At 46.1% G+C, this 57,910-nt stretch overlaps 1 protein-coding gene across 2 annotated transcripts; it reads right to left on the reverse strand.

Moving 5' to 3' along the window:
* Positions 1–18,028: 18,028 nt before the first annotated feature.
* On the reverse strand, positions 18,029–55,602 carry AP2M1 (adaptor related protein complex 2 subunit mu 1). Of its 2 annotated transcripts, none has more exons than XM_083177424.1 (11): positions 55,515–55,602; positions 46,006–46,125; positions 25,991–26,256; positions 25,736–25,818; positions 23,268–23,403; positions 22,646–22,787; positions 21,125–21,244; positions 20,691–20,826; positions 20,319–20,416; positions 19,702–19,813; positions 18,029–19,097 (listed from the first exon to the last, which is right to left on the reverse strand). In XM_083177424.1, the coding sequence occupies exons 2-11, from the start codon at positions 46,077–46,079 to the stop codon at positions 18,963–18,965; spliced, it is 1,302 nt and encodes a 433-aa protein (XP_083033550.1). In that variant the 5' UTR covers positions 46,080–46,125; positions 55,515–55,602; the 3' UTR covers positions 18,029–18,962. The 2 variants fall into 2 exon arrangements, with proteins under 2 accessions (XP_083033550.1, XP_083033549.1); XM_083177423.1 differs by lacking the exon at positions 55,515–55,602 and adding an exon at positions 54,992–55,148.
* Positions 55,603–57,910: the final 2,308 nt, after the last annotated feature.

Genomic DNA, 57,910 nt, shown 5'->3' on the forward strand with positions numbered 1-57,910 from the left:
GCTTTCCAGGTCCACAGGTGAAGCTAATTATGTCACTTGTGATTCTGTGTTGAGACCCGGAAAACGTGCACTTTTGGGGGTACTTGAGGGCCAGGGTTGGGAACCACTGTGTTACATCCTTACAGCATAATTATATTATTTTAAATGCCTGATGCAAATGTAGGTATGTTCAGGGTGGAAGAACTGCCAAAGACAATGGAGGCAATTTCAGGCCTGTATGGGACACCCCTTTGTCCCAGATTCCATACACTGGCACTGCAGACAACAAGCAAGCACTTTAGGCACCCACCTAAGGTTCAGCCAGGCCCCCTGTAATCTGGCCCTGACCAACAGAGTGGAGTGATGGGGATAGCTGGTGTTTCAGAGGTGGAGTTGGCAGGACACCAGGAAGAAAAGCCACTCCCCCCTGTGTAGAGCTGGATAAGGGTTCTGTGGGTCTTGGTGTAGATAAAACAGGTATCTGGGTTCTGCCCCTGTTCTGCTGTGAAAAATGATATTTAGTAGTAACAAATCTCCTGGCACGGATGAAATAAACCCTAGGATATTAAAAGAATTGAGTTCTGTATAGCAGTACCATTATATCTGATATTTGAGGAGTCAATAAACTCGGGGAAGGTACCAAGGGACTGGCGCATAACCAACGTAGTACCAATATGTAAGAAAGGTAGCAAAACTAACCCTGAAAATTATAGAAAAGGAGAAAGTGATAAGTAAGGCTCAGCATGGGTTCGTCAAAAATAGATCATGTCAGACTAATTTAATTAGCTTCTATGAGGAAGTCAGTAGGGGACTGGACTTGGTGAAATCTGTTGATGTAATACTGCTTGATTTCGCTAAAGCGTTTGACAGTGACTCATAAAAGGTTATTAATGAAACTAGGTAATTTAGGGTTAGGGCAGTGATTTTCAACCGGTGTGCCGCGGCACACTAGTGTGCCGCGGCCAGCTGACAGGTGTGCCGCCATGCCTCAGGTCACGGCGACACACCAGCGGAGTTTCACTTTGACAGGGGGGACGGGCAGGCGGCTCGGCATCATCCGCCCCCCCTGTCAGTGTGCGTCCATGTGCGCACTGCCCGCCCGCTTACGGCTCCCCCGCTGTGCACTGTCCGGGACTCGAGACTCGAGAGACATGCTGTGCTGCTATGCAATAATCATATATCCCGCTGGACCACTAGCCAATGGGCGCTTGCGGTCCAGCAGCCAATCAACTGGTGGCTGCTGGACCGCGAGCGCCCATTGGCTAGTGGTCCAGCAGCGGGAGATATGAATATTACATATCAGCACAGCACGTCTCTCTCCCGTACATAGCGGAGGAGCCGTGAGCGGCACACTGGACGCACACTGACAGGAGGGAGGGGTCGTCGGCATGTAAGCACAGGCAGGAGGGGGGTTTGCACACAGACGCACACTGGGGGGAGGAGGTGGGGGGGAGTGAGGTGAGCGGGCCGGCTAACCATCGGCTGGCTAACTTAGTATGGTGTACTCCCACCCACTCTCCCACCCTCCTGCACTCACCCAGCCACCCTCCCACTCCACTGCAGATACCCTCCCAGCCACCCTTCCACCCCACTGCAGATACCCTCCCAGCCACCCTCCCACCCCACTGCAGATACCCTCCCAGCCACCCTCCCACCCCACTGCAGATACCCTCCCAGCCACCCTCCCACCCCACTGCAGATACCCTCCCAGCCACCCTCCCAGCCACCCTCCCACCCCACTGCAGATACCCTCCCAGCCACCCTCCCACCCCACTGCAGATACCCTCCCAGCCACCCTCCCACCCCACTGCAGATACCCTCTCACCCTACTGCTCCCACCCTCCCTCCCTGCTGCACACTACTGGCGGTGCATTGAATTGCAAATAGCGGACGGGAGCCAGGAGTGGGCCACTGCACAGTTCTGTCCCCCTTGGCAACGAGCAAATTCAGTCCACCTTGGCATCGAGCATGAAGCCCCTGGCATTGAGCATGTAGGTAAGTGGCACTTATGTGTCAAATGTGTATGGTGTGTTATATAGTATGTCATGGGCATTGCGGTGTGTTATATAGTATGTCATGGGCATTGCGGAGTGTTATATAGTATGTCATGGGCATTGCGGAGTGTTACATAGTATGTCATGGGCATCATGTGTGGGCTTATGTGTAATCGGAATTACAAAGTTCACTAAAATGTGCAATGGGCATTACGGTGTGTGGCATAACATGTAATGGCCATTATGGCATGTGGTATACGGGTGTGCGGTGTGTTGGCATTATGTTAAAAATTTGGCGCGCGCCTTCGGCGCGCACTGTCCATATTATCCCTCGTTTGCAAGAAATTTGTTGAGTCCTGGCATAATGTGTAATGGCCATTGCGGTATATGGCATAGCTTGTAATTGGCATCACGATGTGTGGCATAACTTGTAATGGCCATTAATGTGTGTGATATAACATGTAACTGGCATTATGGTATGCAAAATATCTGGAATATCTGATTAAAAAATGTTGGTGTGCCTTGGCAATTTTGAAGTCTTGTCTGGTGTGCCGCGACCTGAAAAAGGTTGAAAATCACTGGGTTAGGGGATAAAATTTGTAATTGGATTAAAAACTGGTTGCACAATCAAGGACAGAGAGTGGTTGAAAATGGCATACATTAAAGCTGGGGTAAGGTCCAAAGTGGTGTCCCGCAAGGTTCAATATTGGGACCCACCTTAATATTCATTAATGGCATTGGAAGTGACATAGTGAGTAAAATTGCAATATTTGCGGACAACACAAAATTTATTAAGGAAATTAACTCAGGAGAGGTTGTGGAAACACTACAAAGTGACTTAAATAAACTGGAAAGGTGGGCAGAAAGGTGGAAAATGCAGTTTTTAATGTTGAAAAATGTAAAGTACCGTATATACTCGAGTATAAGTCGACCCGATTATAAGCCGAGGCACCTAATTTTACAACAAAAAACTGGGAAAACTTATTGACTCAAGTGGGACCCTCACTCGAGTATAAGCCGAGGGGGGGATTTTTCAGCATAAAAAATGGTCTGAAAAAGTAGGCTTATACTCGAGTATATATGGTAATTCATTATGGGAACAAAAATGATCAAGCTACTTATAGGCTAAATGGAGTTATTATAGGGGATTCTGCTGTAGAGATGTACTTGGGGGTAATCATAGATGAAAAATTGGGTAATAGTGCACACTGCTCAAGTGCAGCAGCAATAGAATACTGGACACTGGCATTCAAAGGATGCCAATGTGATAGTGCCTCTTGGCAAGGCATTGGTGAGACCACACTTGGAATATTGTGTTCAGTTCTGGGCACTGCACCTTAAAAAGGACATAAATGAATTGGAACAGGTACAGAGAAGGGTGACTAAGCTAGTAAAAAGTCTCAAATCACTAGAATACAGATAGGTTAACCAGGCTGAATATGTTTTCACTGGAGAAACGGAGGGTGAGAGGTGATATGATATTAGTATGTTCAAATACAGGATTGGTAATCATATGGAACTGGGATATGATTTGTTCACTAACAGGCCTATACTTAGAGCACGCGGGCATGTACTGAGGCTCGAGGAAAAGAAATCTGTACTGAATTATGAAGAGGAATCTTCACCATTAGAGCAGTAAAATTCTGGAACTCATTGCTGGTGGGGGTGGTTACAGCAAGTACTGTCAGGGCTGGCGCCACCACTAGGCAGCTTTAGGCATTTGCCTAGGGCGCCGGCCACTGGAGGGCGGCAACACACACTACAATGTATTGTACATTGAGTTGAGCGCCTCAGGGACGGGGGTTGGGTATTCAGCGCCCTCCTGCAAACTATAAATTTGCGACCCCCCAAACTGTACAAAAGGGGTGAGGTCTCACTAGGAAGGGTTATGATCTGACAATAGTACCCCATTTCACAATCTTATTTACATTACACTGCATGCAGCACCCCTGATTCATATTACAAATATAGCAGTACTACTGATTTACATTAAGCAACACAGAAGTACCCATTATACACGTTACCCAACAGTAGTGCCCCTTATACACGTTACTTGACACAGTAGTGCCCCTAATATGACGATTGAAAGAAAAAAAAAAAAACACTATTCCTGCTAGATATGGTTTAGGCAGAGGGGGAAGGGGGGCAATTAGAATTCAGCTATTAACTAAAGATTAAAGACAAATATTGTTCATTAGTGTTTGAATTCTAATATCCCTCACCCTGCATAAGCCTGGTCTAGTAGCACTGCAGTGTTTTTCATTGGTCTCTGAACTGTCATTGCTGTCATTGTGTCCCTGGGATGGAGGGGGTAGGTTGGAGTGTGTACTTTATGTCCCTGAGGTGGGGGGGGGGAATGAGTAGTGTTCACTCTAACACCCTGCACATTTCAAAATCCGTGTAGTTCCTCTCTCCTGCCTGGGGTGTCCCTGTCTGCTGTGGTGTCTAATAAACATTGTGGCCTGCATCTCAATACAGACCAGACTGTACTAGAAGCACCACAACAGACAGCGACACCCCAGGCAGGAGAGAGGAACTGCGTGAATTTTGAAATGTGCAGGGAGCTAGAGTGAACACTAGATGAGTGTATGTCCTGGGGGTCAAGAGGCAGGGTGAGGTGTGTTATCCCTGGGATGGGAGTGGGGATAAGTATCTCCATGCAGAGTGACAAATACACACATAACATAAAACTGGTCACAACAATTACACTTTTAGTGATGTCCCAGACACAAATACTGGGACACCAATAACAGGTCTGATGGTGACACTATGAAGGTAGACAGCAGTGATGCAATGCACAGTGTGGCAGTGATACTATGCCCCATTGCAGAGCGACAGCCACACAACCACAACCATAATACTGACATAGTTGGGAGTATTAGGACAATGATACCTCATCCTATAATAGCAGCAAAGTGCAATGCAAATCTGGGAAACATGGCTACAAGCAGGCTGTTTGAGCCAGCCAGCAGGTGGTAAGCTAGTTGCAATACATTCCTGATACAAGTTATGAGGGCATAAAGGGACTTAGAGTTCCCCTGTCCTGACAGTCAGACCTTCATGCACCTCAGGTCATACATACATGATCTCTGGGCTGGCTGCATTTAACACAGGAGAGTTTAACTGTCAGCATAGGAGCCCAGCAGGGAATAAGGCAGGTACAGTAATTACTGGGGAAGAGACAGACCACCCAGCCCAGCGTAGCCCTGTTATACTTACAATTCTTAGCCCTGGCTGAAACGTTCCTCCTATCCTCCTGAACAGCTCCTCCGAGTTCAGTACACCAGCGAGTGGCTGACAACTTGCAGCATGTTGTCCAAGCTCACTAGCGCCATCTGCTGGCTGGCTATTTGGACTTCTGCAGCATATAGTAATTGCCCGGCCGCTCTACTGAATATCTGCTACCACAGATACTGTGCAGCACTAGCTGGGCGCACGCACCGCTCAACTTCTGTTTCACGCTGCCAGCGCTAACAGTAGCAGCAGCAGCCAGCAACAATAGCTGTCCAGAAAGGCAGCTGAGTAGCAAAACGGGAATGGCGCCTCTCCAGCACAGCGCCTCCCTGCTTTGCATCTGCTGCTGAGTGGCTAGCGCCGGCCCTGGAGCGCCTCCTCCTTCCTGTTGAGCAGGGATAAAGCAGCCGCCCGTGTGACCCAACAGCTGGAACCCAGGCAGTGACACAAAGTAAAGTGACCCTCCCCGCCCCCCCTCCGTGATCGCACATAGCAGAGGTTTGCCACACATTACACGATTGCTGGATATTAATGCCCCCCCCCCCCTTGCGAGTCCCACCCAGCACGCAATTGCTTCAGTTACACCCCAAAACTCTGAGATTACTATCAATGTCGATATTAGAATAACCAGATGTATAATAAGTCAAGTGCGTACTGTGTCCATAAACTTATAACCTTTTATTCCTAGCTACGTGTGAACAGAGCGTAGAGAACCTTTGTCCGTGTATAAAACATGCTATACCGATACCTATGAAGTGGTATCCTTTCGCAGTACTTAGGGGTGAATTTATGAAGCTTGGAGAAGTGTTATCTATCTCCATAAAGAACGTTATGAGCAAGGTGATAATGGTTCAGCCAATCAGCTCTTACCTGTCAATTTACATAATGTAGCTGATTGGCTGAACCATTATCACCTTGCTCATAACGTTCTTTATGGGGATAGATAACACTTCTCCAAGCTTCATAAATTCACCCCTTAGTACCCAAATGTGAGTACAGGTCTAAGGACAATTTCCTTATAACTCTTTGTCGCTAAATGCAAATAAAAGCCAAGACTCAGTATAAATTACGGAATAAGGGGATAAAGGGCCTTATTCTAGTTCACTCTTTCTGACAAAATCCTTCTTAGATTCACAAAACCATGTGCACTGCAGGTGGGGCAGATGTAAAATGTGCAGAGAGAATTAGATTTGGGTGAGTTATTTTGTTTCTGTGCAGGGTAAATACTGGCTGCTTTATTTTTACACTGCAATATAGATCTCACTGTGAAGTAAATCCTCACCCAAATCTAATTCTCTCTGCACAATTTACATCTTCCCCTCCTGCAGTGCACATGGTTTTGTCCATCTAAGAAGGATTTTGTCAGAAAGAGTGAACTAGAATAAGGCCGAATGTCCCTGTACCATGTATTTTGGTCCCTAGGGGGTTACAGATAAATATAAATGTACAAAACAAGATATACACTCTGTAATACAATAAAACAATGGATTCTAAGCTAACAAGGGAAAAAAGATATAAAATACAATCAGCCACACTACAGAATACACATACAGGAATGCAACTGTTACCGTCTCATCAGTAGCGCTGGCGAAACCCGGTCCGACGTCACGTCACTGTCCAGAATACAGTCCAGGGAAGAGGAGAAGGATTAGTGAGATTGAGTTTAGGTTGTGCTTGACCTCTTATAGTGTCCAGGTAAAGGGGGCAGTGAGGGTTTCCATTGGTCAGTGGATCAGGTGTTGCTTCTTGTGGATTGGTGCAGGGGAATGCACTTCTGTGTATTTGTCTTCTGGTGTCATCATAGGGGTTGTAAATCAACACTATAAACCAGCAAGATCTGGATCTTCTAGTTACACTGACCTTGTGGCAAAGTGACCATTAATTATGGAATGTATCCATAACTGTCGGCCGTAAGGAGTTGCGAACTTCAACAAGGACCGGAGCGCTGCTCGTGAGAGACAGAACATATAGATGCAAAATATGTACAGAAATAAGGAATTTGGTACTTACTGATAATTGCCTTTCACCGAATCAGCAGGGGACACTGCAGTCATTACATGTGGGGATAGAGTAGGTGTACTGGAGGAGTGGCACTTTAAGAAAACTTTACTGCTGCAGGCTCCTCCCTCCTCTATCCCCACCCAGACTCCAGTCTTAGAAAAACTGTGTCCGAGAAGGGAAAAGAGACCGGGCCGACCCGGTAGGGAAAAGGAGCTAAAACATAAACAAGATTAGTAGACATGGCACATAATGTGAAAATACTAACATAAACAGGACATAGATAAACAACTATAGTCCCTCTCAGTAAAATATAACAGGTATGCAACAAACAGTGCAACAAACAGAAAGAGCATATCTTTCAAACCATACAACACTAACGACAAGGCAGGAGAACCAGTGCTGGGTGGGCGTGCAGTGTCCCCTGCTGATTCGGTGAAAGGGAATTATCGGTAAGTACCAAATTCCTCATTTCACCTACATGCAGCAGGGGCCACTGCAGTCATTACATGTGGGGTTATATACCCAAGATTTTAAGTCCGGGCGGTAGAGCCCTGGGGCTCCTGCAACACTGCCCTGCTAAAAGCTGTTGATGAACTGGCGAACGTATCAAACCTGTAATAGCGTGCAAAAGTGTTTGATCCCAACCAGGTGGCCGCTTTGCACACTTGTGCCAAAGACGCGCCTCTAGCCATAGCCCAAGAAGTACTTACGGACCTTGTGGAGTGAGCTAACACCCCCGATGGGGCCTTCTTCTGAGCGTACAAGTAGGCTTCCGTACTTGTACAACATCCAACGCGCCAGGGTCCTCTTAGACGCTGGCCAACCCTTTTTGAGTGCATCATAAAGCACAAACAGGCAATCTGACTTTCGAAGATGTTGGGTCCGCCGAACATAGGTCTGTAAGGCCCGAACCACATCCAGTGAAGCATCCTCTCCCTGGAGAACAGGAACCACAATAGGCTGATTTAAGTGGAATGCCGAAACCACCTTCGGAAGGAAGTTTCTGCTAGTGCGCAGTTCTGCACGGTCCCTGTAAAAAAACAAGGAAGGGATACTTACATGAAAGCCACCCCGTCTTCTAAGTCAGAGACTTGAGATCAGTAGTGTCCAGTGGTTCGAACACTTCTGATTTCAGGAAAGCCAAAACCACCGCCAAGTCCCAGGGTTCCGTCGGGGCAGTAAACCGTGGTTGCAGACGAAGTACTCCTTTCAAAAAGGTCTGGACTTCTGGAATAAGCGCTAACCTGCGATGAAAAAGCATGGAAAGGGCTGAAACCTGGACTTTGAGAGAGGCCAGCTTCAAACCTGCTAAGAGGCCAGACTGCAGGTATTCAAGGAGGCGAGCCAGGGAAAAAATTCGCCTTAGGTGCCTTCCTGGCTTCACACCAGCGGATGTATGTTTTCCATATGCGATGGTAGTGAGAAGCTGTCACCTCCTTCCTCGCCTTGATCATAGAAGGTATGACGGCCCCCGGTATACACCTCCTCTTCAAAAGTTTGGCCTCAACCGCCATGCCGTCAAACGTAGATGAGGCAAGTCGGGGTAGACGAATGGACCTTGCAACAGCAGATCTTCTCGCAGTGGGAGACACCAAGGGGTCGCCCACGAGCAGGTCCCTGAGGTCGGAGTACCAAGGCCTGCGAGGCCAATCCAGGGCAATCAGGATGACTTCCGTTGCCTCCCTCTTTATCCGTTTGAGTACCTTTTGAAGTAACGGAATAGGCGGGAACAGGTATACCAGGTCGAAGTCCCAGGGGATGGACAGGGCATCCACCGCAGCCGCTGCAGGGGCCTGAGCTCTTAGAAGCTTGTGATTTAGCCTGGATACCATGAGACCTATTTGTGGCATCCCCCTTCGCCTGACAAGCTGTTGAAAAACATCCAGATGAAGGCCCCATTCCCCCGGGTGGAGGTCCTGCCTGCTGAGGTAATCCGCCTCCCAATTTTCCACTCCTGGAATAAAGACGGCGGAAAAACTGAGGGTATACGCCTCTGCCCAAGAATTGGGCGAACCTCCCGCATGTCAGTCCTGCTCCTGGTGCCCCCCCTGCCGATTTATGTAGGATACAGCGGTGATGTTGTCCGACTGTATCCTTACCGCCTTGCCGATCAGGAGAGCATGGTCCTGAGCCAGGGCCAATCTGATCGCTCGCAATTCCAGAATGTTTATGGCAACCGGGTCTCTTGACTGGTCCAAAGACCCTGGAAGTTGTATCCAAGAGCAACCACACCCCAACCCAAAGGCTTGCATCCGCGGTTACCATTGTCCAGGCTTGGGTCTGGAAGGTGCGGCCCCGAGTGAGGTTGGACGTGTCGAGCCAACACTGAAGGGAGAGTCTCGCTTCCCTGGAAAGTACAATGGTCCTGTGGATGTGAAGATGGGACCCTGACCATTGTGCCAGAAGATTGCCCTGAAATGTTCAGGAATTAAATCTTCCGTAAGGCAGGGCCTTGAAGGAGGCCACCATCAGACCTAGGAGCTTCCTGCATAAATGCACTGAGACTCTGCGAGGTAACAGGACTTGTCAAACTCTCTTCTGGATCACTGAGACCTTTGTCAAGGGCAGAAAGACTTTCTCCTGAACGGTGTCGAACAGTAACCCCAGGAAAAGAATCACCTGTGTTGGTTGCAACTGTGACTTCCTGAAATTTAGAACACAACCGTTCTGTACAAGGAAATTGCATGTAGTTTGGGCATCATCCTGGAGCTTTTGAGGGGAAGGAGCTTTCAGGAGCAGATCGTCCAGGTAGGGGACAATCGTTATCCCCTGAATCCGAAGGGCTGATATCATGCAAGCCATAACCTTTGTAAAGGTTCTTGGTGCGGATGACAGACCGAAAGGGAGTGCCCTGAACTGATAGTGCTGGTGGCGAATTGCAAATCGCAGGAACCTCTGGTGGGGTTCCCAGATAGGAACGTGCAAATATGCAATCTTTATGTCCAGTGACAGTAGATACTCCCTTGGTTCCAGGCTTGCGATGACCGACCTTATGGATTCCATCTTGAATCTGTGGTACACTACATATTCCTTCAGGTGCTTCAGATTGAGGATAGGTCGGACCGAGCAGTCCGGCTTTGGTACGACGAAAAGACTGGAGTAATACCCCAGTCTTTCCTGGGCTTTGGGGACTGGTATAACGACCCCTGCCTGAAGGAACTTTTGAATAGAATCGACTACTGCGACCTGTGCTTCTGCCAAAGCAGGTAGGCCTGTAGTGAAATATCTATGTGGCGGAGCCTGAACAAACTCCAGCTTGTACCCTTGTTCCACAATCTGAAGCACCCAATTGTCCCTGCAGTGAGACTTACAGACATTCTTGAACAGGGATAACCTTGCGCCCACCTTGGGATCCCCCAAATGGGCGGGAAGCCTGTCATGCCACAGGCTTGTCTGCAACCTTGGGCTCTGCTCTACGGGTTGAGGTGGCAGTGGAAGCGGCACCCTTGCGCCTCTGCCTCTATGTCCTCGAAAGGACGAAAATCCGCCCCCGGAGCGTCCTCTAAAGGATGCCCCACCCCAAAAGGCAAGAAAGGACGGCACCGTGTATTGGCGTCTTGATGGAGGGGCTGATGAGGGAAGGAAGGTAGATTTACCTCCCGTGGCTTGTGCAATGAGTTTGTCAAACTCCAGGCCAAACAGCATATTCCCAGAATAGGGTAATGCTTCTACAGCTTTCTTTATGTCAGCTTCCGCCTGCCAGGACCATAACCAAAAGGTACGCCTGGCAAGGACCACCGAAGCAGAGACTTTAGCACCTAATTCTGCTATATCTGCTGCAGCCTGACCTGTATAGACGGCTGCGTCCTTCATATACAGGGCCAGTTGGAGCAGCTCCGTACGAGGTCTGCCCATTTCTCCATTGCCTTCTGACCCAGGCTGAAGCTAAGGCTAGTCTAAGTAAAACCCCTGAGGTAGTTTAAATAGACTTTACCGTGGTTTCTAATCGACAGTCAGGAGCCTCCTTCAACGTCACCGCAGCCGGTACCGGGAGCGTCGTGCGTTTGGACAAATGTGACAGCAAGACATCTGCCAGAGGTGGATTTTCCCATTTTTCTCTAGATTCCGGAGAGAAAGGGTACAACATTTTTATGTGCCTGGACAACTGAAATTTTTTGTCTGGCGTTTTCCATACAGCCACTAAAGGTTTATCTTGCTCCATGGAGTCAGGAAATGTAACCTGGTGTTTTTGCGTACGCCCAAATATGGACATAGGGGCAGGAGTCTCTTCCTCCGCCAAATTAAGTGTGGCTCTGACTGCCTGAATAAGGCCGTCCACCCCTTGAGGGTCATCCTTAGGCAAACTCTCATCCTGAACCGGTTCTGGATCATCTAAAGGAGGCATATCCCCCTCATCATCTGTATCATCGTCAGACCACTGTAGCAAGCAAATGGGTGACCTCGCCCGCTTCTGCGGTGGGCGGCGTGAAGGGCCCGCTACTGTATTAGACATGGAGTCCACTGACTGAAAAAGGGTCCTTGCCCAGGATGGCTCAGTAGTGTTCATAATAGATAGGTGAGCCTGAAAACGCTCTCTATCTTTCCTTGAGGCAGCTAATTCTGCAGCTAAGCTTGCGAACACAGTTTGTAATAATGGCCCTGTAGGCTCTGCCTGAGAAGCCTGTTGAGGCTCCACTTCCTGTGACTGATCTGCTTTATAGCAGGTCTCACACAGGGAAACACCCTTAATATGCTGGGTGTACTGCTCCTTGCATGTCTTGCAAGTGAACACTTTAATGGCAGCCTTAGAGGCAGATTTACATGCCATTGTGCTAGGAAGAGGTAGGGATGGCGATCGACTATCGCTGTTCCCAAAAACATCGATGGTTGGGACCTAGTGCTTGATGTTTTGGGCATTGATAGTGGGTGGTCGAATAGTTATATTCCATCGATAGATGGCTTCCGATGGTAAAAGTTCGGGGCACATGTGCACTGCGTCGTTGCGGCCGGCCGGCCCCGCCGGGAGGTATGCGCAAAAGAAACTTAAACTGGATTGATGGCTAAAGTTTCATCTGCGCACGGATCCCGGCTGGGCAGGCTGCCCGCAGCGACCCATCCCGTTGCTCTGCACATGCGTGGCTAAGCGATGGCAGGAACCATCGATGGTCTGAGGTAGAATGGTTTATAGCCATTGATGGTTCCTGCTCTAGAAGCCATCGATGGCAAACATCGATGGGGGATGTGCCGATGGCCATCCCTAGGAAGAGGGTTAGTAACACAGACTGACAATCACTTATACAAACACACTGAAGCACAAACAACCCCTTATGCTCCAGAGACAGCAGAGTCCGGGCTAGGATAGGGAGCCTTGAAACCCCACTAATCAGTGTGCACAAGATCCCCACCAAAACGTACAGACCTCCCTGTAGTGTGTGAGGAGGGCACTGGACAGCAGTGTTTGCGTAGTGCGCGCTGTCACTGCGTCCCCAGGTTAAAGCAGGCAGCGTGTGTTCAGTACAGAGGGACCTGTAATGGCGCGGTCGGGAGTGAAGTACAGGAGAAAGGGCGCCAGGATGTGACGTCATACTAGGTCCGCCCTCTCCCTCCGGCGCGCTGTGGACAGGAGAGCGGAGTGCTGAATACAGCCTCCGCTCAGTGTATTGTCCCCTCCGACACACGCTCTGTTTGAGCGGCTGTCAGGATCTCCTGCAACTGTTAGGAGATGGTGCGCCCACGCGTCTCCGGCCACGGTTCGGGCGCAAAGCGCCGCTTACCTCCAGCGCGCTGTGCTGTCTCTCTGTCTGGAGTGGTGGCCTGGCCGTGGACCCATAACGCAAGCTGCGGGCAGCTGCGATGGGGTGCATGGAAGGCACACTGCGTGCAGTGGCGACCAGCACCCCTCCAGGGTCCCACGGAGCAGGCACACCCTGCTGAGGGGTCTGCCGGTGTAAATGAAAGGTTAAAAATAGTTGAAAAAAGACCTAATCTCCCTGAGGAGAAGAGGCCCAGAGAACCTACTCCTCCGGGCACTTTTTCTAAGACTGGAGTCTGGGTGGGGATAGAGGAGGCAGGAGCCTGCAGCAGTAAAGTTTCCTTAAAGTGCCACTCCTCCAGTACACCTACTCTATCCCCACATGTAATGACTGCAGTGGCCCCTGCTGCATGTAGGTGAAAAGATTGTGTGATACCAGCTAAACTATGTGTTGTGATTTAAAGCCACTACTAGTGAGTGCGAGATATAAATTTATGTGTATTAGTATGGCAGCGCACTGGGTTCGCCTGATTACAAAACCTGGTTCCTATACGTTGTTTGCGTAAATCTGCGAACCAAGATGGTGGCCATACCACTCTAAAATGACGTGTATGTCACTCGACTTTGACATTACCCTCACCCAAACCAGGCCGCACAGCAGAGCCAGGGACGCGCCGGAGAAGTGCTCTCCCTGCACCATGCTGCAGTCTGCTGGGGATTACAGAACACCGGCCAAGTTCCTGTACCCTGCAGCGCCCATGCCGCGGAGGATTGCTGTAAGTGTGTCCCCCTTCCCTTCCCCGGAGATGTGTTTGACACAGGCTGCAGGCTGGATCCCGGCAGCTTAAATGTGGGGGTGGATTTAAATGATGTGTGTGTTTAGTAAGAAAACCAGCACAAGCCAGTTAAAACCACTGCCAGGGGACTGCTCCCTGTCCTCTCTATGTATATGTTCTTTTGATGATGATTTGGATATGCTCTATTGTAGTGGATAAAACAACACTTCAACTATGAGCGTGGGACACAGGACTTAAACCCAGCATATACCCATTGTTTTTGTAATTCTGTCTATTGCCATTTATGTATGTGTAACAACCTGTCTTGTACCCATCACTGCAATTTGTAAACCCCTGTACTATTGCACTGTTAAAGTAAAGCTTTTTTATACACCCCCATCTGTCTATCTTTCGCATTACTCCACATTGCACAAAGGGGCAGAGCGCTACACTAATCTACCCTATGAGTGTGGAACCTTTGGCTTTCTCCTCCACATGCTTATATATATGCCATGTTACAGGCGGTGTTTGAAAAAAGTTAGTAAGGAGCTGATTGGCTGGACGTTTATCTCTCTTTATCACCCTTGCATTTATCTCTTGTTAAGGCTTAATATATCTGCCCCATTAAGGGCCTTATTCTGGTCGATGCGTAATTTTCCGAATTCTTTCGGATGGCGTTTTTTAGCCGTCTGCGCATGCGCCACGCAAGGTCTCCGTACTTGTTCTCACTAATACCGTACAGAAATGTGCACCGCATTCACTCGAGAGATATGGGCGTATTATGGGCGTCATTCGGAAGTACACAGGGGCGTAGTTCAAAGTGGGCTAAACTGGGAGTTAACATGGGCGTACACGAGGGAGTGCACTAATTCTGGTAGGCGTGCATTCGGACTGAACACCGACTGCAAACGAACCAAAAGGCAAGAAATATGCGGTGTCCATAAGCAAGTATTTCTTTGCGGACACCACTCGGTCATGCGCTAGGCATTCGGATCGCCCAATTAGTACTCCCGCACCTGAACCAATGTCACCTGAACACAATACAATCCACTCCTCTACTCATTAATTACACTCTTTTCATTGCTTCAATTGGAAACCTTGCAGCTTAAATGGACCATTACAAAACACACAAATCTATGCTGAAAGCACGGCTGCATTTGTTACACACATTTACACTGCAAGCAATGGACAGAACTTGCTATCACTAATATAAATATACATGTCACTTTTACATTTACCAATAACAGCACACATTTGGGGATCAAAATATAAATTTATAAACAATCCCTTTTTAATGAGGTAGCCTAATTGCATAAGTGTGTCATGTGTGTGATGTATGAGTTCCGATGATAGTAATATGTTTTGCGGAAATACACCGCATCGGTGCGTACGGCCATGTTCCCGTCCGTTCCGACGCGGTAAGTCCGTGCAGAATATGTGTGTGTCCACCGCACACGCAAGGTTTGGATGTCGTACGTAAACACGCCCTCTTCTTAAAGTGTGAGTCCGTCCGAATGCGGAGGACCGGTGGGCGTTTCTTCGTACCATGTCCGCACAGCGTGGCGTGCAGACCGCTCAGAAAGAATTCGGAAATTTACGCACCAACCAGAATAACCTCCTAAGTGATCGTGATAAAGAATGGGGGCGTGGCTTGAGTCAGCGGGATCTCGTGAAACCATGCCCCTTTGATAATTGCCACATCCCTTTTGGCATACATACGGTGGGGATAACAGTGGTCAGAATACCAATGCTTGCAACCTGATGGAGGGACAGTACCGAACCTCCCCTTAAATGCTTAACTCTACCCAGTACCGCTTAAACCTTGCCCCCCACCACGCAGCCTAAGCCCCCTTTTTAAGTTTTTAATGCTCTCCCCCCCCAACCTTATTAGCAGCTGCCCCTGCAGATGTGTTCACATAAGCCTTTACTAAAATCTAGCCTTATGGTTTGATTTGGCACCCCATGAACAAGGCCATTGATAATCTAGCTGCAATGTCTGGTGTGAAAGTGCGTTATTGTCAAGTTTGTTGGAGGATCCAAGCTTGTTGGAGGAGCCATGATGCACTAGGCATTTACCCAGAATGCCCTGATGTTCATATGCAAATGACCCATAATGCACTCTGATTTTAAAGGATGTCAGGTTTAATCATTATTTTCCTTGTGCAATTAATAAAAAATGATGATCAGCATACAGTACTGTAAGTATTCTGCAAGACAAGATATAATTAAGACCAAAAAACACAAAGAGTTACTCTACATGACCCTAAAAGCAATTGAAAACAAAGCCTTGAAAGCCGGCTCCATTGTTTTTCACTGGGTGTAAAAAACAGTCAACTCTTCACCCTTATAAACAGTAGAAATAGAAATATTTCCCAGGATGGCTGATTTAGGCATGGCCACCGTTGCCTTTGCCATCAATGTTAGAATTATTCAATGTATGTCCATCAATGTTTAAAAAAAAAAAAAAAAATCGAGAGTCAGCCATATTGATTGATAAGTCTAGTATAGGCCAATCAAACTACGGGGGCACTATGCTACATGTCCTGGCACCTTGGGGAAAAAGCAAAAACTATTAGTTTAAGCTCGACATCGCTGGTGGGACCCCATCTGGTTCTTCCCCATCGATGGCAAAACTATCAATTATTTCTAATCATCGATGGTTGCTAACCATCCCATGGCTGGTGCAATGTACCTGATGCTTACAGCAGCACCAAGCAGCTGTTTATTCTGGCAAGTCTGAGCCAGAAGAAATAAGCTTGAAAATAGATCAAATGGAGAGTGATAAAGTACCAGCCAATCCTCTCCTAATTGCCATGTCACAGGCTGTGTTTGAAAAATGACAGGCAGAAGCTGATTGGTTGGCGATTTATCACTTCCCAAGGCTTAGTGCATCTCACGCTATACCGTTATTCAGATCTGATTGCAGTACAAATTTGTTTGGAAAATGGCCAACACCATGTTCACCGCAGATGGGGATGATGTAACATGTGCCAAGAGTGTTAAATTTGTTAGAGTTATTTTGTTTCTGTGCAGGGTAAATACTGGCTGCATTATTTTTACACTGCAATTTAGATTTCAGTTTCAACACACCCCACCCAAATTTAACTCTGCACATGTTACATCTGCCCCACCTGCATTGCACATGGTTTTGCCCATTTTCCAAACACATTTGCACTGTGTTCAGATCTGAATAAGGGCCTATATGTATATACCAATATCATGGCCCCCAACACAAAATACAAAATGACCAAATTTAAAATGTAATTGCTCCTAAGGTCTAGCAGTTAGGCTTTTTAAAAAGACTATAGAGCAGTAAACACCCCCACACTAGTTACATGCTATTATCCTTAGAGCACTCAGAGCAAAACAGTTAATGTTATATGGGAGCAGCATAAAAGTGCCCAAGGCCTTGACTTTGCATGGTCTTAAGCTGGGTACACACTAAATGGTGTGTGCCCATCAAGATCGTGAGCGATTGGGACATAAACACTTTCCAATGGCAGCTGCAATGAGTGCTAGTTGAGGGGTATGTGACTGGGGGATGGAGAGAGAGCAGGGCTATGTTAGGTCCTGCAGACTGAGGATGTCAGACGCCACATGGTAGCATGCATAGTCAGCGACATTAAGCTTACACACTGGGTGCCAATTGGAATTACTCATTGCAACCCATCAGAATTAGCAAAACCATTAGGAATATATAGTCTAGTGTGTACAAAGCCTTTCTTGTCCTCCAGTTACCTCTTTCACATTTTATACTGTCTGTTGACATTTTTCTGTTGTAAAATTCAGGTACTGGATTACCAGCTTCATGCTTTATATGGAAGATAGCCAAAGCTACACGTTCATACAATTAATGTACCTTCATTTTCTCAGTGGGGAATGGAGCTACGCATACGTAACATCAGTACAGCACCCTAATTAGTTTTGCTGCTTATACGGTGCAAACAGAATTCGTTTGCGATAGACTGTATAAAAAAAATTAAAAAATACTAAAAAATGGATTGGTGATTTGTCATGTAGATAATTCTATAATAATGTTTAAGATGACTTTCTGTGGTGTAGATATTTGTTTGTTATAGTAAAATAAGTTTTATAGTTTTTCATTCAATTTAATAAAATGCTCAGGATGCAAATCTGCTGAACAATAGCCACAATGCCACCAGATGTTCAGATCCAGCAATTCGTAAATAGGTAGGTATTGCTTTTAGAAGCAATAATACAATACTGTATATGGAACATTGAAGGAAGCTTTAGAAGCTTAATGCTGAGAAGCTATTTCAGGTGCTTACTGTTGTATGCATTGCCAGATTACAAAATTCTCATGGAGTTAATACATCAGCAGCCTTAAGGTATACATTTTCTACATGGTTTATTAGGTTTATAGTTCGACCATCACAAAGAAAAAAAACAGAGCAAATCACAGCACAAGGAGTACAGGGACAAGAGAGAAGTCACAGGACCACACATGTCACGCCAGAAGAAGGTGTAGAATCCCATCCTTGCTGCTCCAGTTGTAGTGACTGTTCTCTGGCAGGGATATGTTTTATTCCTTGCACTTGATGACAATGAATGATGTTTAGTTCTTGGTCTTTTCCTCTTTTTCACAGAGAGAGACTGCCTGGAGTACACTGAACATACTTCATATAGTTTGGTCATAAGATTTCTTCCCACTAAAATGCCTTGTGATACAGATTTGCTTCAGCTCTGCAGGCAAAGGAACACTGCTGCAAATACCTAACCCGGGCGTTACACCAGGGCTTAGACCCTGTGCTCTTTCCTGTATTTCAACTGGCCTGTGACAGCATTAAAAGCTCTAATGACAAATACTGAGGACATAGTAAACATGACACAGCTATCTAATGTAGAAGAGGGATGTGATGGAAAGCCTGCAGGAAGCACTACACTATTCAGAAATACTATCTGCCAGCAATATTCACAGACTGGGGTGGCTATGTAAAGGAAGGAGCAGCTATGTGAGATAGGTATTCAAAAAAAACAAAAAAAAAAAAACACATAGCAGCAAAATCCCTATAATTGTCGTCAGCTTTCCAATGCTAGATTTCTTTACAGAGCCTCCAAACAGAATGGGGTCATGGAGCCAAACGGCTGTAATGGTCGGGTGGAAGAAGCAAGAAAGGAAAGGAGAACTCTCCACCCAACAGAGCTTAAGGGAATGGACTCCTTTTACTTTTTTAAACTTGGGTTCTCTGTTATCCCATCAAAGTGTAACGTGACAGGATAGGTTTAGTAATGGAAGTATCTCCCTCCTCTCTAAGTATTGATGCATTAACAACGGGTTTCATAGATTCCACTGCGTCCAATATAGCGCACCCATTTAATCACATCATGGTCGCTGTAGTTCAACTTCGGTTCAAACACTTTCAGGTATCGAACTTTGAGACCGGACGGAGCAAATGGGACCTTGGGGAGAATGCAAGCATTGTGTTATTTAGGTTTACATGCCCTCACCCAAGTAAAATACAACTCCATACAAACAATCCACATACGGAAACTGGGGACGGGTCTCTACTAAAGATCTTTGGCCATTTTTTTTTTTTTAGCAATTTGCGGTACAGCAATATGTACATTGTGGCCTCCAAAAAAAAAAAATCAGGATCAGCCTTACAAAACTCTTTACAGTTTGACAGTAAAGATTTTCACAATTTGTGATCCAGGGATCACTTTCCATCCATTAATATTCAAGGATTTTCCATCTGAAGCCACAAAATTGTACATAAAAATCCATTTACCACAATTTCACAGGCCAACTCCTTTCATTGAACAGTTCAGTGGTGTCTATGACCATTATACACTTACACCTTAAGAAAGGCATGTCCAAACTATGGCACTCCAGCTGTTGTGAAACTACATACTCCAGAATGCCTTGCCATATTTTTAGCATTCCTTAATAGCAAAACTGTGGCAAGGCATGATGCGACTTGTAGTTTCACAAAAGCCGGATGCCCATAGTTTGGTCATGCCTGCCTTAAGACTTCTTTGGAACACAGTGACATGTGATACTCACCTCAAAGTTCATGGAGATAGGAGGGCGGGCCCACTTCTTTTTGTCATTGGTGGGCAAGAGCTCAATCTCAGCACTGATCTGAGATTCCTTCATTCCAGCCATGCGTTTTATCCTGTAAACAGCATCACGAAAGCAGGATAAGATTTGTATTCCATTAACATTTTACTGTATACACTTTAGCAGTATGCAATGTGTGTATTTGCATCAAATAGGACAAGAGAAAACTGAAAACCTGACTCTCTCTCTCTATATATCTATATATACATATACACACACACACACACACACACACACACAAACATAGGACATAAACCGCACAAGATACACAACTGTTATGGTGACAGATACAGTATTATCGTATCATACATCGTATCATACAACTTTAACAAAGTCAAACTTTAACAAACTCCTCTTCTTAAATGTAATTATTTAAGTAAAAAAAAATATATCTACACATTATAAAATATGCCTCTGTATACATACAGACACTTCTGGCAGTCTATATAATAATTCTCACGTTTCAATTTCTGCAATTTTGACTTAGTCCGGACAAGCAATATGAACCTGTATGATACACATATTATGATTAATAAAAAAAATGGAAGCTGGTCACTCACTTCCAGACAATGGCATTTTCACTGGCCTTGTACTTGGCTTTGCCCTTCATACAAATTACTTGCACTCCACTTGTGTTGAGCGGAGTGGGGATTCGAACCTGAATAGAAAAACAAACTTGTCAGGTATTAGAATGAAAGGGTACGCATGTCTGCACTGTACTTTACATTAAAGTAGTGACATAATTTAATATATATATAAACAAGGAAGATGAAGCTAGAGAATATGACTCCATGAAATAATTGCAAGACCATAGAGATACAAATACTGTCAGAAAGATACATGTTTCTAGTCAGATTACTGTCCAGTTCATTAAGAATACTTATATAAAACAAAGATCCTTCAATACGTTCTCCAGTATTAACATCACTCACCTCAATTTTTTGAGCCAGTAGGGAAGGCTTAAAATTTGATTTTATGACCACCTTAACCTCAAGCTTGGTACGCCCCACCTCACGGACAAGGGGGATGACACGGAACGGAAGGATTATGTCCTTTGTTGTTCGGTACCTAGAGGACAACAGGATAACGGCCAGTTGGTAAAACTAGACATAAATATCAATGCACTTTTTTTTAATGGAAAGGTCCAGAAATGTACTGGGTAAGAATATATTAAATTCTATGTATCTTGTACACAGGAGTTAAGGAATTTTTTAAGAGACCAAAATATAGCACAAAGGATACCTATAAATTTATTGATCTGATATGAAAAATTAGCTTCAAGGAATATTTAAACCACAGGTTTATAGACTGTGCTAAATAAAATAGGATGCACCAACAGAAAGCAATAGACATTTAAAAATCCTACCTCATCAGCTCATATTCTCCATCTGGAGGAATAAAACTGATGCTGCGCTCCGAATCAAACTTGCTTAGCCGGACACACTGATGGAATGTACAGTCATCAATAGCAATCGATTGCTTCCCCCTGAAAAACAAATACATGTGGACAGACTGAAGAACTGGCTAACAAAAGGCTGGCGTGCACTTCAACGATATTGATGTAATTTGACATAATGGAACGACAAAACGGTGCAAAACAAACATTTGTATAGTGTGCACACACACAATAGCATACACCCATGGCTGGTATACAAGATATTCTGGATGGGCAATCAGAAGATATCTTGTGTGACTTGGACCATTTAGTTTAATGAAGGATGGAATAAGAGATCATTGTCATTCCTTAAATTGCTCAGTGCGGCTGAACAGACGAGTGAGCTGGGAAGATAGATAGGGGACACTGGGGTAGATTTATCTAACAGCGCCGCTATAACAGTTTCTGCTTCCCCTCAGTAGTGAGGTGAAGCAGGAGATGATACCGACAAGATCGACTAAGATCTTGCCAAAGCAGGGGGAGCGCTTACTCCCCCATCCGGCGATGTCCCCTCCAGCTGACAGCGCGTCAGTTAACACTGACGCGCTGTCTCCTTCCCCCCCGGCCGGCTGGACTACGATCCCTACTCACGCGAGATCCCAGCGCAGCTCAGAGCCAGCAGCAGGGACAGCGCTGTCCCTGCTGTAGGCATAGGGCATCGCCGTCTGCAGCTGTCGAAGTCGATAGCTGCAGGCGGCGGAACGGTCAGCAATGCTGACCGTTCATAAATTAGGCAGATAGCAGGGGCGCACTACGAAATATTGCTGATTGGCTGAGCGCTCTCTCAGCCAATCACTGGCTGCCCATACATTTGTAATGGGTTTTTTTTCCCCTTGCAGAGTGACCGATCCTCCTGCCCAGCAGCCCCAGCTCCCTCGCCGGTTCACCGGCGCCCCCCCGCGCGCTGCCTCTGTGTCCCCTGCCCAGCTCTCCAATGCTCCCCCCCGCCTTTTTGACAGCTTAGCATGCACGGCTCCACACCCCTTCGGCATCTGCCGACGCTGATTCTGCCAGGCTCTCCCCCTGCCCGGAGGCTGCACATAAGATTTAGGAAATCTTATGTGCAGCCAGTCCGACTCAGATCGATGCGCACGGGACCGCGCATCGGATCGGAGGGGGATGTCAAAACATGTGATTTGGGCCGATTTCATGGCCCGATTCGTCCGAATCGGGTGAAATAGTGTCCAAATCGGAAAGTGTATGGGAGCCTTAATACTATGCACAGGTAAAGCAGTAAACAATACCACCCAACAAGTTTTATCAAAGATCTCTTAAACCACGCACCATTTGGATAATTTGAGAAGGGTCACATCAAAGTATGAATGACAAGTTATTTCAGTTTTCTATATTACATATTTAACTTCTAAAAGCAGGACATTTTGAGCAGTCAGATTTGGAACTTATGCATCTGGCTCACGTAAAACGCTTAATACCGGCAGAAATCACACTTACGTTTTGCCTGTCTCATCAGCAGTTCCTTTGCCTTGTTTCTCAATTACAATTTTGTCATTCATGCCAAACTTGCATTCTGGCATGCCGCTCAGGTAGCTCTTCATAACTACACGGCCAGACACATGAGCACTAAGCACCTGACCTGAGAACGGGAAAGACATGACAGGAAGTCAGGCACACACACATACACTGGTCTGTCACATGCTTATTTTCACAACTACTTGCATGAAATCCTTTTAAATATAAATTGCTTTTTCGAAAAAACTGCTTAAAAAAATGCCAGGTTTTGTATGATTGAATTAGGTTTTAAATATATATTTAAAACCTAACATGATCATAAGAAAAAAAACAAAAACAAAAAAAACAACACAATGCCATTTCCCCAGTCACCTGCTTTATGGCAGGCACATGTATTTAGAGTAGCTTAGCGATCACTCTCCATGATTGGCGGCTGTTAAAATATTCTCTTCCAGCAGATGTACATTGAGTGTTTCTGACTGGTCACATCAGATGCAACCATGTCAGGGAAAGCCCAGTCTGGCGTTGTCACATTAAAATACAGACATGCCAGGTAAGTGATTAAGAAACACGTATCTAGTACTTTTTCTTGCCATGTACCCACCTTGGGGGGACATCAGTAAGTTAACACTCTCCAATACGTCCAGGAACAACTCATTGCGACGATACTTGATTCCTTCACGCCTCCAGCCAATCTGTCCAGTGACCTGGCTAGTGATCTGAGACTGCTCCTCCTTAGTCTAAGTGAATTAGAATAACCAAAAAAAATGGATTCTGGCTTTTTTTTTTTTTTTAAATAGTAGTTTAGGTACTTGTTTCCTAGCACGGCGCCCATCGCATACCATACTTAGTGGTGTGCGATGCTATATTCATGTTAAATTAACAGGAGTGCTTGGACAATGAAATATTGCATAGCATTGCGTGCCAGCAAATGGCATGCAATTTTTAATTGTACAAGCACCCTGATGGGTGCTTACAATGTTAAATGCACCCCCACCGTCAACCCGAAGAGTGGCGAGCGCAGCGAGCCCGTGAGGGGCGGAGGTACGTGCCCTCCGACCTTTTCATAACCCCACTATCCACGTCGGCGTGGAGTTGACCTTAGATAGTGTGGCGAGCGTAGGGAGCCCGAAGCATGGCGATCGGACGTGGAATATATGTAAAGTAATTCGTGTCCGCTCGCCACGCTTCGGGCTCGGTGACTCGCCACACTATGTAAAATCAACTCCATGCCGACGTGGATAGCGGAGGTATGAAAAGGTCGGAGGACGCGTACCGCCGCCGCTCGCCACACTTCGGGTTGGCGTTAATAGTGGGGGTGGCATTGCCAATGGGGGTCCATTTAACATTGTAAGCACCCATTAGGTGGTCAGGTACATCAGGTACAGTTAAAAATTTTATTGCATGCCGCTATATTGCATGCAATGCGATTGTATAAGATGTACTACGATCCAAATCAGGGGGGCGCCGTGCTAGGAAACAAGTACCGTAGTTTATTACACAAGTAAATCATTTACAATCTACTATGGAATATAGTTCTTCCAAGGAATCACTGAGCAAGAGTGCATGTAAGCACACACAAATGGAGTCATGCCTCAGATTAGAAATCCTTTCCTAAAGAATATTAAAAGTATACATTGGAGAAAAAAAACAAAAAAACATTATCACCCCTTTTGCAAAGTCCATATTATGGACAGTACCGCTGCTGTCCCATGTAGCTGATTGCAAATGTTCAATGTAAAAGCAGGCTGCAAGTTTGGGAGAATTGCAACAGCGGGATGCGGTCATTTTCCTGGTGGTCGGAATCCCGGCGTTCAAAATCCAGACACTTTCTCCCTCCATGGGTGTCCACGACACCCATAGAGGGAGAATAAATACCACTTTCACCCCATTTTTAGTTGACACTGATAATACACTATTTAAAAATAAAAAATGTAATTAAGTTTTCTTTATGTAGCACTAGAATATTCTATTGTATCCGATTTTTGCTGCTTACAGCAACACTGGTTACAGCAAGCTTGGAATTCTATTATTGAGTACAGAATTTAGCAGAATTAGACCTAACAACAAGTCATAACGGTCCTATTATATGTAACTGAGGTCTAAGTAACTGAGGGAATAGCAGTGGAAGTCCACCAGGTATGCACCGAAATTCCTCATATCATTCACTCCTACCTGGTGCTACATATCCAGCCACACGAAGCAGAGGAGAAGCAACACGGGAGGCACACGTGGGAAGAGCGGGCAGGTGGGTCAGGAAACACAGGAATAAAAACAAGAGAAGTCCAGTTAGAGTCCAGGTCTGTAGCTGAAGTTAGGTGAAGGCAGCTAGTAACCCCATACAAGGGATAACACCATTAGCGATCTAGTAGTATTATGTATGTTCTCATAAGTCATTTCTTAGACTGATTTATTACTTGACCTGAGTTTCAAGCCATGTTACATGTTCCTTTGAGGAATCATTCCTTGTTTAAAAACCAATAACCCTCTCAATCAGTTTCTCATTTATCTGCTCTGCACGTTCCTGCCTATTAAAAGGTCAATCCAACGGTAGCTTTTTTAAGCAGATAAGTAGTGCCATTCTAATTCCATACACTAGTCAGTGGTTCTCAACCCTGGTCCTCAAGTGCCCCCAACAATGCAAGTTTTCCGGGTCTCCACACAGAATCACAAGTGACAATTAGCTCCACCTGTGGATCTTTTAAAATGTGCAGTTGGCGGTACTTGAGGACCAGGGTTGGGAACCACTGCACTAGTGGGATGTGACCCGTTTTCACCCAAATCAGACTGTTTGGGGCAATTGGTGTAAGCCTGCCTTATAACCCCTATCCCTTCTTTTTGTATGTACTGTATAGTAGTAATTTGGTTGTTTAGGGATGCACCCCTGCCAGTGAAATAAAACAAACCAATTGCTGCTCGATTTGCCTATGAATTAATAGGCAGTTTCAAGTTGCGTGCAGACAAAACGTTCTTTACTATGCAATAGACGCCAATAGGGAATATTCTACCAGCTTGTCAAACATGTTCTGCTTCCAAAACCATATGAATGGCACTGCAGTTATCATCCTTTACCTGGCTTTTAATCCCTTGTTGTGTAATGAATGTTTTCAGTGCTCCAGTTTCAGAGTTCTGAGGGTAGCCAAAATCCAGTATTTCTGGGAAAAAATAAAAAATTACAATAATGACTTCCAGGAAGTACATTTCAGGTAGCCAATAGCAGGATACAATGGCAAAAATTCTACAGAGTTAATTCATTTTACACATACATATTGTAAGGTTGAAAAGGTAGCAATAAGCATGTATCCAAACACCCCCCTTGCTTCTCACCATCAAGCAGTTCATAGATCAGCACAAAGTTGTTTTTGATGTTTTCCTCGCTTATTTTCCCAAAGTAGGCAGTCATGACATCACACATCTTGTAGAGGAACTCGAACACCATGGCGGCATTGACATTTTGCTTGGTGACTGCCGCCAGCCAGATGTTGGAGCGTTTCACATGAAAGAAACTGGTACGAGCAATGTTGGTGACGGGAGAGCGCACCTGCTGCCGGGCATGGATAACATTGACACGGAAAGCATCCACTGCGTTCCTTCTGCATCAAAGAAAAACATAGAAAAATGTAAATTAAAATAAAAACATAAAACCCAAGCAAAACTTTTGAAACAAGCCACAAAGAATTGTATCACTACATCTAGCAGTAAACCATGTAGTGTTTAAAAACTATCGGGACACTGCATTAGAATCTACATTATGGTTATAAAAAAACTCACTCAACTAGTACCAACACTAATAAACTGTACATACATTTGGTGTTAGGCAACAGGTGTAAGATATTAGCATCATTAGACATTGGCAAACAAGCTGAAAAACATTGTGCATTTAACTCAATATTCTTCCATCAAACTATACTATCACCACCACAAGATCAATACTTTCCCTTCCCAGACCATGATCTCACAGTAGTCTGTACTGTACACATGCCGTTTCTTACATCACTATCATTCATCCACAGTGGAGTCAAGTGGATGGATAACAATGTGATAATATATTAGTGTGAGGAAGAAGCCAGTGTAAAATCATACAAGCCAGTTCCACTTCATTATTTGTAACTGGCAGCAGAGTGTAGCAAGCAGTTCATTTGGTCTAGCAGAGAGAAACCAATACTTTACCAGTTAGAACAGCTTACACCATACTTCAGCCACAACTGTCAAATGAGCATACCATTTTTTCATGTTTTTTTTATTTATTTAAGCATATATGTTAGAACATTGAGGTACTGGGTTAAAATCAGCAAAACGCGAAGAGTTAAGATTCCAGCAACTTTGACACATAGCACACACAGGCAGACAGCCGGCACTACAGGGCAAGTCGCAGCAGGAAGAGTGATCTTACCTATTGCTACAGCAGTCAATGAAGTGATGAGATGAAAAGAGATGGCACCAGCGAGGAAGGGACAGTGACAGCAATGAAAGAAAGGATTAGAAATAAAATACTAGAAAAAAAAAAAAAAAAAACACAACACACTAGTAAAGATCCAGAAGAGAACACCCCATATTGGAAAAAGGGTCATCCCAATGACACACACATTACTTTCAGCATGCATGCGAGAAAGTCTGGCAGCAAAGCTTAAGCAATTGTATTCATAGGATCCAAAAGATGAAGTCAGCCAGAGCTCAAACTGGAGGGAGCATGGCGAATATCAAACATGCAATGTAAAGAGCACACTGCCCACAAGTGTGACAACACTGGACACTATTAGGAGGTGAATGAACATACCATTTTAGGAGGAAATCAAATATGGGTTTGTTTGTATGAAGAACAAAAACCCCACAAAAAAACAAGGTTATCATACTGCTACTACTAATTAAAAAGGTAAAAAAAAAAAAAAAAAAAAAAAAAACATAGAAAAGAGGATTTTTGGTCTTACCTGTAAAATCCTTTTTCTCTGAAGCCATGGTGGAATGCAGGGACTATGGGCACGAAGGGAGAGAACTTCTTTAGAGAAGTGCAGCACATGGCGGCTCCTCCCTCATACCCTCACCTGTCCTCAGGAACCAGTTATTGGAACAAGCCAAGAGTAACTGAAGGAAGACCAAAAAGAACAAAAAAAAAAAAAAAGCACATACATTCAGCACAAGCACACACTTGCTGACAGGGTCCCTAGGCAACCCTGCCCGACGAAGGAGCACTAGGCTGGGCACCTAGCATCAACCATGACTTCAGAAAAAAAAGGATTTTTCAGGCAAGATCAAAAATTAAATTTTTTTTTTTCAGCCTATGGTGAATATTGTGGCTATGGAATGTCCCAAACCAGTCCCCCAAGGGTGGGTATGCTCCCAAGCTGCATCTAAGAAACCTCTCCCGAAAGCAGCATCTGCTAAGGCGAAGGAGTAAAATATGTAAAAAAAAAAAAAAAACACACCTCGATAAAAACGTGTGTGCAGAAGACCACACAGCTGCCCTGCAAAGATGCTCTGCTGAGGCTCCTGTGCACGCCGCCCAGGATGTGCCCACCAACCTAGTAGAGTGGGCCCTCACTGTCACCAACCTCCTAGTCAACAGGTTGGCCTGACAAATGGTCTTGCATAGCGAACGCACCAAGGCTTGCTTTGCAGCTGGCCAGCCAGATGAAGCATGGTGGTTGATGGACTTGTGCCAGTTGATCGATCAACCACAGAGAGCGGAGAACTGCCTGCATTAGCAGGAGAAGTTCTTGAAGAGCCTCCTGGTCTAGCAAAAGAAGGTGGTCAAAATAAGGATTACGGACTCTGTTGGTGAAGAGTTACCGCCTTCACCTCTGATGGACAGGCCGAATGGAAGTGCCCGTCTCCCACTGCAAAGTGGAAATGCTGGTGAGCCTGGAGAATTGAATGTCCAGAGATGCCATTAAGTCCCCCAGTTCCAATGATTGTAGTATGGACCTGAGAAAACGTTCTGAATCTCGGCAACTGTAAAAACAGGTTCAGTTGTTTGAGGTTGAGAATATGACAGAATATCCTCTTATAGGGTAAGAACTGGGGATATCACAGCAAGAGAGACATAATGGCAGATTGGAGGGCAGTAGCTTTAATGGCATCTGTAGGCAGACTGGTTGTGAAAAATTGTGTTGGGTGAAACTTCCAAAAGGAATGGGCGTAACACTACCATGACTGACTTGGGTTTTAGAAATTGTCAGAGTGCTAGGCATTGGAAGACGTCCCCCTACACTGGACAGCTCTGGTATTGTGGGCCGGCTTGGGCTTTTGGGGCTTTGAAAATGAGGGCTGAAATCTTTGGGACGTCTAACCGCTAACGTTGCCCTAAGGGCCAAAAAGACTTGTTGTAGGATTCCCTGACAGCAAAAAAAAAAAAAAAGTCCACAATGGTGGCCACTATCTTGTCGCGTTCTGGACCAAAAAGCACAGTTCATGAGAATGGGAGGGCATCCAAAGCTCGCTCAGATTCATGATCAGCCTTTCAAGAGTGAAGCCATAAAGGCCCTGTGTGCTGCCATGGAGGAAGCTGATATTTTAGAGTCAAACATCCCCATATCCATAGCTGCCTCACTGGAGGTACATACCCGGGTTCTCTGAATCTATACACAAAAGGACGCAAGGCCAGAGTGGCAGGGCCCCTGACTGCAGACCTTCTAAGAGGGCATCAAGCCCAGGAGCTAATCACCAAGTACACACAGCCGCATAAGCACGGCGTATAGCAGATCCTGCATAGGTTAAAATGGACTTAAGGAACTGTTCCAGTTTCTTATCCAGAGGATCTTTGAGGGAAGTCACATCTGGAAAAGGTAGGGTGGTGGATTTAACCAACCGTACAATATGTGCAACCACCGTAAGAGGTAATTCCCAAGGCTTACTATCCTCAGAGTATAGAAGAAAGCAATACGCTTGGCCACTAGAAATTTGTGTTTCTAGTGGCCAGGGGGGAGGGGCGGTGCCACACCTCCGATCATTCTTTTTGCACAAAAAAAAAGAAAAAAAAGAGACCTCTAAGTAAGGAGCAAGATCAGCATCTTTATTTTGCAGTATTGAGCCTATGAATTTAATAAGGGCATCCACTAGTTTGTGTCATATGATCCTCAAAGATAGTCCTCCTGGGCTTCAAACCAAGTGTAATCAGCCAAGTACTCATCTAACTGGGATTCCTCTAAGAAGATAGGGAAGACCCCCTTCTGTGTACACATGGGGGCGATATATTGCTCAGTGTCTCCTTTTCATCAGCGACCATATATGGTCGCTGATTAAAGGGAACCTCTGCCAGGGGAGCCACAGAGGGAATCAGCTGGTTGCAGGAGCAAGCTCCAGCGATCATAAGGGGGCTAAAAACAGGAGCGCACACCAATCGATGGCAATATGGTTGCTCAGTGACCATATTGCCAGCGATATATGCTGAAATCATCCCCCGTGTGTACTCAGCTAAGTCATATGATGAGTAGCCTGTCCCAGAGTCTGTTGCAGGGAATCAGACACATGGACTAGACCCTGTGCTGACTGGATTAAACCCTGTAGCAAAGCTGGCTCTGGCGCAGGCTTCAACTGTAAATGAACAGACAACTTAGCAGGCCTCTGCAAATCCCATTAAACCAAGTAGTATACAGAATTTATTGACTAAAACAGTATATCTAATCACTGTGTTAAGTGTCCAATATAACTCCTAAGTCATTAAAGCTAAGAATTCACTTTGGCAGTAAGCATACAGCAATATATGAAAAATAAAAGCAAAACCAAGTACAGATACTTGTATAAATGACGGTAGGCACTTTGGACCCAACACCAGCACAAGAGTGAGGTGAGGGTAGTCTAAGTCTGACACTAGGACAGTGGAGGCACAAGAGAGGCAGAAGGTCACTCTAGTCTGCTGAGCTGTGAGAAGCTCACAACATGGCCCATGAGCTTGCAGAAGAGGGAGATTTGTCTCCAAGGGGGAAAACCTAGGTCAGGACGGGTATGGTGTCAACAGGTCACTAGGTCTACATGGGATTTTCACCCCCAATGTCTACAGTCAAAATGAACAAAATGCAAAGTTCACCACGCCCCCTTGTTACACTTGCAATGCTTTTGGCATGGTGCAGTGCTACGTTCGTCCCACTTTTGTATTCTCCCGCCACGGTCTAGTGTACAGTATGAAGGGCATGAAAAATAGTCTGTCGGCTGAAAAACACCAGGTCAACCTAGTAACCTGTCGACCTTCAGTGGTTGACAATGCATGTGACCGTATACTAGCCATGAGGATGGGGGCAGAATCCACACCACCCACTCTCCTGGGATGCCAACATAATGGCTATGTAAGTGGTAAGAAAACACCCTGGTGGTCTAATGGATGCTCAGAGACTACTGAGCGCCACTGCCAGGTCATCTGGTGCTGCCTCAAGTGCCGGCGGTGTAAGCCGCATTATGCTTACCTGCTCCTCCGTTCTAGCCATGGCTCCCACTGGGAGAGGGTGATTGAGCTGTCAGTAGCCGCGCAGCATGCTGCAGCACTGACAGCCCAAGTTTGTGACACAAAACCTAAAACAAAGAAGTGTAAAAAGATTTTTAGAAGCCCACTTCTAAAAAATCACCCTGTTACCTCAGGCATGAGAGTCGTCTTCACTGGCTGCACTTCTCTAAAGAAGTTACCTCCTTGGTGCCCGAGTCCTCCAGTCCAGCATACCCATAGTCCTAGCAATCACCATAGGCTTAAAAAGGGAAAATGCTGTTAAATAAAAGATGTCCATGTAGGACTTAAATTAGAATAAATGCATTTTATTTTTATGAAACCTCTTCATCTGCTCATCCTTATATCAGTAGTTAAGCTTGCAGGTACAGAATACACTGCAGCCAATAAGATTAGGTTCCTGTAAATATCAGACAGTAATTAAAACAAAATGCAGGAGGCAGGAACATTCCTACCCATTTCATAACATTAATAAGGATACAGCTGCCTGAGCAATAAAGTGAAACAGCGAGAAGTGAGAGCTGGCGAAAGGTGCAGGGTCCCCCAAGTGCACACAACACAAGAGTGATCCGATACTTTAAGATTGTGGTACAGTATAAACACACAACGGTTTACATTGGCACTAGTCTTTCCACTCAAAATTGTTGTAGTTGTGTTTTTTTTTTATTGAAACTAGAAAATATCTAATTTGTGCCATTGGCACAGATGTATCAACTAGCATTAAGTGCATATGCTGCACTTAATAGTAGTTAAGTGGGGTCATTACAGAATTTGATGTATTGTCAGCACACTGAACGTGCGCTAGGGACCGCCTGCCAAGTAACGCTCAGCGGGGCTGTCCCCTGTAATCTACCCGGGAATTCGGGGCGATGTATTAACAGCCTTCAAGGCGTTAATTTGCCCCGGCCACTTTGCCAGCCCAGGGATAGCATAGTTCTATCCCCACTGCAGGGACAACGCTAGCCCTGCTGCTGGGCTCCGGGCTGCTCACGATAAAAGCGAGATCTCGCGCATGCCCAGAGAGCCGGGCGGCCGTAGAGAAAAGGTTTTTTTAAATGTGCAAGGCTGCCTATATGGAGAGCCATTAATGCTGGGCATAACAGCTCTCCTTAAATCGACAAGGGGGGGGGGGGGTGTGTGAATAAATTTGCCCCAAATTTGTGCCCACTTCACCACGTTATGCAGGAGATTACGCGGGACCCATTGTTTATAAAATGTAAACTGCTGCTTCATACATCTGCCCCAGTGTTTTTTCATGCACCTCCATAGCAAGTTTTTGGTCAGATCTTCTGGACTTACTCTGGCACTCTTACACACCCTTATTAGCTTAGGCTGTTAGTCACCTTCCAAAGTGGTGCCCTCTTCCTCAAACATTGTGTGTTTCATAACCACCCCAACCTAGATTGAGAATCCAAAAAAGGGTGTGTTTTTTTAGCAGTCAAAATCTAGCACACTCTTGAATTCAAAAATTGTATTATTTTCTCTGAAGGTAGTTATAACAACCTGGAGGTATGTTTTTGATTATTTGACAGAAGAACCCATGGTGCTACAATGGGTGTACGAACTCTGCATATTGCAAACCTAGAATCCAGCAAAAGAGCCCTAGACTATTTTGCTTGATCCTCAAAGTTTAACTAGTGTTACCTACAGTGCACACAGCGGTAGATTTATTAAGCTCGATGAAGTGATAAAGTGTCTGGTTTTTAATCACTGGCCAATCAGCTCCTTCCTGTCATTTTTTCAAACCAAGCCTGTAACTTCAGTTAATGGCCGGTGATAACAGACACTTTTTATCACTTCACTGAGCTTAATAAATTTGCACCACGGTTCTTTCAAGTTACATTTAAAGGACCAATAACGTTTTGTGGAAGTGCATTTCAGTCTAAGGGGTAGCTATAAAATAAAAATTTCCTCTCGTAAAAAGAAGGTGGGGACCTTGCAGTATCACATTATGAGCATCTTTCATTCCGCATCTTGGCGCTGAATATGGGCAAGGTCACCTAACCGACCTGAGGCTTCTATGCTACAGGATGCAAGGTGTGGTCCTTGTACAAGAATAACACCGTCTGACAACCAAATGATTAGCTATTTCATACAAATGAAACATGAATACAATCCGGAAAACATCGAAATAGACAATGTATTTAATTAAATGGAGAACGTGTTGTTTAACGGTAACTATGTGTAAGTAAGGTAGGTAAAGATGGGCTAGTGGTAGGTAAAGAGATAGAGGTTTGTAAACGTATTCCTAATATTTTTAAGCATCCAAGTTTCGCGTAAATGTAATAGAACACCTTCATCCACTCCATAAATGTGGAATACTACTATATTTGGCCTATACATTTTTATTTTTCACCCAATTTAGATCAGAAAGTGAATTTTCAGTTCCTGTTTCATATAAGGGGATTTTTGTAAGAACTTAGTAGTAGTACGTTTATTTATAAGGCGCCGCAAAGTGTCGGCAGCGCCGTACATAGCAAACAAAAGACAAATGACAAGGTAACGTACAGGGTGTGTTGAAAAATACAGTATAAATAGGGGTATAGCTGGTAGAAATAAAATCAGCATCATTTCAGAAGTAGGTGTCAAAATTGTCGAGGAGACTGAAGATGAAGTAGAGCAAGGGAAGAACAGGACAGGAGGACAGGTGAGGTAAAGAGGTAGGGTGAGTACGTGAGGCAGGGGTACCCTACTCATAAGAGTTAAATAGGTGGGTGGACGAACGAAAAACAACAGGATAAGTAGGAACGGAGGCAGGATAGGAGGATCAAAAGAGGTTACCGTTCAAACCCCTTTCTCTTTTGTCCAGTCCGATGACACAGCTAACCTTGGGATGTAGGAGGGTCCGCAGGAGCAAAGGCACCTATAGCTGAAGCTTTTCCTCTGGCTGCAGGCTCCTCCCCTTCTGCATCCCCAGCATGCTCCAGTTCAATCTTAAAAAGCACACTAGGATACACAACTCAGTACAATGCCCAACATCTTATATGCACAATCATCTTACCATAACATGACACACATGCACGGCATGACTTACTGAGCGTAGCGGAGGGATCGCTGTGTCACCGGACTGGACTCAGAGAAAGGGGTTTGAACGGTAAGTTCTTACAAAAATCCCCTTTTCTCTTTCGTCCAGTCCGGTGACACAGCTAACCTTGGGATGTTCACGAGCCGGTACTATGGGAGGGTACGCTCAGACTTGCAGTTCTCTTCACTGCCCGTCCGAATGAAGCGTCCTCCGACGCGAACTCATGGAACCTGTAAAATTTGGTAAAGGTGTGAACAGAGGACCAGGTGGCAGCCCTGCACAACTGCTCCGCTGTAGCCCCATGACGCACAGCCCAAGAGGAAGCTACTGACCTGGTGGTATGTGCATTAATCCGAGAAGTAATTTCCGAGATGGAATTAAATGTGATTTGGACATCCCATGTCCTGCAAAAACTGTTGCTATGGACAGGTTTTCCACTAACTTGTCTTCCGACTGCTTAGAATAGCAGGTAGTCTAAAAAGGGAATGATCACAATCCCCCTGAGTCTCAGTGACGCAGCCATTAACGCCATCACTTTCGTAAATACCCTTGGCGCTGAGGCCAGACCAAAGGGTAGAGCCTGGAACTGCAAATGAGTCTCCCCGATTGCGAAGCGAAGAAGAGACTGATGTTCCTGGCATATTGGTATATGTAGATATGCATCCTGGATGTCCACAGATGCTAAAAATTCCCCTGGCTCTATGCTGCCAAGCACTGAGCGGAGAGAATCCATTTGGAAATTATCCACCCATTGGTGTCGATTTAGTGATTTCAGATTTAGAATGGGTCTGACTGACCCGTCTGGTTTGGGTACCAAAAAGAGTATTAAATAAAAAACACTTCTTGTGTTCCTCCTGGGGGACCGGGACCACAACACCCTTCTCCATGAGAGACAAGGCCGCTTGCAGAAGAACCGTGTGTGTGCCCTGGCCTCTCGAGGCAAAGGGGTTGGCAGAAATCTCTTAGGAGGATTTCCCTTGAGATTTATCCGATAACCTGTAGAGACTATGGACAGTACCCACTGGTCGGCTAATGGCAGATTCCATCTGTCCCGATACTGCAGGAGGTGACCCCCCCACTCTGAGGCCAGAACGGGGAGCCTGTACCCAGTCATGCGGATAACTTATCCTCTCCTTTTGACACTTGCTTCTTACTGAAGGCCCCAAACCTGGATTTGGCAGCCTTACCTCTACCCGCTGGGGAATCTACCTCTTCCCGCCTGTCCTCTACTGGAAGCTCCGCCATGAAAGGAAGAGAGAGAAAAGTAGGTTTAAACTCCCCAAACTTAGAACCTGAGGCCTCAGTGGTGATAGGCAGGAAGGTACTTTTACCCCACGTGGCCTGTTTAATAATGGCTTCTAGTTCAGAGCCATAAAGCAATTCCCCTTTAAACTCCAAAGTTTCTAGGGCTTTCTTAGATTCGTTGTCAGCATCCCAGGCCTTCAGCCAAAGGGCTCGCCTCGCTGACACAGACGTAGCGGAAACCTTAGATGCCATCTTGGCACCTTCCACCCCAGCCTCAGTGATGTACTCTGCAGCACACCTGAGTTTTTCTGTCAGGAGGTATGCCTCCGAATCAGGCCACAGCTGATCAGATAAAGCCTCAGCCCCTGTAATCATAGCCTTCGCTAGCCAATGCTGGGGTTAAGCGCTGTGCAGCGGGTGCAGACAGACACCCCTGCACACAGAGCACTGACAGGATGCGCTTCTGTTAGCCTTTGCTGCGCTCTCAGTGTGTTCTGCTTGTAATAGAAGCAACACACTAGTTAAACCTGCACTAACACTATTGTTAATAAAATCCTAACTAGTGTAAAAAAAAAAAAAAAAAAAAAACACAGAATAAAAAAAGACAGCTGCAGCCCGTCAGCCAAGCATTCACTCCTGTGGGCACCTAACGAACTGGAGCATGCTGGGGATGCAGAAGGGGAGGAGCCTGCAGCCAGAGGAAAAGCTTCAGATATAGGTGCCTTGGCTCCTGCGGACCCTCCTACATCCCAAGGTTAGCCGAGTCACCGGACTGTATAAAAGAGAGATTAGAAAATAAACTAATGTGGTGTAGTCAAAAATAACCTAAGCAGCCTGTTTACGAATAGGTAGCCACGTTAACATTGCACAGCTAGTAGACAGACAACCAGTTCCTTAAGCCACCCAATAGACATCTATAGGGGATAGAAGATGTGACATTGCTTCTTAGAGGGTACAGAAAGCATCTTGTGGAAAAAAAAAAAGAAAACCCCAAAATTCCTAGATAATGTTTAGCCAGTTGAGGGCAAAGAACAGCACCAACAAAACATCTAACCTGAGCTACTAAATGACTTAAGGCAGTGGTTCCCAATCTCGATCCTCAAGGAACCCCAATAGTTTACGTTTTCCAGGTTATGGACTTACATTTTGAAAGCTGAACAGGTAGATCGAATTATGTACAGAGACCTGAAAAAACATGAACTGTTGGGGTACTTGAGGACTGAGGTTGAGAAACAATGATCTAAGGCAGGGGTGGGGAACCTTTTTTGTGCCAAGGGCCGTTTGTATGGGGAAAAAATCCTTCGGGGGCCATATGTAAAAATGTCTCATGGTGCGTACACACGGGTGCAATTTCAGCACATATCGCTGGGAATATGGTTGCTGAGCGACCATATTGCCAGTGATTTGTGTGTGCTGTCGGCGATGAATCGCCGGGTGCGCACTCCCGTGTGCAGCCCCTGATGGTCGCTGGTCGCAGGAGCTTGATCCTGCGATCAGCTATTTCCCTGCCTCTTCCCCCAGCAGAGTCTCCTGATTATCAGCGACCATCTCTGGTCGCTGATGAACAAGAGAGACACTCAGCAATATATTGCTAGCAATATATTGCTGAGCAATATATCTCCCCCCGTGTGTACGGGGCTTTACAAATTGTCCTGCTGCAGCAATCCCACGCTTCGGCGGCTCCCGTTGAATAGGACTGACAGTCTCCAGATGCTGTTGATTAAGAGGAACCTTGCGAGAACTACCGACCTCTCGAGAGAATTCCCCTCTACTTGACTCCCGGCAAAACCACCTGGTGGGTAGGAGGGCCACTCAGACAGCTCTGGGGGCCGCATACGGCCCCAGGGCCTGAGGTTCCCCACCCCTGATCTAAGGAATGATCGTGTCAGAATAAACTGAAATGGACACAGTGCAGACACTTAGGAGATAATGCATACAAGGATATAGAGCCCTAAAGGAAAGTTGCAATTCAGTGGCGGTTCCAGCATGTATTTCTGGTGACCCTAAATATCTGCAGAACTTAAAATAAATATTTGTTGTAAACGTCTAGTCATTATCTTGACCAGCTACAAATGGTCACCTTTAAGATTTAGGGAAATCCCATGGGTCAGATACATCAAGCTACAAAAAGTGATAAAGTGGAGAGTGATAAACAAACCCAGCTTGTAACATGGCAGTTAGGAGCTGGTTGTTTTTCACAATCCACATCATCACTTTTTGAAGCTTGGGGCATCTGGCTTAGATGTCTCAGAAGACCTTGATCAATGTGCTCCAGCAGACGTCAGAAACCATAGAAATAACTACAACCTAGATTCTCTAAGTACTTATACTTCTCTGTAATTAGATAACAGGAATTCCATTACCATTAAACTCACAAACATTGGAATTATAAACTGATTCAAAATTCAAACATTTATAAAAAGGGAAGAAACTATCTTGAAGGATTTTTGTTAACCCCTTCAGTGGCAATCCCGAGAATTTTCTGGGCTGTGCCTCAGTGCCCAGTCTGGCAAGGCCGGAAAATTCTCGGGATTGCCACTGTTTACAGCCGGGTTTTGTATTGAAGTCCCCAGCTTATGACAAGCCAGCTGCCGGGGACAGGGACGCGGTGCAGATCCAGGCAGCAGCTGATTGACAGTGCAGCGACGCTGCCCAGACCCAGGGAGGCAGTGGTGGGTTTTTGTTAAGGGAGCGCTCCCAAAAAATTAAATAAACACCACTGAAGGGGTTAATTCCCCATACGTAATTGAATCACTGTTCTTTAACCCTCTAAGGCAGGCATTCCCAACCACAGTCCTCAAGGCACACCAACAGTGCAGGTTTTAGTGGTATCCAGGCTTCAGCACAGATGGTTTAATCAGAATCCCTCAGGTACTAATTAAGTCACCTGTGCTCAAGCCTGGCAATCTACAAAACCTGCACTGTTGGTGTGCCTTGAGGACCGTGGTTGGGAATGCCTGCTCTAAGGGGTACATTTACTTAAGGTGCCCATACACTAGTAAGATTTATCTTCAGATCTGGCTGGTTGGAAAAAAAAACATGGTTATGGATGAGTGACAGTTTGTCAGTTTTCCAGCATTTCCAAGCAAAGAGATACTCCGTGTTGCTGAAATCAGCCATTAGCCCCTATAGCATTTCTACCAGCAAGAGGAGCTCCCAGTTCCTCCCTGTCCTCAGTCATGACAGTCCAGCAGCCGCCTCAGTGCAGTATACATGGGAATGAAAGACAGTGGTTGGCTACAGTTTCCAACATGCCCACCAGTCTTCATCGATTCAGGGTTTGGTTACACTGCTCCAATTAACTAGCCCTGCACCCCATTAATCAGACTTTCTGAATGCTGCCCCTTGAGATTGGAGACAGGAGACAGCCTGATCCATAGTGGCTACAGTTCATTGCAGTTAACCAATAAGAATCAGCCAAAATGTCTGCTGTTGAGCAGAAGATCGACACTGAACATCCCTGATATAGAGTTTTACAGGTTACTGGATTCACAGTAAAATAACCAACAAATCTTGAGGCTAAAAGATTGGAGAAGCGATTGTACACCCCTGTCATTTGATCCTGCTATTTCCTAGTGACTTATTGGGTTAGTTACAAAAACGCAACAGAATATGCTGCGCTGTATAAGAAACGGTAAATAAAGTTCGAGATGTGTAATTTCAAATATTCTCCCTCTTACCCCATGGCTCGCGTAAAGGTAATTTATTCTAGCCACGATAAACAAGACTTTTTGAAGGTGGAGCAAGTGAAAAATCTAATGCTGTGTACACACGGGGGCGATAGGGGCTTTAATCGCTGGGAATATGGTCGCAGGCGACCATATTGCCAGTGATTAGAGTGCGCACCAGCGATAAATTGCGGGGTGCGCGCTCCCGTTTTCTGCCCCATTCTAATTGCTGGTCGCAGGAGCTTGCTCCTGCGACCAGCTAATTACCTCTGTGGCTCCCCCAGCAGAGGTTCCTTTTCATCAGCGACCATCTGCGGTCGCTGATGAAAATAAGACTCAGTAATATATTGCAGTAATATATTGCTCAGTAATATATTGCAAGAAATATATTGCTAGCAATATATCTCCCCCCCCCCCCCCCCCCCCCGTGTGTACGCACCTTAAGAGGTTTTCTGTTCCCTAAAACATTTCTCCTGTGGATGTGCAGGAGGTTAAAGCCCAGTGTGTAATATGGGACTGGCAAATTAAGTGCAATAAATTTCATGTCAGACTGTTCTAAAACATGTATATTGAAGACTATGTATTTCCCACCAACATGTTTAAAATGTTAGATATTGTCTACCTATAAAGTCCACCCCATAATATAAATAAATAATACACACCACAAACATGTGATAAACAAATGTAACCAACATAAATAAAATAATTTTAGATTAAATCCCTTATTTAATGTGCTTATGTTGAGGTGTGTGCATAAATAAAATGTTAACCTCTAGAAATGGGGATTGACCATTATAGTGCTGCAAGAAGAAAAAAAATAGATTTTCTTCAGTTTAAAGGAATGAGACTACATACTCAGCATCGGACATGGATTCCCAGGCTACAGTGGATCTCACAACCTTATCATGCAAAATCAGGAGCCACATTCTTTATTTGTTTCACAAAGATAAAAGACAACATAAGACATGCCAGCAATCCCACACATGCATTTGAGCAGGCATGACAAAAAAAAAAAAAAAAAAAAAAAAAAAAAATGCAACGGTCAGGAGCCATGAAAAAAAGTGTCACCAATAAATCCTAAAAAGAAAAAAAAAAACCTCCAAAAAAGGGATTTTTGTAAGAACTTACCGTTCGAATCCCTTTCTCTGATATGGTCCTGGTGACACAGCTCAACACTGGGATGTAGGAGGGTCCGAAGGAGCCAGGCACCTATCCTAAAGTTTTAGAGGGTAGGCTCCTCCCCTACTGCATCCCTGGACTCTTCAGTTCATCTTTCAAAGCCACTGGAATACATTAACTCAGTACAAACGCCTGCACATATTATATGCACATTTTATAACAGAAAACTGTTAACTTTTAACCATTTTAACATGAACATCATGAAACTTCTGGCATACTTACTGAGCGTAAGGGAGGGATCGCTGTGTCACCAGGACCATATCAGAGAAAGGGATTCGAACGGTAAGTTCTTACAAAAATCCCTTTTTCTCTTTCAATGGTCCTGGTGACACAGCTCAACACTGGGACGTTCCAGAGCCGGTCCTTTGGGAGGGTACGCTCAGGTCTGCAGCTCTCAGCACTGCTCGCCCGAATGATGCGTCCTCCGACGCGAACTCATGGAATCTATAGAATTTGGCAAATGTGTGAACAGATGACCAAGTGGCAGCTCTGCAAACCTGCTCAGCTGTGGCCCCATGTCGAACCGCCCAAGAGGTGGCAACTGACCTGGTGGTATGCGCATTTATTTTGGCCGGTACTGGTCTACCCACTTTGGTGTATGCAAAGGCTATCACAGACCGCAACCACCTAGCAATAGTCTGCTTAGATGCAGGCCAACCAATCTTGTGTACGTCATACAATACCAACAATGTGTCAGTCTTCCTGACACTCTTCACTCTGTCCACATATATGCGTAAGGCACGCACAACATCCAAAGTTCTCAACTTGTCCCTTTTCTTAGAACCCTCTGGGGGTTGAAACACAGGTAGAACTATCTCCTGATTTAAATGGAAGGTAGATACCACCTTCGGTAAAAACTGAGGCACTGTTCTTAAAACAGCCCTGTCATCATGAAAAATTAAGAAAGGAGATTTACATGACAAAGCTCCCAATTCTGAAACTCTTTTAGCAGATGCTACTGCTAACAAAAACACTAGCTTCCACGTAAGAAACTTAAAGTCAGCCGACCTTAAAGGTTCAAAAGGTGCCTTTTGAAGGCATTCCAAAACCAGTGATAGATCCCAAGGTGCTACTGGTTGCTTGTATGGAGGTTTCAACCTGGATACTCCTTGTAAAAAGGTTTGAATTTCCGGCAAACTAGCTATCTTTTTCTGGAAATAGATGGACAAGGCCGAAATCTGCACCTTCAGTGACTGAAGGCTTAGGCCCGATGAAAAACCATCTTGTAAGAATTCCATCATTCTTGATAGCTTAAAATGAGATGTATGAGCCTTTCTTCTCTCACACCATCGAATGTAAGTCTTCCAGACTCTATAATAATTTGCCGAAGATACAGCTTTTCTGGCTTTTATCATAGTCTGTACTACTGCCTCAGAAAACCCTTTTCTTTTCAAAATGGTGGTTTCAATAGCCAGGCCGTCAAAATCAATCGATCTGAATCCAGGTGATTGAAAGGGCCTTGTCTTAGAAGGTCTGGTCTCAGAGGTAGACGCCATGAGTCCACAGACAACCTCTGAAGCCTCGAGTACCAGGATCTCCTTGGCCAATCTGGGGCCACTAAGATCACTGGAACCTTCTGCCCCTGTATTTTCTTCAGAAGTCTCGGTAACATTGGTACTGGTGGGAATGCATAAAGGAGATCTCCCTGCCAGTGAATAGTCATGGCATCCACTGCCTCCGCTAGTGGATCCCTTGTTCTGGCATAGAACCTGGGCACTTGACGGTTGATCCTGGATGCCATCAGGTCCACATCCGGAGTTCCCCACATCGAAGTGATTTGGTGAAACACCTGAGGGTGTAAGCTCCATTCCCCTTCCTTGAGCTCCTCCCTGCTCAGGAAGTCGGCTTCTATATTCTCTATTCCTGGGATGAATATAGCCGATACAGCTGGAACATTCTGTTCCGCCCATAGGAAGATTCTGGATACCTCCCACATGGCCAATCTGCTGCGTGTACCTCCCTGGTGATTCAGATACGCCACAGCCGTGGCATTGTCGGTCTGAATCCTCAAAGGGAGGTTCTGTAACCTGTCTCCCGCCAAGGAAATGACTTTCCAGACAGCTCTCAGCTCCAATATGTTGATTGGTAACGCTGATTCCTCTGCCGTCCACAGGCCCTGAAGCCTGAGATCCAGGACTATTGCCCCCCAGCCCCTGAGACTGGCGTCGGTAGTTACTATCAACCAGTCCCAGGTCTGTAATGACCGACCCCACTGAAGGGAATCTACTTCTGTCCACCATTTCAAAGATTCTCGGGTGTCCGAAGACAGCACTATCATCTCGGATTTCATGGTCAAAGTGTTTCCTGACCAAGCTGACAAAATGTTCCATTGGAACCTCCGAGAGTGGAACCTGGCAAATTGAAGCGTCTCGAATGACGCCACCATCTTCCCCAGGAGCTTGAGGCACCTCCATACTGAAATGCTCTGAGCCCTGAGAATCTCCTGGACTAGGGTGACCAGATCCCTGGCCTTTACCTCCGGGAGGAATACCCGATGAAGATGGGTGTCCAGTATGACTCCCAAGAATTGGAGCCTTTGTGACGGTACCAACTGAGATTTTTGCAAATTTAAAATCCAGCCGTGAGCCTGCAAAAAACTGATGGCCTCTGCCAAGTGACTCTGCAGCATGGCTGCTGACTCTGCTTTGAACAGGAGATCGTCCAAATAGGGTATTACTGTGATTCCCCTGAGCCTCAGCACCGCCGCCATTACTGACATTATCTTTGTGAATACCCTTGGCGCGGTTGCTAGCCCAAAGGGTAACGCCCGGAATTGTAAATGCAGGTCTCCTATGGCAAACCTCAACAAGGTCTGATGTTCCGGGTGTATAGGAACGTGCAAATATGCGTCCTGGACATCCATGGACGCCAAAAATTCTCCCTGGTCCAGACTCAGGAGTACTGACCGTAGAGACTCCATTTTGAAATGGTCTACCCATAAATGAACATTTAGAGACTTCAAATTTAGTATTGGTCTGAAAGACCCGTCTGGTTTGGGCACCAGGAACAGCGTGGAGTAAAAGCCTTTCTTCCACTCTGTCTTGGGGACTAGTGTCACCACCCCTTTTTCCAAAAGGGAGTGCGCTGCTCTCACAAGAGCTGTACGCAGCCGTGCCTCCTTTGGTAAGGATGTGGGAATGAACCTCTTCGGAGGTGGCCCTCTGAAAGGGATTTTGTAACCCTGTGTTATGATGTCTAGCACCCAGGCATCCTGGTCTAGAGAAGCCCAAGCGTCCCTGAAGAGCGTGAGACGCCCGCCCACTTTTGTCACTGTCGGGCAAAGCCCCTGACAGTCATGCAGAGGGTTTATCCTCTCCTTTATTGGCAGGCTTCTTGTGAAAAGAGCCAAATTTTGACTTTTGTGTCTTGCCTCTAGAGGGCTGAAACCTTCCCCTGAAAGACTGTCCTCGAAAGGACGCACCACCTCTAGGGGAGGGCCGAAAGGACGGCTTAAAAGCAGAAAATCTGGACGTCTGCTTTGCTGAGGAGGCCGGCAGGAATGTACCTTTGCCGCCTGTGGCCTGTTTTATAATCTCCTCTAATTCGGTACCAAAGAGTACCTTTCCTTTGAAGGCTAATGTTTCCAGAGCCTTCTTGGACTCATTGTCTGCTTCCCAGGCTTTTAGCCAAAGCACTCTCCTGGCATTAATGGAGACTGTGGACACTCTGGTTGCCATTTTAATAGCTTCCTCCTCTGCTTCAACTGCATATTCTGCTGCTGCCTTAATCTTTTCTGCCAGCAGTAATGCACCCGGGTCAGCCTGCAGCATGGTGCATAATTCACCAGCCCACTCTATCATGGCCTTAGAAACCCAGGCTGAAGCAATAAGGGGTCGTAAGGTAAACCCCACCCCTTCAAAGATAGCCTTGAGGTTTCCCTCCAGCTTTTTATCCACAGAATCTTTAAAAGCTGCACCTCCCTGTACTGGTAATACAGTAGCCTTGGACAAACGTGCCACTGAAGCGTCCACAACTGGGACCTTTTCCCAGAGCTCCGCATGAGACTCTGGCATGGGGTACAGACTAAGGAATCGCTTAGGCATCTGAAGCCTCTTATCAGGAGTTTTCCAAGCCCCTTCTAACAATTCCTGTAACCCCTCATCTGAAGGAAAAGTAACAGCCTCCTTCCGCTGTCGCTTAAAAACACCTTTAACAGGAGTCTTATCCTCCACAGTCAGCTTTAAAGCCTGCTTCACAGCTATAATGAGATCCTCTATACCAGCAGCAGAGTTCTCTTCCAAATCATCACCCTGATCCCAGGGGATGTCAGTATACTCTCCTTCCTCTTCATCTACCACAGTAGTTAAGGCATAAGACCTTCTAGGGGTCCCTGCCACATCATCCATTTTGTCCAGCATTTCACTGAACCTGTTAATCCCTTTTGCAGTATCCTGCATCACCTGGATAAGTGCAGGATCTGCCTGGGTAAGAGGCAAGGAGCCAGACGACTGCTGAGATGATGGCATAGGTCTCTGTGATTCTACCAGCCCATCACTCTGCCTGTCCAAAAGCTGCACCAAAGCGTTTACTGACCTGCCTAGGGCCCTGGCCCACGCAGGTTCCATATGCTCTGCCCTATGGGGATCACTGCCCATGGGTCTCACATCAGCGCAAGTAATACATAAGCCCCCCTTGGCCATCTGCTCAGGGACAAATTTTTGTGTGCAAACATTGCACGCGCTCAGTGCATTAAGGGCTCCCTCCCCCAAAACCACAGCCTGATGCTCAGACATGACGCAAGTGATAAAAGTATATCTATCAGTATACACAGTGCAAACAATGTACAAGCGTTTATACAGAGGCAATGCACCCAATCACTTATCTGTCTGTTGGTTTCAACTGCGGGGAAGCGATGCCCAGGAAATCCAAGTCACTCTGCCAGGATCAGTAAGCCAGCTCAGCTCCGCTGCAAGCGTTCTGAAAGGCGCCAAAGTCAGAGTGAAGGAAGAGACCACAGGTCCCTGCTGCTGCGGGGTCCGTGACCTTTTGGCGCCAACCACCCCCAGCAAGCCGCTCCTTAGGTAGGATTTCCTAGTTCCAGTGTCTCCCCCTCAAATGGGGATCACTTGGAACATGCCTGTCACAACGCTGCTGTCCTCTCATCTAGGAGCTCAGCGTGTAAGCTCCGCATAAAATGGCCGCCGCCATCACGGAGCGCCTGTCCCCCATGATCCCCACCTAAGCGTGGAGCCGGTTTCAGGGTACTCCGGAGCCCAGGCAGCCTTTTAGAAAAGGCTATAAGCGCTGCACAGGGAGACCAGACAGCGTCTCCCCTGTGCACAGTGAGCTGACAGGACGCGCTTCTGTCAGCTCCTGCTGCGCAAGCAGTGTGAGGATTCACTATGAGAATCCTCACACTGTGCCTACCTAGCTAGGGTAAAAGTTAATAAAATAATAAAAATCCCCTAACTACTCTAATTCTTCGGCTGCTCCTGCAGCCCTTTAGAATAGCACCCACTCCAGTGGGCACCTAACACGAACTGAAGAGTCCAGGGATGCAGTAGGGGAGGAGCCTACCCTCTAAAACTTTAGGATAGGTGCCTGGCTCCTTCGGACCCTCCTACATCCCAGTGTTGAGCTGTGTCACCAGGACCATTGAAAGAGAAATGGAGTTACCGTCATATTTGTGGCACTTGAGTAACCTGGCTGCTGCAATTTCTCTAAACTTTAGTTCAGGTATTCAAAACCTCACTTCTAATCACCCAAACTGGTGATGAGAGGAAAGAGGACAAAAGGTCTAGGTCACAGGCAGATGGGGTGAAGAAGAAAAAAAAAACCCCACTATGCTACTCACCCGATGTCATCTCTGTACACCCGGGAGATGAGGACCTCTCCCTTGTGATTATAAATGAACAGTCCCCCAATCATGATGGAATGGATTTAGTCTCCTCTTCCCATGGTGATTATGACTGACCTGTGAAAAGAAAAGAACTTAACATTAGAAAAACTGCCCCAGGATAGCATGATGTGTGTACGGTACTCTTTACCTAGAAGGGCGCCCGTCGTGGTGATCGCGGGTACATTTATGTCTGGCCGCGACCGACGCGATGCCCGCGATTTCCCATTGAAACCCATGTTAAACATGGAAATCGCGTCGGTCGCGTCGCGGCCGGCCATAAATGTACCCGCGATGCCCGCGACGCGATGCACCCGATTTCACATAGGAATCAATGTTAAATGGCCCGACCGACGCGATTTTACTGTTAAATGCCTCAATGGACCCGATGTGGCCATAGGAATCAATGTTAAATGGGCTACAGAGCCCAAATAGGCACAATTAACCCTTAAATGTCCCCCCAAATTTTTAACGCCACCCCACGATCCACGCCAACCCGAAGCGTGGCGAGCGCAGCGAGCCCGCGAGGGGCGGCGGTACGCGTCCTCCGACCTTTTCATGCCCTACTATCCACGTCGGCGTGGAGTTGAGAATAGAATAGTGTGGCGAGCGCATCGAGCCCGAAGCGTGGCGAGCGCAGCGAGCCCCGCGAGGGGACGCGGATACCTTCACAGGTAAACGCGTCCCCTCGCGGGCTTCACAGGTGTCCGTGGCCACGCGGACACCTGTGAAGCCCGCGAAGGGACGCGTTTACCTGTGAAGGTATCCGCTGCGCTCGCCACGCTTCGGGCTCGGTGGCCCGCTGCGCTCGCCACACTATTCTATTCTCAACTCCACGCCGACGTGGATAGTAGGGCATGAAAAGGTCGGAGGACGCGTACCGCCGCCGCTCGCCACGCTTCGGGTTGGCGTGGATCGTGGGGTGGCGTTAAAAATTTGGGGGGACATTTAAGGGTTAATTGTGCCTATTTGGGCTCTGTAGCCCATTTAACATTGATTCCTATGGCCAAATCGCGGGCATTGAGGCATTTTACATGAAAATCGCGGTCAATCAGCCTTTTTACAATTGTTCCCTATGGGAAAATCGCGGTCATCGTGGGCAGCAGATTTTTATGTACCCGCGATTTGCCCGCGATGCCCGCGATTTTTACCCCCGACGCCCGCGATTCCAATCGCTGGCGCCCTTCTAGGTAAAGAGTACCGTGTGTACTTTGCAGAATATATGTTTGGCTACTGAGACTAATAAATGTAAATACACAATAGGGTTGTATTCAAATGTTGACACTAAAGGTCACACAACGTAGCTATTCAAAAGCTTGATATAAATGACCATTTGAATATAAGCATTCTTAAACCTTTGAAAACAGACCATAGTGTTTACTGTAGCATCCTGAACCGTTAGTGAGAAGCACATCATTTTAGACTTGACTTACCCCTATAGCTACATTAGCTAAATATCACTTATAAAAATTGCCCTTAAAAGATGTAAAGATACCCCTAGCGGCAGGGTGCTAGAAAAAACACACTGTATTCAATAGAGTGAATGACGATTGAGAAAACCTGCACAAGAACAGTAGAGAAAGACCACTTAAATACACAACATTGTCCCTCCAAACTTCCAGCTGAGGAGAAGATTTAACTAAACACATTCCTTCAAACATCCCAGCAGGAGAGAGGTCAAACCATTCCCCTTCTCGTTACGGGAATGTCCTAACCATATGTGCAACGTCAGCTTTTCAGCATAGTGTACAAGGAAGACATACTGTACAAGGAAATAGCTACCTGATTTATCTGCTCCTCTCTAAACCGTAATCAAAGGTCTGTCGTTTCCCTAGAGCAACAATTTTGCACAAGGAGCATATGGAGAAGGTAAACCAAAATTCATATCCAAAAGGGGCTTACTAGAATCTGTAATAGCCAGTGTCATCAAGAAAAAGGACAAAAATGAACAGTCAGCACCCCCACCCACTAGCCATAGATGCATCATGAGGAAGGAAGAGGCAGGATTTTCAGAGACGAATTCAAGGGAAATGGCTGAATCTATAGGAAATACTTTAGTATGAAAACCGCTGAGGTAACAAAATAGTGACTTCTGATAATAGACAATGCAAAATATTACAAATACATATATTACAGATTAACATCTACTGTATATTTGTCTGTAGGTGCAGTAAAGCCTTAAACATTAAATTTAGACTAAAGTGATTTTTAAGGAAAGTCAGAATAGTCCTAGATTCCCAGCCATAAGGGGTTAAATACAGTGTGTGCAGTGAAGAACAGAATCATTGGATTACAAGCACTGCTGTCAATTTGTACATAAATATACAGAGAGATTTCAGGCCACACTGCAATTCAATGTCAGTAGCAAAAGCAAAATTTGGAGAAAACTTTAATGAACAAGACAAAAGCAGAGTTACATTTCATCTGTGTGGGAGACTGTCGCTATGTTGACCTCTAAAGGTCAACACAAGCATTCATTAATAGAAAAAAACAATAATGTATTTATATCTATATATAGAGGTATGTAGCGGCCCGGCACTCCAACTTTGTGGCACAAATTCCCAGGTGCCCTCCGGATGCAATGGATGGCTGTAACTAAGTACAAACAGACAGCGGCACTCTGTCTGTATATACACGCTTGTTGAAAAACCCATTGAGTGCCGCTGTCTGTCTGTACTTAGTTACAGCCACGCTATCTATATATAGTCAAAAGGTGGACACAATGTACCCCCCCATAACCAGCGGTATTTCATACACTTCCATCCACTAGGTGTCCATTTTGACTTATGCTGACGTTGGGGACAAAAAAAAAAAAAAAAAAACCACACACCTCATGTCAACCTTACCACTCTTGACCTAATGCTTGTGTCGACATGTCATGTGTCAACCTAAGCCCTGTCGACCTTCAAAGTGCAGACCCTATGACTATAATAAATCGATTGAATAGTAGAAGCACAAAACCAGTATAATAAATCACTAAAGATTTGCTGCACCATTCTAACATGAAACGTGCCATAACATGCCATATATATGCACAGACAGACGCACAAGAAAAAACAAAACACATGGAATTGTGCCATAGGACCCCCTAATGGGCAATAAGGGACAAAATATTGCATTAAGCAGGGTACATAAATAAACACCTAACATTACCATGTTGTAGCACTGGATAACTTCCAAAGCATTAACATCTAATCACCAATAAAGTAGGTGACCAAAAAGAAAAGATCCTACAAAAAAATATATATATATTTATAGAGAACACCTAGATTGAAATTAAATATGCAGTATTGCTGCAGAAACGTTTTTCCAATGGGGTGTTTATCTTCATGGTATAAGGCAGCGATTGCTAACCTTGACACTCCAGCTGTTGTTGAACTACACATCCCAGCATGCCCTGCATCAGTTTTAGCATGGCCAAATAGTAAAAGTGTAGCAGGGAATGCCGGGATATGCAGTTCAAAAGCAGCTGGAGTGTGAAGGTTAGCCATCACTGTCATACCATACACCAATTCAGAGCAGGACCCAATCCCAATTCAAAATATGTCCTAACATTATAATGTACTTCCCAATGCCTTGACGTGTTATTTAACATTTTATTCTTTATTCTAAAAGAAGTCATAATCCTCTAATAAAAGTCCCCATACAGAGCAGTACCATTCTTAAAATGAATAGGGCAGTCAGTGGTTCCTAAAATGTGCGCCTATTTAGGTCATTGTAGCAGGCAAAGTCAGTGATTGTGGCCATCAATTATAACATATGTGGACAAACAGAAGCAAATGCTGTCACTCTCTAGGTAACTGACCCCAAGAATGACAATAAGCACAACTTAATTTCATATTTGCTTCTGAATTTCTCAATAACTCACATCGCATTGCCAGGTCAGACCCAGGCAGCAGTATTTACACACTAAACCCGGGATGCCCATTATACACAGGGCAACCCGGTTTATAAGGTTTGGTGCTTCCACACTGTACCTTGACCCGGCAATAATCCAGAATTAAGGTGCAGTGTGATAGAGGTATAAGAAAGGTTTGGTCTAGGGGTGCACTAAATTTTTTTTTTGATGCTCTGGGGTGCCTGGTATAGGACATAAAGCATCATAATTTGCATTGCCACACATTTAAGGCCTGAAAAGTTTTAGATCAATACTTTCAATAGCACTACATATGGCCGATTCCACGAAAAAAAAAATGAGGCTCATTTGAGAGCAACAGGAAACCAGATCTGCTCCAACATGCTGACTCATAGCTCTGCAGATTACTCCCAGACAGCGTACCACCCACTCTCCCTCTCCTACACAGAGAAACAGAAGGCGATCTCACTATCAGAGGGGGGAGTAAGTAGCACTAAAATACTTCCCGGTCACAAATTAAATAAAAAAGGCATAATGAAATAGATCTCTAAGATTTGGTTTTCCTGTGCCCAAATCACAATAACGCTTACTTTGGTCTTTCACTCAAATATTCTGGAGGTATAATAAGATGATGTGCACACCACAGTAGTAGGCAAATCATAGGGCTGTTGACCAGTTCCGTGCATTTTGACTATGCTCACTGACCTAATTATTCTAGTCAAAAATCATGAGCACAGCCTCCTCCATGTTATTATACAAAAGTCAGAGCTGTACTAAATGCAACATTCATTTCCTCACATTACAAAAGGCCTAAACCCTCACACACAAATCATTAACGGAAAATAATTGCTAATGAGACATTAGTTGCATTTCTTTAAAAAAATAAAATAAAAATCACAAATCAATGCAGAGGTAAGGTCCAGACCATTTAATAACAATTGCTACAATTTAAAAGAGCAGATTCAGAGGTGCACACAAGACCAATTTACACAAGAGAACGTCTGAAACTACAGAATCTAAGTTAAAATAATTTGAATAAATAATGCATGTGAAATGGGGCCAAAGAAAAAAGGTATTCTGATGGTGGTCACTAAACCAGAGACCATACTGCAATTAAGTTCAACAGCTAATGGGTGCCGGACGGGGCCCCGACAGTCGGGATCCCGACGTCCACCGGCTATTCTGTCGTAGAGGTCCACGACCCCCATAGAGGGAGAATAGAATAGGTGGCGAGCCCGCAAGGGGCTTTGTTGCGCTCGCCATGCTGTCTGAGTCCGGCCAGTCGGTATCCCGACGTCGGGCTAATGACTGTCGGAACCATATACCACACCCCAGCCAATATGCAATGTCCAACCTGGCATTCTTGGTATCTGTCAAACCTACCAAAACACAATGATTTATTTATAGGTTCTTATACAGCGCAGCAGATTCTGTTGCGCTTTACAATAGTAATCAAAAACATTGATTAATGTGGAGATTTCTATTAATAACAGTGGCTTTATACAGTCTCGGGATCAATAAATACCTCTTTTCCACCAACTGTGAATGCATACAGCTCATAGCTAATATCTTTTTCCCACCAAAAGCTGGGTCTGACCTGGGTTTTCAGACATTGTTCTAGCCCAAGGCAGGCCCAGTTCACATCACACTCCCTTGAGACAGACCTTTGCATTTACAGCCAATTAGCAGCTTTTAACCCTTTGAGTGCCAATTAAATTTGTCAAATTTGGTGTGAAAATTGGCCAGCAAACATTTGTATTCATCATATTGACCTGTAATATTTAGGAAATATATATTTTTTTAACAACATTATATAACAAATGTGAGAGATGCGCAAAATATCAGCATCTCCGATGCTGGCACTCAAAGGGTTAAACATAAATGGGTTAAGTTTCAAGAACCATTTTATTTATTTACAGTTTCTTATATAGCGCAGCAGATTCCGTTGCGCTTTACAATAGTAGACAGTGATAAGACAAACTGGGTAACAACAGATAGACTTGGGGGTTAGAGGGCCCTGCTGCAAGCTTACAATCTATAGGGGGGAAACATAAGGACAGGCACCAGTAATAGCATAGCAGTTACAAGTCCAGAAGGGAAGCTATAAAATACATATATGTTTACACAAGACATTACGACATTAAACAAGGGGTACTTGTTTATTGTTATTTCAGCAGCGAAAAAGGTATGACATCCAGCAGACTATTATATTTGGTCAACTATCCCCAATAGATACATGTTATCCCATCTCAAAATACTAAAGCCACAACGAAGAACAGAACAGTGGTCTCAATTATATGAAATACATAAGACACATATTTGGGTCTAGTTAACAACACAACGCTACAGACACCAATCATTTTGGTAGCTTAGCTATTACGATTATAATTACTACTATTACAATTATGTAAGAGGTAACAGCACACATGTGCTTACCTCCAACAGCAGAAGGTAAGTCATCAAGAACACCATCTTGCCATTAACCTTTACACTACGCATTTAGTACCTCTTGTTAGTGCTGCCATTTCCATGTATACATTAATCATCATTAACGATGCACACTTCCATGCATTATAAACAACCCCCCCCCCACCCCCCCTCCTCGTCTGTCCAGTAAAGACAAAGGAGGACCTTGTTAATGAGTGTCATGCTGCAGCATAGGCCCTGGCCCGGCCACCCCTGCATAGGGATGCGTGTATGCACTAGATCATGGGTCCTCAAACTGCGGCCCTCCAAATGTGGTGAAACTACAAATCCCAGCATGCCTTGCCACAGTTTTCCTATAAGGGAGTGTTAAAACTGTGGCAAGGCATGCTGGGAATTGTAGTTTCACAACATCTGGAGGGCAGCAGTTTGAGGACCCATGCACTAGATCATGGGTCTTCAACCTATGGCCCTCCAGATGTTGTGAAACTACATGTTCCAACATGCATTGCCACATTTTTTCCTATACGATCAAGCCCAAACTGTCAGGGCATGCTGGGACATGTAGTTCCACAACATCTGGAGGGCCACAGGTTGAAGACCCATGCACTAGATAAACCCACCATGTAGTGTGTACCTGGCTTAAGACCCTCATCTACTCACTGGCCCTCTCCAGATAGAGACTACTGTGATCTCCTCCTACCTGGCTTCCCTGACTATAACATATCTCCACTCCACTAATTTATCCTCAATGCTGCTGTCCAACTTTTTCTTGCTCTTCAAACATACTACATCCATCTCCCCTCTCATAAAATCCATACACTGGCTACCCTTCCCTGAAGCCTGGATATTAGTAAATACCTGTTCTACTCCATACACTGGCACATTTGTCTTGGTTTCGGCCAATTTTGATGCTCATCTAAAAGGTCCATACACACTGGGCGACTATGCCCAGCGTGTATGGACAGCGATGATGACAATCACCGCTGCGGGGAAAGCCCCCTGCCCGGCTCCAACGGACAAAGGCGGGCAAAGCCGTCCCCAAAGCCGCTCATCTGCTGGTATAACCAGCAGATGATCGGCTTTCCCGGCGATGTTGAGCAGTGCTCACCGCTGGGGCATACACACTGGGTGGCTTTCAGCTAAAAGCCCCTCAAAAAGGCTGTTTTGAGCAGCTTTCAGCTCAAATTCGCCCCTTTGTGTACACACTAAAGGCAGTAGACATGCCTTTAGTGTCAGGTCTACTGATGCATTGCTGCATCAGTCTACACACCTTATATATGTCCTACATTGTCTGGTCTACACTGTGGAACCCTTGTGACAAATACATAAACAGTATACACTAATTAAACAGGCATAACATTGTTAAATATATGTTCTTAACAAGAATTATAGTCCAACAGATGGAAAGTTACTAACAGTTTATTAGCTACTATTCATCATGAAGAAATATGGTTTGTATTATATGGAGTATTCCCTGCTGTGGGTGTGTGGGTACAGCGGATGGGCAGGTGCGGTGTTGAGGTTGCTGGGGTAATGCGGGTTTAGAAGACACGGGTGTGAGGGTGCATTAGTACCGCGGATGAGGGAGTGGTGGATGCGGGGTGCCACAGTGGGTGTGGGAGGGGCAGGTATGGGTGTGTGCATACTTATTTACACTGTTTTAATCACTTGCAAGTCTGTGAGTGAGGCCTTTTTTCTAATGAGAGATTGGGGAGGGGCAATCTCGGCAAGAAAAGAGCTGATGGGCTATTAGCCCTGATCTGTCACTAAAGCCCTGTACACACAGGGCGATTTAAGCCATTATCACTGAGGAACCATAATCGACAATGTGTTTTTTTGTGTTGTGGGAGATAAATCTGAGGGAGGTAGGGAATATAGCACTGAGGGTGGTAGGAAATATAGATTGTAAGCTTCACTGGGGCAGGGACCGATTTGAATGTTCAAATATTCTCTGTAAAGCGCCGCAGAATACTGCATGTGTGCGCTAAACAAGAAACTTCATAAATACAACAAAAATGTAACATGTGCAATGGGTATACAGTTGAGCCAATAATATCTAGGCTGCATCACAAACGTATTAGAAACTAATCTGGTGACATATTTGCTATGGGTTTCTGCGTAGCGTATATTACTACTTTATAGTGACTCTAATGAAAGAGAAACATTTCATGTTTGCTGAATCAATCCTATGCCCGGCGCACCTGCGCCAACCACATAGAATAGGCAACAGCCAGCGCTTTTGGTCACTGGTGAGACGAAGCCTGCATCACGCACACAGACATCGCCCCGAGGTGGTGGATGCTGAGCAGGCGGACACACAGCACCGGCGGCGACGGATGACAGCGCCCAGCACAAAATGGGGTGCAGCATAACACAGGCCTACACCCGGCTCTACAGCCACACCCGGAGCGGGTAACCCGACCCAGCCCATCCTAACCATGACCTCATCATCCGAACGTATATCTAACCGTCCCTCACCGCGGTGGTCCCAGCCACGGCACTGCACGCAGGGACACTGACAGGCGGGAAGAGACTGACGGGTGTATCCCACAGTGCCCGGAGCAAGGGTACACGGGTAGCTCAGTACAATGTACGTTAGCCAGCTCATTTCAACCGCGAACAATAATTATGCACGGAAATGTACTATTCATACTGACGAACCCATCAGATGCTATGGCTGACAGCCGCCGGTGTGCCTGCTCCCGATCCTAGAGCCTCCTCCTCAGCCGGGAACCCAAGATGGCCGTTCCTCCTCCCACCGCTCCTTTCCGCAGTGCCTACGTCAACGCGCAGCTGCGTTACATCGCCGGCCGCTGTCACGTGACAACGGGAAGTGCGCGCATGCTCAGTGGCGGCCCCAGCCCCCTTGATGTTGGTGGTGGTGCTGCTGCTGCTTGCCGTGCAAGACAAGAGAGGGTTTCGAAATTTCCGAGTTTATTCCTCTACGGCTGCTGGCAGCCTGCTGCCAGGGCCGGATTTGTGCCTAGGCCCGTGAGGCACGGGCCTCAGGGTGGCACCAATCAAGGGCGGAATGGCAGGGTCACATTCTCTTAAATAGCAGCATGGCAGAGCAGGTGGGCAGCGGCAAGTGACAAGCGGCGGCGGCATGAATCATCATATGTCGGCGGCAGCGCCGCTCGTCACCCGCCGCTGCCCACCCGCTCTGCCATACACAGTACTTTACCAGCTATCTCCTTGGTCCGACGGTCCCCCTGCGCGGCTGCCTTCGCCGTAGGGTGTGCTGAATTGCTCTGGCTCACTGCCGCCGTCGCCCATTGGCTACTGTGTATCCAATGGGCGGCGAAAGCAGCTGAGCTGAGCAGCACAAACCTCCCTGCACTCAGTCAGTCAGAGACTGACTGAGACTGCAGATAAAGTTAATTCTCCGACTCCCGGAACACCCCCCCCCCCCCCCCCCCCCCCGCCGGGTCCTCCATGAAGTTAGCAGCCCAGACTTCTTACTTTTTTTTTTTAGGTGGACTACAGTTACATTTGTATGTAATCTATAAATAACTATATATATACATACACATATATATGTAGGACTTATACCTTAATAATTATTACATTAAGGGGGGGCGGCCAAAAATGTTGTGCCTATGGGCGGCCTGACCCCTAAATTCGCCCCTGCCTGCTGCCATTTACTACCAGCACCAGTACATATAATAACCCGTCTGTGAATGGATGCCAGAGCGGTTTCTTCACTTTCATTTTGTTATATCAGTTAAAAGAAAATACCTATATAGTATATCTCGTCAGAACGATTTTATATATCAGTTGTGCCATATTTATAGTCTTTCACTCTCTATGCATTAGTCGTAGGGAGGGTTGCTTCAGTGGAGCTCAAGAGCCAGGAAGAGAGTGCACCGGGAGCCCCCTCTCCTTTTTCCTCCGCTAGGTCAGAGAACAGGCAAAACTGGTGGTGCAGAGCCAGCTCCGCAATTCTCTGTCCGCGATGGGCCCCTTCAAAATGGGCACCGCCTTGGAGGACCTCTAGTGTTTGTCAGTAGCGCAAGGAGCACAACACTACCCGGAAGTGTCGATTCCGGGCATTCTGGTGCACTGTTAGGCCGGTTTCACACACTCCGGCTCCTGCCGGACGGTGAAATCCCGCACGGCCAGGGAGCCGTGCCGCACACAGTACTTTATCATGGAGGGGATGGCCACAGCCCGGCAGCCGTCCCTTCCAGTGGTAGGATCCGGCTGCAGCCGTGCGGCCGGGCCGTGGCCGTCCCGTATGAATGGACACAACAGTGTCCATTCACAACTAATGTGTGCGGCACGGCTCCCTGGCCGTACGGGATTTCACCGTCCGGCAGGAGCCGGAGTGTGTGAAACCAGCCTGAGGGATATTTCACATGTTAGCGAAATCCCGCACAGCCAGGAAGCCGTGCCGCACACAGCAGTTAATAATGGACACCAATGTGTCCATTCACACAGGATGGCCACGGCTGTGTCCATCCCCTCCATTGTAAACTACTGTGTGCGGCACGGCTTCCTGGCTGTGCGGGATTTCGCCGTCCGGCAGGTGCCGCAGTGTGTGAAACAGCCCTTAGTATGGACCCCATAGCCCTTAGTATGGACCCCTTGCGCAACGAGCTTGTAAGTCCACTCAGCATGTAACTCCCTTCGCTGTTAACAAGCATGCAAATGGTGTGCCCTCCAAAATGGAGATAAGGACAGAGAGCATTAACAGCGCATTTGCTGAGCTGAGAGTGTATTCCCAAGATTTCCATGATCAAGAACCTCAGGTTGGCCACCAGCTACATAGGCTACCTGATGGATGTCCTGGCCAAGGACAGTGAGCCCAGGGGCACATATGGCGGTACTCTTTACCTAGAACGGCGCCCATCGCGACCATCAAATGCACTAAAAAACGGGTGCGATGCGATGCCAGCGATTTCCCATAGGGACCAATGTTAAAAGTGAGATTGTTTCCTATGGAAAAATCGCGTCCAATGTTAAATGGGCCACAGAGCCCTAATAGTCCCCCTGAAGTCTGAAATGGCCCCCACAATTTTTAACGGCACCCCACGATCAACGTCAACCCGAAGCGTGGCGAGCGCAGCGAGCCCGCGAGGGGCGGCGGTACGCGTCCTCCGACCTTTTCATACCCCCACTATCCACGTCGGCGTGGAGTTGAGAATAGAATAGTGTGGCGAGCGCAGCGAGCCACCGAGCCCGAAGCGTGGCGAGGGGACGCGGATACCTTCACAGGTAAACGCGTCCCTTCGCGGGCTTCACAGGTGTCCGCGTCGCCACGGACACCTGTGAAGCCCGCGAGGGGACGAGTATAACTGTGAAGGTATCCGCGTCCCCTCGCCACGCTTCGGGCTCGGTGGCTCGCTGCGCTCGCCACACTATTCTATTCTCAACTCCACGCCGACGTGGATAGTGGGGGTATAAAAAGGTCGGAGGACGCGGGCTCGCTGCGCTCGCCACGCTTCGGGTTCACGTTGATCGTGGGGTGGCGTTAAAAATTGTGGGGGCCATTTAAGACTTCAGGGGACTATTAGGGCTCTGAGGCCCATTTAACATTGTTTCCTATGTAAAAATCGCGGGCATTGAGGCATTTAACAC

This window comes from Crinia signifera, chromosome 3, assembly GCF_055691185.1.
Source record: "Crinia signifera chromosome 3, ASM5569118v1, whole genome shotgun sequence".
Classification (NCBI taxonomy): domain Eukaryota; kingdom Metazoa; phylum Chordata; class Amphibia; order Anura; family Myobatrachidae; genus Crinia; species Crinia signifera.

What these genes read in the sequence shown, in the direction of transcription:
- AP2M1 (XM_083177424.1), bottom strand. Translation starts at nt 46,079, where the DNA reads ATGATTGGGGGACTGTTCATTTATAATCACAAGGGAGAGGTCCTCATC. An exon ending in GAAAATGCCATTGTCTGGAA is followed by an intron (nt 19,814 to 20,318) that starts GTGAGTGACCAG and finishes TGCTGTTTACAG; the next exon opens with GATAAAACGCATGGCTGGAA. An exon ending in CTATCTCCATGAACTTTGAG is followed by an intron (nt 19,098 to 19,701) that starts GTGAGTATCACA and finishes ATTCTCCCCAAG; the next exon opens with GTCCCATTTGCTCCGTCCGG.